The sequence below is a fragment of the Anomaloglossus baeobatrachus genome, chromosome 10, assembly GCF_048569485.1.
Source record: "Anomaloglossus baeobatrachus isolate aAnoBae1 chromosome 10, aAnoBae1.hap1, whole genome shotgun sequence".
Classification (NCBI taxonomy): Eukaryota; Metazoa; Chordata; class Amphibia; order Anura; family Aromobatidae; genus Anomaloglossus; species Anomaloglossus baeobatrachus.
The window spans coordinates 61065744-61126691 of NC_134362.1; the positions used below are offsets into that span (position 1 = coordinate 61065744).

At 49.3% G+C, this 60948-nt stretch overlaps 1 protein-coding gene across 1 annotated transcript; it reads left to right on the plus strand.

The window, feature by feature from the left end:
- The first annotated feature begins 32855 nt into the window (after window positions 1-32855).
- TALDO1 (transaldolase 1) lies at window positions 32856-59373 on the plus strand. The gene is made up of 8 exons (XM_075326366.1): window positions 32856-33081; window positions 41962-42085; window positions 46174-46281; window positions 47572-47703; window positions 47828-48003; window positions 50067-50264; window positions 58679-58824; window positions 59180-59373. Exons 1-8 carry the CDS (start codon window positions 32982-32984, stop codon window positions 59195-59197), a joined length of 1002 nt encoding a protein of 333 aa, XP_075182481.1. The 5' UTR covers window positions 32856-32981; the 3' UTR covers window positions 59198-59373.
- The last annotated feature ends 1575 nt before the right edge of the window (window positions 59374-60948 follow it).

The following is a 60948-nucleotide window of genomic DNA, read 5'->3' on the forward strand; positions in this document are numbered from 1 at the left end:
ATGCTGTATATAAGATCCTGGTGGTGGTGGCCGAAGCTTATACGCCAAAAAAGTGGTGACAGGTTCCCTTTTAGATGGAATCAGCCTATATCCTGCAGCTGGCTCCTCTTCTTTTGGATAACCCACAGAGATCAACTATTCTCTGCCTATTCTGATTACCAGGGAGCAGTACCGATACCGGCCGCTAAATGGCCACACTAAAAGGGGCTTTACACGCTACGATATCGTTAATGAATTATCGTCGGGGTCACGGTGTTTGTGACGCACATCCGGCATTATTAACGTTATCGCAGCGTGTAACAGTTATGTGCGACCTAAAGTGATCGCAAAAGCGGCCAAAACCGTTTGCCGCGGAGAGGTAGTTTTAAAGCAAAAAATCGTTGTCTTCTATTTAGCGATGTTGTTCCTCGTTCCTACGGCACCACACATCGCTGTGTGTGACACCCCGGGAACGACGAACATCTCCTTACCTGCCTCCACCGCCAATGCGGAAGGAAGGAGGTGGGCGGGATGTTTACGTCCCGCTCATCTCCGCCCCTCCGCTTCTATTGGACGGCTGCCGTGTGAGGTCGCTGTGACGTCGCACGACCCGCCCCCTTAGAAAGGAGGCGGATTGCCGGCCAGAGCGACGTCGCAGGGCAGGTAAGTATGTGTGACGGGGGTAAGTGAGGTTGTGCGCCACGGGCAGCGATTTGCCTGTGTCGCACAACCGATGGGAGGCGGGTACGATCGCTTGCGATTTCGCTAGCGAGATCGCAGCGTGTAAAGCCCGCTTTACACTTTATGCACAAATACATTGCATACACCACTCACATCACTACAATGTAACGGCGATCGGTGTCTTCAGGGCAGGGGCACACTGGCCTAGCACCTGCTTACATGCTGATATGGGGGCATTGCAGCTTGTAAACTTTGTTGAAGAGATGGATTTCCAGGCTGCATTTGAAGGTGAAGAAAAAACAAAAAGACAGGGCCTGATGACTGAATGTGGACAGTCACCAGCCGCCAAAATCTAGACAGGTGGAATACATCCCAAATTGGGGTGCATAGCAAGGTGGGGGTCAGCCACCGACCAATTCAATGAAGAAAAAACAAAAAGCCAGCATTAAATGTGCACTTCAGCACTAAAAATTCCAAACTGTACTTATTATAAAAATGTTGAGATTTTTGGCAAAAAATTGCAATTTCTTCTGCAGAAGACACCGCCACTCCTGTCAGCTCCACGCAACCAATGAGGTGAGTAGAGCGATCAGCTGCTGTCACTGAGGTTAATAGCGGCCACCGCAGGATCCAGCGGTGGCCGTGAGTTACCTGACTGACAGCAGCTGATCGCGCTACTCACCTCATTTGTTGCGTGGAGCTGACAGGAGCGGCGGTGTCTTTTGCTGCTCCTGTCACCTGCATGCAGCACAGCTGGATGCGACGCTGGAGGTCCGTGGATTACGCCGGACATGGAGGGCTTTGTCGGGGTTAATAAATTGGTGATGAGGGACTTTGTTAGTGTATTTTATTTCTAATAAAGGATTTTTCAGGTGTGTGTGTTTTTTAACTGTAATTTACAGATTAATGATGGAAGGTATCTCAGGGAGACGCCTGACATGATTAATCTAGGATTTAGTGGCAGCTATGGGCTGCCATTAACTCCTTATTACCCCGATTTGCCAACGCACCAGGGCAAATCGGGAAGAGCCGGGCACAGTCCCAGAACTGTTGCATCTAATGTATGCGGCAATTCTGGGCGGCTGCTGACTGATATTGTTAGGCTGGGGGGCTCCCCATAACGTAGGGCTCCCCATCCTGAGAATACCAGCCTTCAGCCGTATGGCTTTATCTGCTGGTATTAAAATGGGGGGGACCGCACGCCGTTTTTTTTAATTATTTATTTATTTATTTTACTGCACAGTATAGACACGCCCACCGGCTGCTGTGATTGGGTGCAGTGACATAGCTGTCACTCAGCGCGGTGGGCGTGTGTGACTGCAACCAATCACAGGCGCCGGTGGGCAGGTAAAGCAGGGAATACGAGATTGATTAATGAGAGGCCGGCTTTTTCAAAATAGTAAAAGCCGCCGGAGTTTTTATAACAGCCGTTCAGCGCCGCGCCGGAGATCGGGGAACGGTAAGTATAAGAGAGGGGGGGAACTGACCGACAGACAGCGAGAGGGACAGATAAGACAGAGAGACCGACAGACATAGAGAGAGGCCGACCGACCGACGGACTGAGGGAGAGAACGAAACAGAAAAAGAAAAAAGACCGACATCACATGAAAAAAGCACAAAACGTACAGGGAGCAAACAGAGATGCGTCCCTGTCACTCGGACGTGCGCACAGACCCATTGACTTTCATTGGGTCCGTGCTGCGTGTTGCGTGCTGAAAACGGACATGCTTCCGTGCAAAACGGAGACACAAACGTAGCACGCCCATGGACCCACGGACCTTAATGAAAAACGCACGTGTCCTCAAACATTGAAGAACATTGGTGCACGTTTGGCCGTGTCTCCAGTATATACGGAAACGGACCAAACACGCACGTTTTCTACGGATGTGTGTTGCAGGCCTTTAACCCACTGGAAACGGTAATTGCTTTTATTACTGATCTAGAAATGTTAACTCCATGATTTTTATATACAGTCATATGAAAAAGTTTGGGCACCCCTATTAATGTTAACCTTTTTTCTTTATAACAATTTGGGTTTTTGCAACAGCTATTTCAGTTTCATATATCTAATAACTGATGGACTGAGTAATATTTCTGGATTGAAATGAGGTTTATTGTACTAACAGAAAATGTGCAATCCGCATTTAAACAAAATTTGACCAGTGCAAAAGTATGGGCACCTCAACATAAAAGTGACATTAATATTTTGTAGATCCTCCTTTTGCAAAAATAACAGCCTCTAGTCGCTTCCTGTAGCTTTTAATGAGTTCCTGGATCCTGGATGAAGGTATGTTTGACCATTCCTGTTTACAAAACAATTCCAGTTCAGTTAAGTTTGATGGTCGCCGAGCATGAACAGCCGCTTCAAATCATCCCACAGATGTTCAATGATATTCAGGTCTGGGGACTGGGATGGCCATTCCAGAACATTGTAATTGTTCCTCTGCATGAATGCCTGAGTAGATTTGGAGCGGTGTTTTGGATCATTGTCTTGCTGAAATATCCATCCCCTGCGTAACTTCAACTTCGTCACTGATTCTTGCACATTATTGTCAAGAATCTGCTGATACTGAGTTGAATCCATGCGACCCTCAACTTTAACAAGATTCCCGGTGCTGGCATTGGCCACACAGCCCCAAAGCATGATGGAACCTCCACCAAATTTTATTGTGGGTAGCAAGTGCTTTTCTTGGAATGCCGTGTTTTTTTGCCTCCATGCATAACGCCTTTTTGGATGACCAAACAACTCAATCTTTGTTTCATCAGTCCACAGGACCTTCTTCCAAAATGTACAGTGCCTACAAGTAGTATTCAACCCCCTGCAGATTTAGCAGGTTTACACATTCGGAATTAACTTGGGATTGTGACATTTGGACTGTAGATCAGCCTAGAAGTGTGAAATGCACTGCAGCAAAAAAGAATGTTATTTCTTTTTTTATTTTTTTTTTAAATTGTGAAACGTTTATTCAGAGGGTCATTTATTATTCAACCCCTCAAACCACAAGAATTCTGTTTGGTTCCCCTAAAGTATTAAGTATTTCAGGCACAAAGAACAATGAGCTTCACATGTTTGGATTAATTATCTCTTTTTCCAGCCTTTTCTGACTAATTAAGACTTTCCCCAAACTTGTGAACAGCACTCATACTTGGTCAACATGGGAAAGACAAAGGAGCATTCCAAGGCCATCTGAGACAAGATCGTGGAGGGTCACAAGGCTGGCAAGGGGTACAAAACCCTTTTCAAGGAGTTGGGCCTACCTGTCTCCACTGTTGGGAGCATCATCCGGAAGTGGAAGGCTTATGGAACTACTGTTAGCCTTCCACGGCCTGGACAGCCTTTGAAAGTTTCCACCCGTGCCGAGGCCAGGCTTGTCCGAAGAGTCAAGGCTAACCCAAGGACAACAAGGAAGGAGCTCCGGGAAGATCTCATGGCAGTGGGGACATTGGTTTCAGTCAATACCATAAGTAACGTACTCCACCGCAATGGTCTCCGTTCCAGACGAGCCCGTAAGGTACCTTTTCTTTCAAAGCGTCATGTCAAGACTCGTCTACAGTTTGCTCATGATCACTTGGAGGACTCTGAGACAGACTGGTTCAAGGTTCTCTGGTCTGATGAGACCAAGATCGAGATCTTTGGTGCCAACCACACACGTGACGTTTGGAGACTGGATGGCACTGCATACGACCCCAAGAATACCATCCCTACAGTCAAGCATGGTGGTGGCAGCATCATGCTGTGGGGCTGTTTCTCAGCCAAGGGGCCTGGCCATCTGGTCCGCATCCATGGGAAGATGGATAGCACGGCCTACCTGGAGATTTTGGCCAAGAACCTCCGCTCCTCCATCAAGGATCTTAAGATGGGTCGTCATTCATCTTCCAACAAGACAACGACCCAAAGCACACAGCCAAGAAAACCAAGGCCTGGTTCAAGAGGGAAATAATCAAGGTGTTGCAGTGGCCTAGTCAGTCTCCTGACCTTAACCCAATTGAAAACTTGTGGAAGGAGCTCAAGATTAAAGTCCACATGAGACACCCAAAGAACCTAGATAACTTGGAGAAGATCTGCATGGAGGAGTGGACCAAGATAACTCCAGAGACCTGTGCCGGCCTGATCAGGTCTTATAAAAGACGATTATTAGCTGTAATTGCAAACAAGGGTTATTCCACAAAATATTAAACCTAGGGGTTGAATAATAATTGACCCACACTTTTATGTTGAAAATTTATTAAAATGTAACTGAGCAACATAACTTGTTGATTTGTAAGATTTATGCATCTGTTAATAAATCCTGCTCTTGTTTGAAGTTTGCAGGCTCTAACTAAAGGTCCAGTCACACTAAGCAACTTACCAGCGATCCCAACAACGATAGGGATCGCTGGTAAGTTGCTAGGAGGTTGCTGGTGAGATGTCACACTGCGACGCTCCAGCGATCTCATCAGCAACCTGACCTGGCAGGGATCGCTGGAGCGTCGCTACACAAGTTGCTGGTGAGCTCACCAGCAACCAGTGACAAGCCCCCAGCGCCGCGTGGAAGATGCTGCGCTTGGTAACTAAGGTAAATATCGGGTAACCAACCCGATATTTACCTTGGTTACCACCGCACGTGCAGAGAGCAGGGAGCAGCGCACACTGAGCGCTGGCTCCTTGCTCTCCTAGTTACAGCATATATCGGGTTAATTACCCGATGTGTGCTGCAGCTAAATGTGCACAGAGCAGGGAGCAGCGCACAATGCTTAGCGCTGGCTCCTTGCTCTCCTAGTTACAGCACACATCGGGTTAATTAACCCGATGTGTGCTGCAGCTAAATGTGCACAGAGCAGGAGCCGGCACTGACAGTGAGAGCGGCGGAGGCTGGTAACAAAGGTAAATATCGGGTAACCAAGGACAGGGCTTCTTGGTTACCCGATGTTTACATTGGTTACCAGCCTCCGCAGAAGCCGGCTCCTGCTGCCTGCACATTTAGTTGTTGCTGTCTCGCTGTCACACACAGCGATCTGTGCTTCACAGCGGGACAGCAACAACTAAAAAATGGCCCAGGACATTCAGCAACAACCAACGACCTCACAGCAGGGGCCAGGTTGTTGCTGGATGTCACACACAGCAACATCGCTAGCAACGTCACAAAAGTTGTTCGTTAGCAGCGATGTTGCTAGCGATGTTGCTTAGTGTGACGGGGCCTTTATTTGCATCTTATCAAACCTGCTAAATCTGCAGGGGGTTGAATACTACTTGTAGGCACTGTAACTGGCTTGTCCAAATGTGCTTTTGCATACCTCAGGCGACTCTGTTTGTGACGTGCTTGCAGAAACGGCTTCTTTTGCATCACTCTCCCATACAGCTTCTCCTTGTGCAACGTGCGCTGTATTGTTGACCGATGCACATTGACACCATCTGCGGCAAGATGAAGCTGCAGGTCTTTGGAGGTGGTCTGTGGATTGTCCTTGACTGTTCTCACCATTCTTCTTCTCTGCCTTTCTGATATTTTTCTTGGCCAGCCACTTCTGGGCTTAACAAGAACTGTACCTGTGTTCTTCCATTTCCTTACTATGTTCCTCACAGTGGAAACTGACAGTTTAAATCTCTGAGACAACTTTTTGTATCCTTCCCCTGAACAACTATGTTGAATAATCTTTGTTTTCAGATCATTTGAGAGTTGTTTTGAGGAGCCCATGATGCCACTCTTCATAGGAGATTCAAATAGGAGAACTACTTGCAAGTGGCCACCTTAAATACCTTTTCTCATGATTGGATACACCTGCCTATGAAGTTCAAAGCTCAATGAGGTTACAAAACCAATTTAGTGCTTTAGTAAGACAGTAAAAAGTAATTAGGAGTGTTCAAATCAAGAAATTGATAAGGGTGCCCATACTATTGCACTGGTCAAATTTTGTTTAAATGCGGATTGCACATTTTCTGTTAGTACAATAAACCTGATTTCAATCCAGAAATATTACTCAGTCCATCAGTTATTAGCTATATGAAACTGAAATAGCTGTTGCAAAAACCCAAATTGTTATAAAGAAAAAAGGTTAACATTAATAGGGGTGCCCAAACTTTTTCATATGACTGTATACGCCTTTAAATACTGTTCGTCTGTGGTTGTACATTTTCTTGGCACTTAAAGGGAATCTGTCAGAAGGTTTTTGATACCTCCTCTGAGAGCAGCAAAGAGATCCTGAATCCAATGATGTATCACATAGATTACTGGCTGCAGCCGATCTGACACAATCAGAGTTTTTAGATTTAGTATGTAGCAGAGCTGAGAGAGCTGCCCTCACCCACACCAGGCTCTCTATAGAGATTGCACATGTGAAGCCCCCTCGCCTGCAGGTCGCTTCAGGGTCTTCACGTGCTTGGAATCTTCCGGCAACAGGAACGTCAGGTTAACTTCAATAGGATTTGTGACGCCACTCTCGGTTTTGCGGTCAGGGGGTGACCGCCACTGCAGTTTAGAGAGCGTCTGGGGCTGATGGTAAATGCAGTCTGTTGTTATGGCCTCCCGAAAGTGAGGCTGGCCCCAGGGCCCAGTGTAAGTGTGTAGTACCATAGGTCGCAGAAGAACTCACACACAGGCAGCAATGTCTTTCAGGGTTTTTACTCACTTTCAGTTGGTAGTTGTGAGTCAACCCGGGCGATGCTATGATGAACTAGGTGGAACCAGGTATCCTTCAGGCTGATCCATGGGTGACTGTCAACTCGCCTTCCTAGCCCTTCTTGTTTGGAGTGACCCCTGACTTTTAGTACTGCGGGAATCACCTAGGGAAGTCGCAACTGCCTTTTCTCCCCTTTCTGGCCCGTTTGCTAGCAGCGTGGACCAAGTAAAGAACTGGCTTTTTGCCCTGTCTCACTTATGGGCCGCCTCGTTGCTGCTGATTCTACAGACACTGTGTATGTTGGTGAGGCACATCCAGCACCCTCACCAGCAGGTTTAGCAGACCGAATACTTGGTTTGTTGCTCTAGGGACCTGTTTCCCCGTGCGGGCCTGGTCTACCAGGAGTCCCCTTACTCAGTCACCTCACTCCTTCCTGAGGTGCCTTTCAGTCTGACTGTGTGGTAACCGATCTCCCCCGCCGACAGCCACCACACGTGCAGGGTCTGACTAGTGACCCCGCGCACGTCCTCCTTCTGCGACTGCACACTGCGCTTCCTCACTTCAGACTGGTTCACTACTGCCTCCCCACTGTGCCCGCCACTGCAACCTAGCAACCAGCTTCTCCACCCCACCACTAGCTGAGATATGGAGGTCACGCCCCCTCCTGGGTCTGCCCAGGGGTCCCTTCTATGGTGTGTGTAAGAAGTAGCCACTATGTGTCTGTGTGTCCACACCCTGGCCAGCCTTTGGGATTACCTGTTTGTACTGACCCAGCGTGAGTGCAGTACTCAGTGGTGCCTGACCAGGTCAGGGGCGCCACACACATTGACAGTGAGGAGTCAATCACAGGAGGGGGCATGCCGAACTGCCGTGCGGGTGACATTGTTGACCGAGCAATAATAAGTTCTGCTGCTTAAACAAAAATAACAAATAAACAACAGATTGGACCTTGACAAGACCGGTATCCCTGTATTCCCTGTGTTAGCCCTTGCAGCATGCTGTCTTCAGATTACATAGCAAAAACCTGCTGACAGATTCCCTTTTTTTTTTTTTTAAACATATTTTATTTGATGTCAGCAAGCACATATCATCAACAAGAGAACATGTTGTTACATTCCATAAAATTTCTCCGGATCGTAAAATGCTTCTTTTCTTTTTCTTTTCATCATTTTCTTTTTCATTGTCACAACAATTTCATCTCCATAGAATTATCTTAACAATAATTTACTCTAACTTAACAACCTAACCTATTTGTTCCCTTCAGTTGGTCCTTTGGATGCTCCCCATCTTCAGTGTCCCTAGTGTCCCTGCAGTGTCTTGCAAACAATACCAAGACGTGTATTTTTGTCGCCCGGGGACCAGGGGGTACTCAGATCCAGGCCACGGGGTCACTTCTGTGGGTATCACGGTGGCGTGACCCGGTCTGTGATCCCAGGCTCCACAGTAAAAGGGGATTTGGTAAGGGAGATTGTCCGTGACGCCACCCACGGTTGTGGTGAGATTGGAACACCACCGCTGCTCTGGACGGGGATCCCGGGAGTGATGGTATGGAGCAGCTAGATGTTAGTCCTCCCCTCCGTGGGTAGGGGGTTGGTTGTCCCGGGGCCCGGTGATGGGGTAGGTAGGGATGGATGGCAGGCGGGGTCTGGCGAGGTGCAGGGTCGCAGGGGCAGCGCTGTACCGCACGGCACGGGGTACTCACTCAGCCAGTAATCACGACACAGTCCTTGGTATAACACTCGGCTGGATGGACGGGTGCCCACAGACGGCTGCGGTTGTTGTTTCTCCCCTGACCCAGTTTGGTGGTGTAAGTCCTTTCTTCCACCTCCGTGCACGCTCCTCCTGCGCTCCGGCTTCCAGCTGGCTCCCCGGTTCGGTACCGGTGGGCCACCGCCCAGCCCCGGCTACCTACGGTTCCACCAACTGTCTCCCCGGCTCCCTGCAGACGGCCACTACCGTCTGCCTGACTCTCTGCTGCACGAGGGCCCTAGGCTCCAATCCTAGGCCCCAGTCTGCGTCTGCCTCTCTGCAGACCTCCTCTCTCTTCCTCTCCTAGACTTGACTCGGCTTGTTTCCTGCCTCAGGCCAGCTAACTCCTGGGTGGGCGTCTCCATCTCCTGACTCCGCCCACCTGGTGTGTCAGTCTGAGCCCGAGGAAAGGAATCAAGTTTCACTGGGGATGTCTGCTGTGAAACTGCTGGGGGTGGGGGGTGTGTGTGTTGTTACCTGTGGCCCCTGGCTTGTCCAGGGCGCCACATATTCAAATGCTTTAATTAACTGGGTGATTTCCGTTTGTGTGAAGCTTTGCTCAATAAATGTTCTCCACTTTTTGAAGAATCTTTTAGTGGACTTCTCCTTATGTTTCTCCGAATCCAGTTTGTCGTACATCATTATTGTTTTTAGGGTATCAACTATTTCTGTATTTCTCGGTGTCTGTCTTATCAGCCAATTCCTAAGTAGGCATTTCTTGACTACAAGCAATACTATGTGTATTACACCTGGAATGTGAGCACTTGCTCTGTCAGTTTCTGTAGGGGCTTCTATACAGTGAAACAAACAGGCCTGAGGGGTGACGGGTATATCTACTTTCCAAATCCTCAATATGTATGCCGCCGCTTCCAACCATACCCCCCTCACTCGTGGGCATTCCCATATGCAGTGAAGCAGTTTTGATTTATGGAGTCCACATTTAGGGCAATGGTCCAAGAAATGCACTGGTGAGCTGCTATGTGGTATATTAAAGGCGTATGTTGCGTTGTGTACTAGCTTAACCCCTTAACGACCGCGGGCCGTAAAATTACGTCCTAAATGACATAATCTTACTGCCCGCGGTCCTCCGGCGGCAGCATGCCGCGATCGGCACACATCTCAGCTGATTTTCACAGCTGAGATGTGTGCCTGCTAGGCACGAGCAGAATCGTTATCTGCTCGTGCCGATTAACCCCTTATATGGCGCTGTCAATACATGACAGCGCCATTATAAGCGCAATCGCGGTAAAGTTTTACTTACCGCCGAAACCGGAAGTCACGTGACGCGATCACGTGACTCCCGATAGTTGTCATGGTAGTACAGGGTCATGTGATGACTCCTGTACTACACATGAATTGGTTTCACTTTCGCTGTGCCCGGGGCACAGCAAAAGAGAAAGACAGCGTATCTGCTGTTTACAGCCTTCCAGCTGTGATCAGCAGATACTGCAGAGCGATCGGAATGCTGATCGCAATAGCCCCCTAGGGGGACTAGTAAAATAAAAAAAAAAAGTAAAAAAATAAGTTTTAAAAAATTAAAAAAAAACAAAAAAACCTAAAAGTTCAAATCACCCCCCATTCGCCCCATTGAAAATTAAAGGGTTAAAAAAATAAAAAATATACACACATTTGGTATCGCCGCGTTCAGAAATGCCCGATCTATCAAAATATAAAATCAATTAATCTGATCAGTAAACGGCGTAGCGGCAAAAAAATTCCAAACGCCAAAACGACGTTTTTTTGTCGCCACAACTTTTGCGCAAAATGCAATAAGAGGCGATCAAAACGTAGCATCTGCGCAAAAATTGTACCGTTAAAAACGTCAGCTTGAGACGCAAAAAATAAGCCGTCATTGAGCCTAAGATCCTGAAAAATGAGAACGCTACGGGTCACGGAATATGGCGTAAAACGTGCGCCACTTTTTTCGGACAAACTTCCGATTTTTTTTTAACCCCTTATATAAAAGTAAACCTATACATGTTTGGTGTCTACGAACTCGCACTGACCTGAGGCATCACACCCACACATCAGTTTTACCATATAGTGAACACAGTGAATAAATTATCTCAAAAACCATAGTGCTATCGCACTTTTTTTGCAATTTTTCAGCATTTGGAATTTTTTTGCCATTTTCTAGTACACAATATGGTAAAACTGATGGTTTCATTTAAAAGTACAGCTCGTTCCGCAAAAAATGAGCCCTCACATGACCATATTGACTGAAAAATAAAAAAGTTACGTCTCTCAGAAAAAGAATGGCGAAAAAAAAAAACGGAAAGCGAAAAATCGGCCAGTCGTGAAAGGGTTAAATTGCATCTCCCTCCATTGTTCATTTATCATTACTTTCTTAACAGATTCCAACCCCCTTAGAATTTTATCATAGATGTCCGGATCGCCTAGAGCAGTCTCCCAGGTTTTAAATATTTGCTCTTTCCAGGGGCCCTGTACTTGATCTCTCAATCGTTGGTATATGATCGAAAGGGATTCATGTCCCACTCCCTGACCAATCAATGCATCAAAACTCCCCTTCTTCTCAGCCTTCCCGACCTCTTTTACCACTGATGTGTAATGTGTTGTTATTTGTAAATATTGTAGGTAATGGTGATTTTCCATGTTAAATTTTTCCGATACCTCCGCCCAGCTCAGAACTCTCCCCTCCTCAGTTTTCAGTAAATCACCCAACCTCCGTATCCCCCTCTGCTTCCTTCCTTGAAATAATTTGTTTTGAGACCCTTGAATAAAATTTGGATCCTCCCACAGCGGGGTAAATTTTGAAAGACAATAAGGGAGTCTATACAGTTTTCTCAGTGCTCTCCAGGCCCCAACCGTGTCCTTTATTAAACAGCTCTGTTTCACGTATGTTGGTATTTTATCTAACTTCATATATAATACCGCTACCAAGTTAAAAGGGCTTGTTAGCTCCCTCTCCAGCTGAACGTTAGAAAAGAAGCTTGTCCCATTGTTCCAGTCTTTTATATGTCTGGCAAGTGCCGCTAAGTTGTACAATCTAATCATGGGCATTTGTACCCCTCCGTCTTTTTTCTGTAGACACAGCTTTGAGTAGGATACTCCCTGCCATAAAAATTTTACAAACGCTTTTTGCAACTTGTTGATATCGGCGTGTTTCAGCAGTAAGGGAATAGTTTGTAGAGGATAGAGCAAGCGGGAGAAGCTGATCATCTTTATCAGATGTGCTCTGCCAAACAGGGACAGGGAGAGATTTTTCCACCTGTCTAGCTCTTTAGTTATTTTTTCAATTAGGTGTGGATAGTTAAGTCTATATAATGACATTGAGTCTCTGCCTATTTTAATTCCTAAATAAGTGATGTAGTGTGGGGCTATGGCTACTTCTATTCCCTCACCTTGCCTATTTCCCACTGGTGTCAAATATAGAATCTGACTTTTACTGATATTTATCCTGTAGCCTGAAAAGGAGCCAAAGTACATCAGTTGGTCTATTACGTTCTTCAGATGGTTGTCTGGGTCTGACATAAATAAAAGCATATCGTCTGCAAAGCAGGTTAGTTTTATCTCACTATTCCCCACCTTGATTCCTGAGAAATCTTCTGATTTTATTAAGTATTGGGCTAGTGGTTCAAGGGCCAAGTCAAACAGAAGAGGGGACAGGGGGCACCCCTGCCTAGTCCCCTTCTGTAGCTGAAAAGATTTTGACAGAAAGCCCATTGTGGAAATTCTAGCTTCAGGCGTAGCGTAAAGTGCCTCCATATAGTTCCGAAAAGTACCCATTATGCCAAATGTATCTAATACTAGCCCTAACCAATGCCAATTTACATTGTCAAAGGCCTTTTCCGCGTCTAAGGTCAATAACGCAGGGTTCCCCTTTATCAGGCCCGGTCTTTTTGTTCCATCTAGTACTGCCAACACTGTGCGAATGTTGACTACTGCTGACCTATTTCTAACGAACCCCACTTGATGTGGTCCTACTATCGATGGGAGGATCAATGCTAGCCAGTCTGCCAGGATTTTAGAGATTATTTTAATGTCTTGATTTATCAGCGATATGGGCCTGTATGATGAAGGGTCCGAGGGGTCTTTTCCTTGTTTGTGTATTACCTTTATATACGCCATATGGCCAGACTGTAGCATACCTCCCAACTTTTAAAGAAGGAAAAGAGGGATAAAGTTTGCGGCGCGCGTAGCGCGGCGCGGCAAATTTTTAGGCCACGCCCCCTAACCACACCCATTTCACAGTCACGCCCATATCCACTCCCCATCCACACCCATTCAGCATGGACACGCAGGCAGCCGGCGGGCCTCCAGCACGGACACGCAGGCAGCCGGCGGGCCTCCAGCACGGACACGCAGGCAGCCACAGTGAGGCGGCCAGTCGCCCGCACAGTGAGGCGGCCGGTCGCCTTCACAGACAGGCGGCCGGCCGCCCGCCTTCACAGACAGGCGGCGGGCCGCCCGCACAGAGAGGCGGCCGGCCGCCCGCACAGAGAGGCGGCCGGCCGCCCGCACAAAGAGGCAGGGGGGCGCCCGCACAATGAGGCAGGGGGGCGCCCGCACAGACAGGCGGCAGGGGGGCGCCCGCACAGACAGGCGGCAGGGGGGCGCCCGCACAGACAGGCGGCAGGGGGGCGCCCGCACAGACAGGCGGCAGGGGGGCGCCCGCACAGACAGGCGGCGGGGGGCGCCCGCACAGACAGGCGGCGGGGGGCGCCCGCACAGACAGGCGGCAGGGGGGCGCCCGCACAGACAGGCGGCGGCCGGGGGTGAGGGGGGAGGGAGGGAAATCAGCGCTGGGGAGATTAGTTTACTGTACCAGCAGCAGCACAGGCAGCGCTCCTCTCTATGCCACGTCTACTAGGATGGTAGGAGGGAAAAGCAGGGAGGCGGAGAGAGAGTGGGTGGGCGGAGCCCGGGAGCCGGCCGTCCCGCCCGTGGCAACGGGACAAACAACGTAAAGCGTGAAAGTCCCGCTGTATCCGGGACGGTTGGGAGGTATGCAGCATGTTAGAATGTGTATATAAGATCCCACTGGTGGTGGCCGCAGCTTATAGGCCCCAAATCTGGTGACAGGTTCCCTTTAAAGTGAACCTGTCAGGTGCAATATGCACTCAGAGCCAGGAGCAGTTCTGGGCACATATTGCTAATCCCTGCCTAACCATCCCTGTATACACTAGCATAGATAAAGAGATCAAGAACAAATATTTTTAAAGATCTTATATCTTATGCTAATGAGCGCGGGGACTAGTCCCAAGGGCGTTACTTCACTTGGCTAGTCGGCTCGCATAGCATGTTAGCATGTTATTACGCCCCTGTGTGAGTACTAACGCGCTATGTGAGCCGACTAGCCAAGTGAAGTAACACCCTTGGGACTAGTCCCCGCGCTAATTAGCATAAGATATAAGCTCTTTAAAAATACTTTTTCTATAGATGCCTTTATCTATGCTAGTGTATACAGGGACAGTTAGGGAGGGATTAGCAATATAGACCCAGAACTGCTCCTGGCTCTGAGTGCAGATTGCACCTGATAGGTTCCCTTTAAAGGGAACCTGTCACCAGAAATTTAGCAAAAAAAATAAAAGATTCCCCTCTGCAGCTCTTGGGCTGCATTCTGGAAAGGTTCCTGTTGCTATTGTGCCCCCTTTGAGACCTAAAAAAATACTTTATGAAGTCTTACCTTTTTGTATGCAAATCTGTTTTTATGGTCACGGGGGCGGGCTGCCTGGCGTCCGTTATTCCCCCTCCTGCCGCTGTACGCCGTCCCCCATTGCTCATTTCCATACATGAGGACGCCTTCCTCATGTAACTGTCCTCCTGAAGTTTTGTGCATGCCCAGTGCCACTCTCGCGGGAGTGAGCACTGTGCAAAGTGTGAACGCTTTTGAGGTGATTGCGCAGGCGCGAGATTATGGGCGACGCTGTGATTGTCATCAGCAGCGTCATCCAAGTACCCACCCATAATCTCGTGCCCGCGCTTCTCACTCTGCCTCCACCGTTATGCGCAAGCACTGTCCATATGAACCATGTTACCTATTACCGTGGGCGCGAGATTATGGGCGGCGCTGTGATTGTCATCAGCAAAGTCATCCAAGTACCCGCCCATAATCTCGTGCAAGCAGTAATAGGTAACATGGTTCATATGGCCAGCACTTGCGCTTAACGGTGGAGTCAGAGGGAAAAGTGCGGGCACGAGATTATGGGCGGGTACTTGGATGACTTTGCTGATGACAATCACAGCGCCGCCCATAATCTCGCCCGCCTGCGCAATCACCTGAAAAAGCGTTCACATGCGCAAAACTTCGGGAGGACAGTTACATGAGGAAGGCGTCCTTGTGTATGTAAATGAGCAATGGGGGACTGCGTAAAGCGGCAGGAGGGGGAATAACGGACGCCAGACAGCCCGCCCCCGTGACCATAAAAACACATTTGCATACAAAAAGGTAAGACTTCATAAAGTATTTTTGTAGGTCTCAAAGGGGGCACAATAACAACAGGAACCTTTCTAGAAGCAGCCCAGGAGCTGCAGAGGGGAATCTTTTATTTTTATTGTGAAATTTCTGCTGACAGGTTCCCTTTAACTGGTAGGGGAGCCAGGATAAAGCAGAGCTGAACCTGTTGGGAAGCTAGGACCCAGCAGCTCCACAGGCAGGAGACCACTGATCGGTAAGCTAATAGAAGTCTGCAGATGTAACTCTGCATAGGTTATTACTGGCCAGTGCTATCTGCAGGAGAGATAAGTGCTGATTGCACGGTCTTCTCCTCAGCTTCCTGATTCCCCGTGTGTCTGCAGCAGTGAGAAGCCGCACACGGGGAGTCAGAGAACAGCTGCAGAGAAACGCAGGCTTCGGGACTGGGGATGTCCGCTCTGGGGGAGGGGGGGGTCGGCTCTGGTGCAGGGGGGGGTCGGCTCTGGTGCAGGGGGGGGGGCGGCTCTGCTGCAGGGGGGGGTCGGCTCTGCTGCAGGGGGTGATTCATACCTCAGCAGCAGTCACAGGAGTTTCAAGGTGCGCGCTCGACTCTGTAAATGAATAGAAGGGAGAAACAGCGAGGCGGGGCTACAGTGGGTGGGCGGAGCCACGGGACAAACAGCCTCACGGGCGGGACTCGGGATCAAAGGCTCAAAAGAGGGACTGTCCCGCTGTATCCGGGACGGTTGGGAGGTATGGGTGTGTTTGCACTTGTGTGCTGGGCTGGGGGTCCCACTCTGTGTGCCCTTTCAGCCTTGAGTGTATCAGCAATCCCCAGAGCGAGGTATGTCCTCCATGCATATCCCCATTAGCTGGTGAGGGGTGATAGTTTCTGGGAGCCCAATGATTCTTAAGTTGTTTCGTCTGGAGCGATTCTCGAGATCATCAATTTTATCTGCAAGTTGCTGGTTCAGCCTGGTGACTTTTTGCAGCTCGGCCTGCACCTCGCCCAACTCATCCTCTGCAGTGCTGAGTCTATTCTCCACTGTAGCCAGTCGTTCTGATTGCTGTGAGATGGCTTCCTGCATTTGCTTCAGGGCATCAGACACTGTCTGCTCCAGCATTTCCTGAAGCTTGGGGGTTAACATCTTTACCACCTCATCTGCTAGGGACTTGTAAGAAATGCTGAGACCTGCAGTGCTTATCTCCTGCTCACCCCCTCCCTCCTGCTGGGTAAGCTGATTACCAGGTTTATTGCTTTTCCTGGGCTTGGTCACCTCCGGAGCCATAGCCATTTTAGCATGGCTATTCATCTGGGTTAGGGGGCTCTGTCCTGCAGTCCTGTTCTTGTGTACATACCTCTCCATTAAGGGTACCTTCACACTTTAGCGATGCAGCAGCGATCCGACCAGCAATCTGACCTGGTCAGGATCGCTGCTGCATCGCTACATGGTCGCTGGTGAGCTGTCAAACAGGCAGATCTCACCAGCGACCAGTGACCAGCCCCCAGCCAGCAGCGACATGCAAGCGACGCTGCGCTTGCACGGAGCCGGCGTCTGGAAGCTGCGGACACTGGTAACTAAGGTAAACATCGGGTATGGTTACCCAATGTTTATGACTCGCCCACCTCAGGGCTATGGGACACCCGGTGCCGGGCCGGACTAGTCCGGGGGTCGTCAGTGGTGGCGGGGCCCGGCTCCGTGGCCCTGGTGGGTGTCAGTTAAATATGGCTGATAACTTGGGGGTGATTAAAGTTTGTGTTCGTGACGCCACCTGTGGTTTGCGGCTATTAAGCCGCCGCTGCTGTGTAAGGCCTCTGGGGTGATGAAGTGGCAGCAATGATGGTACTGCTCCCCACAGGTGGAGCGGTGCCCCGGGGCACAGTTGGTGCTCGTGAGAGTCTATGGTGTAGTGGAAGTCTAAGCAGACGGAATAACAGAGGCAACACCAAGGGTGCAGTTTCAAGTTGTTTACTCACACATCCTGGTATGCGCACACTGGTGCCCTCAGACGACTGGAACCCACTGTCAGGGACCTCCGCCGTTTCTGGGTAATTTCTGGAATGAAAACCGGTACCCTTCTCTCTAAGGTGTCTCTGTCTTCAGCTGTCTTCCTAAGCCTAGCTCTTTTAGGATGAACCCGCTCGGCCTCCACTACAGCCTCCAGGCTGGGGGGTCACCTGTCGGATGATTATCCCCTTTCTAGAGGTTCTGCTGTGGGCTGTGGCCCGGGGAGTTTACAACTTTCCCTGGGCCTCGGTTTTTACTGTTTGGAGATGATTTTGCACTCCTCCGGTTTCTAGGGACCGTCCCCTGTTGCAGCTTGATCCCTCCACCGATGTTCCTGTGGAACAGGCCACCACAGCTCTACAGCTATCCGTGGCCCTGGAATCCCTTCTTCTCTCTGCTTGGTGTCACCTGGACCCTCTGAGTCCCAGGATCTTCACCAGGAAGCGTCTCTTTCTTCTTCTCAGCTCCTGACTGACTAGAGCCTTCTACTTCTCCTCCTTGTCTGCCTCCTGCAGACCTCCTCCTCCTTCCCCACTCTCTCTGACTTCTGTTGCTTTCTCTGTGCGGACACTCTGAGCTCACAGAGCTCCTTTCTCTTTCACAGCTACATGCTGGCTCCTCACTCTCTCACTCTCTGAGGTAAACTGAATCTAACTTGACCTTCCTTTCTCTGACTGCTCTCTGGTGGCTCCTCCCACCTCCCCAGTTGCTAAGCTGTACCCTATAGGAGCAGGGATGGGTCTTACGGCCCCTCCCAGCATGCAGCATGGGAGGGTAACTGCCACTGTCCCTGGTCCCAGTATGTACCTAACAATGGGTGTTGTGTAGATTTACCAGGGGACCGGCGTTCACTCCTTTCCTCACCCAGAATGGGGCATCACACCTCTGGATGGGGTGCAATGTCCTGTGGCGACGGAAGCCTCAAGGGCGCCACACTCCCCCACAGCGAATCCCAGCACGTCCTCGGGCTGAAAAACAACAGAAAATGTGGAAAGAAACTGCAAAAACATTTTTACATGCATGTAACAAAAACAATAAAACTTTTCTTCCCTTTATGGGAGGCACAGATACTTGAACGTTGCAAAACTTTCTTACAAAGAAACTCTATATGTGCACTTCCAGTCCATTGCACGGTTTGGGCACTTCCCCCATAATTCTGGTAGGGGGCACAACAGGTGCAACTATATACATCTTGGCTACAACAAGTCCAGTAGCCTGGCAGTTCGTTCAGCTTTCTCAAGCTACAAAGGAAAAAACAAAACCAGCCACTAAGTCCAGTGGCCTGGTTACACAGGACACATTACACATTCACATTCACCGGGGACCACATTCCAGTTCCGTGGCCCGGTACACATAATCAAGGGGGGTTTCATCTTCGAAAAGCACAAGGGGCAGTAAGGCAGGAAAGGTGTCATCTTCAAAAAGCACATTAGGGCAGCACAAAAGGGACGTCTTCACAAAGGATGAGGGGCAGACAGGGGCTATTTACAGTTCAGCTGCTTCATCTTCATCTCTTCACTTAATTGCAGAGGTCATGCTGCGGCAGGGCCCTGGACAGCATGCAGGCCGTGCTCAGACTGGTCTGAGTCCCTTGGCCCTGTACTGCAGCCATTGCGGGGCTGCTGCGGGGTTATGGTATCAGAGCTGCGTCCCTGTCTTGGCGGGCCGCGCCTGGCATGGCGGCGGCCTGGATTGGAGTCGCTGCTGGGGCCTGAGCTGGACGGGCCGGGCTTGGCGTCTCTGCTGCGGTGTGGATGGGCGTCGCTCCGGCGGCGAAATCTTGGCGGGCCGCACCTGGCGTGGCTGCGGCCTGGATCGGCGTCGCCGTGCCGGGCGTCTCTCCAGGGACCGCGGGCATGGCAGCGGGGGTTGGGGCACTTGCGCCAGCAGGGGCAGCATGGGACTCACCCAGATCTAGGCCGGAGATGCTCTGCAGCAGGATCGGCATCGCTGGTGTGGACTCTGGATGGACGTGGGCATCACTCCCACGCAGGCCTCGCTGCACAGCCTTCTGCAGACTCCTCATGGCCAGCACCATCTCCTTCCCCCACACGGCTGTCTCCCGTCCGCTCTGCTCCTTCATCCTGTCAGCCATCCTCCCGACCTCAGCCTCCAGCTCAGCGGCGGTCACAGGCCTGATCCAGGTGAGCTCCTCCTGGCCTCCGCTTACAGGAGCCATTTTCTCTCTCCTCCGCTCTGCATAGCGGGCGCTGCTTCGCGCTCTTTCTGGGCAAGGCCAAGGGGGCGGGGCTTCTCTTCGCGCCCTTTCTTCTGGCACGCCCCCCTTCTTCCCGCTCTCTGTAGCGCTAATGGCGGCAGTTTTTCACTATAACACAGTCTTTTAAACACAGTTTCTGCAGGCGCACAGTACCCGGTGGGACCGGGCACGAAATCCTGTTCGTGACGCCAAAATTGACTCGCCCACCTCAGGGCTATGGGACACCCGGTGCCGGGCCGGACTAGTCCGGGGGTCGTCAGTGGTGGCGGGGCCCGGCTCCGTGGCCCTGGTGGGTGTCAGTTAAATATGGCTGATAACTTGGGGGTGATTAAAGTTTGTGTTCGTGACGCCACCTGTGGTTTGCGGCTATTAAGCCGCCGCTGCTGTGTAAGGCCTCCGGGGTGATGAAGTGGCAGCAATGATGGTACTGCTCCCCACAGGTGGAGCGGTGCCCCGGGGCACAGTTGGTGCTCGTGAGAGTCTATGGTGTAGTGGAAGTCTAAGCAGACGGAATAACAGAGGCAACACCAATTTCACCAGTTTCGTAAACCATTTGGCACTCTGCACTCTAGAGAACAGATCAGACATCAGAGGCAAAGGGTTCTGATATTTGACCGTAATTTTATTAAGAAGACGATAATCAATACAAGGCCTCAACGAACCATCTTTCTTAGCAACAAAGTTAAACTTAAATAGGCAGAGAGTTAGGAAAGGAAACACCCACTGCACAACACACCTGGTCTCTATCCAAACCCTTCCTGGCCACCAGAGAGAGCCTCCCAGCAGCCAAGACATAACTAACATTCACAACAGCCATGGGTCCCCTAGCGTGAGGGACAATATAGGAGCCCCCTGTTCCTTGCTATCCTACAGTCACATTATGACAATCTCCAAGCAAATGCTGAAGTCTTTCCAAAACCTCCTAAAAAACAGCACTTCTAGAAGGCTTTTTGTGTATACTGCCAGGATGCTTTGTCTTCAAAAGGAGGCACTGCCTCCAAACACCAATTAAGAGGCGTGGCAAGAAAGAGCATAAAAAGTCTATTGAGTGGGCATGACCTGTACATGGAGAAAGAAAGAAAAAATGGAACAGCTCAAAAAAAAATTGAAAATTGGGTGCAAAGCCCAATGTCTAATGGAAAATTAACTAAAACAAAAATAGAAAGCAGCACTCCAATACTTGCAGAAGAAGTGGACTTTATTAGCCCATATGGCGTGGCGACAATTCGGTTGAAAACAACATTGGGGATGTCTAGGTAAAAAATATTTGAGACCTTAAAGCTAAAAAGCTGCATAAAACAGGTCATCAGTCAATACAGCTGCAATTTAAGGGGTACTTTGCACGTCAGGGTGAAATCGAAAGTGACGCACATCCGGCGCCAGTAACAACGTCGCAACGTGTAAAGCCTAGAAGCACCGATAAACGATCGCAAAAGCGTCGTAAATTGGTGATCTGTGTAGTGTCGGTCATTTCCATAATGTCGCACCAATAGGAGATACAATGTTGTTCCTCGTTCCTGCGGCAGCACACATCGCTGTGTATGAAGCCGCAGGAGCGAGGAACATCTCCTACCTGCGTCCTGCCTGCAATGAGGAAGGACGGAGGTGGGCGGGATGTTTACGTCCCGCTCATCTCCACCCCTCCGCTTCTATTGGCCGCCTGCCGTGTGACGTCGCTGTGACGCCACACGACCCGCCCCCTTAGGAAGGAGGCGGGTCACCGGCCAGAGCGACGTCGCAGGGCAGGTAAGTGTGTGTGAAGCTGCTGTAGCGATAATGTTCGCTACGGCAGCTATCACAAGAGATTGCATGTGCGACGAGGGCGGGGACTATCGCGCTCGGCATCGCTACAATCGGCTAGCAATGTCGCAGCGATCAAAGTACCCCTTAGTCTTTGAAGAGTAGGAGAAACCATTAGCTATGACGGCAGTGGCGTACCACTAATAGTGGCAGACCACACAGCGGCTATAAGGCCCATGAAGCAGGAAGGCCCATTACTGAATGCCATTGTTCATTCACCCTTGCCTAGCATCTCAATTTCTACAGTATCTGCATCCATATGACACAGATACAGTTGAACAGAATGGTGGAGCAGGGAGCCACCATCGCACTGCTCCACCATTCAGCCTGTGCGTCTGAGTCTTTGTGCAATAGGCGCAATGACATCAATGGAGCATAAGAGCCCAACACAGAACAGAGCAGCTCATCAGAATAAAGGGAGTTAGGTGAGGGTTTTTTTATTAATTTGTCAGTCAGCACTGTATTGGGAGTGCAGTATCATAGTATGTGGGAACACCAACGGGCTACAGTAGGGGCACTATTTCTGTGTGTGTGCATTAATATCCCCCTCACTGTCTTTAAAAGTTGGAAGGTATGCCCTTCTGCGACTACACCTATGCACCATATCTCTGACTGACTCCTCGGATATATTTTTTTTTGAGGGGGAGAGGAAATATTGTAGACTTTTGCAGTGGATCCCCAAGATTTTTATGTACAGTGGGCACGGAAAGTATTCAGACCCCTTTAATTTTTTCACTGCAGCCATTTGGTAAATTCAAAAAAGTTCTTATTTTTCTCATTAATGTTCACTCTGCACCCCATCCCCCATCTTGATAGAAAAAAAGAACAGAAAATTAGAAATTTTTGCTAATTTATTAAACAAGAAAAACTGAAATATCACATGGTCATAAGTATTCAGACCCTTTGCTCAGTATTGAGTAGAAGCATTCTTTTGAGCAGGTACAGCCATGAGTCTAATTGGGAATGATATAACAAGTTTTTCACACCTGGATTTGGGGATCCTCGGCCATTCTTCCTTGCAGATCCTCTCCGGTTCCATCAGGTTGGATGGTGAACGTTGGTGGACGCCATTTTCAGGTCGCTCTAGAGATGTTCTATTGGGTTTAGGTCAGGGCTCTGGCTGGTCCAGTCAAGAATGGTCACAGAGTTGTTCTGAAGCCACTCCTTTGTTATTTTAGCTGTGTTCTTATGGTCATTGTCTTGTTGGAAGGGGAACCTTCGGCCAAGTCTGAGGTCCAGACCACTCTGGAAAAGGTTTTCTTCCAGTATATCTCTGTACTTCGCCACATTCATCTTTCCTTCAATTTCAACCAGTCGTCCTGTCCCTGCAGCTGAAAAACAACCCCATAGCATGATCCTACCACCACCATGTCTCACTGTTGGGATTGTATTGGGCAGGTGGTGAGCAGTGCCTGGTTTTCTCCACACATACCGCTTAGAATTATCACCAAAAAAGTTCTATCTTCATTTCATCAGCCCAGAGAATCTTATTTCTCATAGTCTAGGAGTCCTTCATGTGCTTCTTTGCAAACTCTATGCGGGCTTTCATATGTCTTGCACTGAGGAGAGGCTTCTGTTAGGTCACTCTGCCATAAAGGCCTTCCTGGTGGAGGGCTGGAGTGATAGTTGACTTTGTGGAGCTTTCTCCCATCTCCCTACTGCATCTCTGGAGCTCAGCCTCAGTGATATTGGGGTTCTTCTTTACCTCTCTCACCAAGGCTCTTCTTCCACGATTGCTCAGTTTGGCTGGATGGCCAGGTCTAGGAAGAGTTCTGGTGGTCCCAAACTTTTTCCATTTAAGGATTATGGAGGCCACTGTGCTCTTAGGAACCTTGAGTACTGCAGAAATTCTTTTGTAACCTTGGCCAGATCTATGCCTTGCCACAATTCTTTCTCTGAGCTCCTTGGGCATTTCCTTTGACCTCATGATTCTCATTTGGTCTGACATGCACTGTGAGCTGTGAGGTCTTCTACAGTGTGGCTACCCATATACTGTCTACCGCCATTAACTTGAGAACGGCGGTAGCTATAGGCATAGAAGTGGTGTCTAGGTATAGTAAAGTAGCCATGCGCTACGCAATGAAACCACCTATAGCGCCACCTGGTGGAACACAACGGAGTTAGCATTTTTATCTCGAAAACGGAACGAGATACAGAAAAAAGTAAATTACAAAGTTGTAGTGCATCATCAATTCAATACGAATCTTCACCTTGCATACAGAAATGCTATGATTAGAATGTGTAAAACGAGCATACGTATGGTCACAATCTCGAAAGTAGAGACGTTGCGAGACGTGGACTAATGGAGCACTTAACCGTCACTAAGCTCACTAATGCGAATCGTGACCAAGAGGGGGGGGAGGAAAGACATGTCCCCCCAATGATTACAATGGATGGGAAATTAAAACAGTCAGCAGCTTAAACACGGATGAGTCGTGCTGGAGAAAACAGCGTAACAGAGGTCTGTTGGGCAACCCTTTGAACAGTCCCATTTACTGTACAGTATGTACTATTAGCAGTCTACAGTATTTCATCAGGTATGATGTTGCACACTTATTTGCATAATAGGGTAATTCCCCGTTTTACACGTTCTAATCATAGCATTTCTGAATGCAAAGTGTCAATTCGTATTGAATTGATGATGCCCTGCAACTTTGTAATTCACTTTTTTCTATATCTCGTTCCGTTTTCGAGATAAAAATGCTAACTCTGTTGTTTTCCACCAGGTGGCGCTACAGGTGGTTTCATTGCGTAGCGCATGGCTACTTTACTATACCTAGACACCACTTCTATTCCTATAGCTGCCGCCGTTCTCAAGTTAATGGTGGTGGACAGGATATGGGTGGACACACTGTATAGACAGGTGTGTGCCTCTCCAAATCAAGTCCTATCAGTTTAATTAAACACAACTGGACTCCAATCAAGGAGTAGAACCATCTTAAGGAGGATCACAAGGAAATGGACAGCATGGGACTTAAATATGAGTGTCTGAGCAAAGGGTCTGAATACTTATGACCATGTGATATTTCAGATTTTCTTGTTTAATAAATTTACAAAAACTTCTACATTTCTGTTTTTTTCTATCAAGATGATGTGTAGCGTGTACATTAATGAGAAAAAAATGAACTTTTTTGAATTTACCAAACGGCTGCAATGAAACAAAGAATGAAAAATTTAAAGGGGTCTGAATACTTTCCATACCCACTGTATGTGTGTATGTCGCGGGCGGCGGGGCGCTGCGCTCGCTAACGCTCGGGTCCGGCGCTGCTGCTGCCGCTGCTCGGTGGCTCGAGCGGTGGGCCCGGATCCGGGGACTCGAGCGGCACTCCTCGCCCATGAGTGAAAGGGGGTAGTTTGGTTTGGGGATTTGGTCCGTGACACCACCCACGGGTTGTGGTGAGGTTGGGCACCACCGCTGCAGGTGACGGGGATCCCGGGAGCGATGGTAGGGAGCAGCTGGGATGTGGTTTTCCCCCTCCGTGGGTAGGGGTCGGTGGTCCCGGGGCCCGGTGAGGTGACGGGGAGGCAGGGTTGACAAGGTGCAGGGTCGCCTGGAATGCGCAGTGCGGTGCCGGATGGCACGGTTGTACTCACTCAGCAACAAATGTAATGTACGCAAAGTCTCTGGTAAACCAAACGGCTGGATGGACGGGTCCCGCAGCCGGCTGCTGTGGCTTCTCCCGGACGGTTGATGGTGACTGCCTTTCCCTGCACCTTTGTGGATGTTCGGTCCCGATGGCTTCAAACCGGTAACCCGCTCCCCAGCGTATATATGTGCCGGAGGAGCCCTTTTGCCCGCAGGCTCTAGCCCTTGGAACTCTAGCTGTGGCGGTAGCTGTATTTCCTTCTACTGGTCGGACGGTTGCCTTCTATCGGGTCTTGGCTGTTAGGAAACCCCTGGGGTTCCGGTCACTGACGGATTTGACCTCTTAACGGCGACTCCAAGCCTGGTCGGGGTCCGCAGGCCCTGCCTGTGTGTGCTGGCTTCACTTCGCTCCCCGGTTCGGTACCGGCGGGCCACCGCCCGACCCCGGTCCTACGGTTCCGCGTTGATTCGCCTCTCCTGCAGACGGCCACCACCGTCTGCCAACCTTGCTCTTAGTGTCCGGGCCACACACCCGGACACGGTCAGTTTACTCCTTCCCTACTACTTCACTCCTCACTCTTACACTTCTCTAACTGATCTGACTTCCTTCTCCCGCCTCCAGGACTGTGAACTCCTCAGTGGGTGGGGCCAATCGCCTGGCTCCACCCCACCTGGCGTGGACATCAGCCCCTGGAGGGAGGCAACAAGGATTTTGTGTCTGGCTGATGTGCCTGTCTCGGGGTAGGGGTGTGTGTTGCAGTACCTGTGACGACCTGGCTAGTCCAGGGCGCCACATGTATATTTATACTTTTGTGAAAGGTACATAAATATAGTGTTTACAGGAATTCTACATACAGTATTTCATGGGAAAACCACCAACAAACCATCTGCCATTGGCATTTTTAATAGGAAAAGCATATTGCTGTTCATATACTGTCAGATCTAATTCATGTCCGAGCTGCAAATCTGTGCAGAGATCCAATGGTTGGACTCAGATTTCTACCACAGATTCTAGTGCAAATACATGTCCTTTGTTTCCACATACTAAATCCCTAGTGTAACTGTACCCTTTTTCCTTGCAAAATGTATTCCCTATACTTTAAATACTTATGCAAAAACTGTATAAAAAATATAGGGGTGGCTTTACATGCTGCGATATCCGGCCCGATATCGCTAGCATGCGACCCACCCCCATCGTTTGTGCGAAACGGGCATATCGCTGCCCGTCGCGCACAAAGTCTGGCACCCCCGTCACACATACTTACCTGCATAGCGACGTTGCTGTGACCGGCGTACCGCCTCCTTTCTAAGGGGGCGGTCCGTTCGGCGTCACAGCGACGTCACTAAGCGGCTGCCCAATGAAAGCAGAGGGGCATAGATGAGCGGGACGTAACATCCCGCCCATCTCCTTCCTTCCGCATTGTGGCCAGAGGCAGGTAAGGAGATGTTCCTCGTTCCTGCGGCGTCACATGTAGCGATGTGCACTGCCGCAGGAACTAGGAACAACTTCGCCCCTGCGACAGCAGCGATAACTGGCAGCGGACCCCCATGTCAACGAGGAGCGATCTTGGACGTTTTTGCAACGATCCAAAATCGCTCCTAGGAGTCACACGCTACAACATTGCTACAGCAGCCGGATGTGCGTCACAAAATCCGTGACCCCAACGAGATCGCAGTAGCGAAATCGTAGCGTGTAAAGCCCGCTTAAGTGTGTAACAAAGTCTGTCAGTAGATGGACACAGTTTACTCAGACACTGAAGTGTTCCTCGCCAAATTCCCCCAACCATATCTCTATGAACCTTGCTTTGTGCACTGGGACAAAGTCACGGGCAACAGAAAATGTCCTTTCCCAAACTATTTACACAAAGGTGGAAGCTACACTGCTCCAAATGTTTTGGGATGCTTTGATCACTTTTCTCGGCTGGGCTTTGCTCCCTTCCCCTATGGCCGCTGCCCTTTGCTGTGCTCCACATCAGGTTTTACAAGTTGATTGCCATATTTCAGTGACATCATCTCCTTAGTTCTTGTTGGACAAACTCCTGTGCCTTAAGGGTGCTTTACAAGCTGCGACATAGCTAGCGATTGCTAGCGATGTCAAGCGCGATAGCACCCTCCCCCGTCGTACATGCGACATTTGGTGATCGCTGCCGTAGCGAACATTATCGCTACGGCAGCGTCACACGCACTTACCTTGTCAGCGACGTCGCTGTGACCGCCAAGCAATCCCTCCTTCAAGGGGGAGGTGCGTCACAGCGACGTCACTAAGCGGCCATCCAATAGAAGCGGAGGGTCAGAGATGAGCAGAACGTAACATCCCGCCCACCTCCTTCCTTCCTCATTACCGGTGGACGCAGGTAAGGAGATGTTCCTCGCTCCTGCGGTGTCACACATAGCGATGTGTGCTGCCGCAGGAACGACAAACAACATCGTACCTTTGGCAGCAGCGATATTAAGGAAAGGAGCGACGTGTCAACGATCAACGTTTTTGGACGATTTTGCAATTGCTGATCGTCGCTCCTAGCTGTCACACGCTGCGATGTCGCTACCGGCGCCGGATGTGTGTCATTAACGACGTGACCCCGACGATATATCGGTAGCGATGTCGCAGCGTGTAAAGCACCCTTTAGTGTTAAGATACTACTATGCTCAGCTGCTGTTTGGACTCTGGCAGCTCCACAAGACCAGCTGGTTAGTCCATCGATTGTAGTAAGCACTAGATACATTTGGACATTTAGAGACTAATCACTATGCTGCATTAGTCCTTTGAAATTCCTGTGATTTCTACGAACTCTCAAATAGGCAGGTTAATCCACTGCTAGCTTTCTGCAAGTTATACCATTGTTTGCTGTTAGCATCACAAACTGCCATAAGAGATTGCTCACATTGTTTCCAAAAGTTGCTGGAGCTGGGCGAGGTAGGGATATAACATAAAGTCAGACTGGATTTTATACACATAATACAATGGGAATGATTAACACTAGAAGTCCCAGAAATTTCGAGCTCCCCCTGAAGTCTCAAAAGAGGGTCAAATGACCCTTATGCGGGCGTCACACGGGATGATAAATCGTGTGATCACATGATCGATCGCACCCGCCCCCGTTGTTTGTGCGTCACGGGCAATTAGTTGCCCATGGCGCACAAAGTCGTTTACCCCTGTCACACCTACTTACCTGCCGGACGATGTCGCTGTGGGCAGCAAACATCCACTTCCTGAAGGGGGATGGACATTCGGCGTCACAGCAACATCACACAGCGGCCGGCCAATAGAAGCGGAGGGGCAGAGATGAGTGGGACGTAACATCCCGCCAACCTCCTTCCTTTCTCATTGCCGGCGGGAGCCGCGGGACGCAGGTAAGCGGTGTTCGTCGTTCCCGAGGTGTCCCACGTAGCGATGTGTGCTGCCTCGGGAACAATGAACCACCAGAGCACAGAAGGAGGAACGACTTTTTGAAAATGAACGACGTGTCAATGAGCACCGATAAGGTATTTTTGCTCATTCACAGTCGTTCGGCGGTGTCACACGGTATGATATATCTAACGATGCCAGATGTGAGTCACTAACGACGTGACCCCTACAACATCTCACCCGATAAATCGTACCGTGTGACGCCCGCATTAGTCCAAACTGACAACTGACAACTCTGATGGCTCCAATTAGCATCCTTTCATTTGTAAATGTGGCCATTGCCTGAGGAATCTGCAGGGGCCAATTGTGTTGATCCACCTCAACAAAGGATGTTAGCTAAAATCCTTCAGGTCATTCAACCCGTCTCTGGGTTTCAAAAGGTGGAAATGTTAAATGACCCCTCTCTGGAACTTCTAGTGTTAAGGCTCATGTCCCGATGCTTCCATATAATGCAAATGGGTTGAATTTCCGTTCCTTACAGCTCAGTGAGATCAGAACATGAGAGTAAAAATACAAAAGTCTTGTAATATATATGTCGCGGGCGGCGGGGCACAGCACTCACTAACGCTCGGGTCCGGCGCTGCTGCGGCTGCTCGATGGCTCGAGCAGTGGGCCGGATCCGGGGACCCGAGCGGCGCTCCTCGCCCGTGAGTGAAAAGGGGGGTGGTTTGTTTGGGGATTTAGTCCGTGACACCACCCACGGGTTGTGGTGAAGAAGGGCTCCTCCGCTGCTGGTGACGGGGATCCCGGGAGCGATGGCAGGGAGCAGCTGGGATGTTGTTTCCCCCCTCCGTGGGTAGGGGTTGGTGGTCCCGGGGCCCGATGGTGAGACGGGGAGGCAGGGTAGGTGAGGTGCAGGGTTGCAGGGACAGCGCGGCATGGTGCCGGATGGCACGGGTGTACTCACTCAGCAAGAGATGCACAAAGTCTCTGGTAAACCAAACGGCTGGATGGACGGGTCCCGCAGCCGGCTGCAGCATCTCTCCCCGGACAGGTGATGGCGGCTGTCTCCCCCTGCACCTTTGTGTACTGTCTTGACTACAACGGGTCCCCAACAGTAGTCCGCTCCCCGGTGTATGGATGCCGGAGGAGCCCGTTTGCCCGCAGGCGCTGGCCCCTGGGTCTCCAGCCTTAGGCGGTAGCTGTATACACGGTGCGGACGGTTGCCTTCTAACGGGTCTTTGGTTGTTAGGAAACCCCTGTGGTTCCTGTCACACTCGGATTTGACTGTTGACGGCGACTCCAAGCCTAGTCGGGGTCCGATGGCCCTGCCTGTGTGTGCTGGCTTCACTTCGCTCCCCGGTCGGTACCGGCGGGCCACCGCCCGACCCCGGTCCTACGGTTCCGCGTTGATCCACCACTCCTGCAGACGGCCACCACCGTCTGCCAACCTTGTTGTCAGTGCCTGGGCCAGAAACCCAGACACTCTCCACTTTACTCCTCTCACTTCAACCTCCTAGATAAATCTGTCTCTTTTCCCGCCTTCAGGCCTGTGAACTCCTCGGTGGGCGGGGCCAACCGCTTGGCTCCGTCCCACCTGGTGTGGACATCAGACCCTGGAGGGAGGCAACAAGGGTTTTGTGTTTAGCTAATGTAACTGTCTAGTGGGGGTGGGGGTGTGTTACCTGTGACGACCTGGCTGGTCCAGGGCGCCACATATATATATAGTCACCTTTTGTGTATGACATATTGGAATTTCCACCATCTTGTAATGTTGCTCTTCCTTCACCTAAATAAAACCTCCACCCAAAACTTAACATTCCTCTTGTTCATTTCCCTGGTACCAGCACTATATTTATACAGGGAAGAAGCTCATTACACGCCTGTATTACCACACAGGTCTTACAGACATTTCCTGAGTGTCTTTACAAATCCTCATTTCAGCTTAACAACAGACTAAAGCTCAAATTCCCCAACATACTGTATAGCGGTGGTATTTTATGCTCCATGTTGCATCTCCTGACCCATTAAGAGGGGCTGCTGATAAGTCTTTGGCTTTACCCAGAAAGAAATGAGAGAAGATGATAAAACTTTACAGTTAGTCCACATACTCTCCACTGGAGTCAACACACTTCTTACATCGGTATTCCAAGTTCTGTAAGCCAATCAAAAAGAAGGATTACAGGTGTGCGCCAATCCAGCCATCCGTAGCAGCCATGGCATCAGAAATGCTGTGCGATTTGGTACCCTTGAGATGTTTCTTCAGGTTTGGAAACAGATGATAGTCGTAGGGAGCTAGATCTTGTGAATAAGGTGGGTGGTCATGTCTGAACCGCCGCTGTGGCGGTGGCCCCAGGGACACCACTCCACCTCCAGGGACGCCGCATGGACTGCTCTTGGGGATCTTCTTTAGCGACAGGTAAGTCAGATTCACTTGCATAGGAGTCGAGACGCCACTCTCGGTTTGCGGTCAGGGTAGTGACCGCCACTGCAGTTTAACAAGCGTCTGGGGCTGATGGAATCTGCAGTTGGATGGTGTGGCCTCCCGAGAGTGAGGCTGGCTCCAGGGGCTCAGGTGTATATGCGTAGAACTACAGGTCGCAGAATAACTCAGTCTCAGTCCAGAGTATCTTTCAACTTGTTTACTTACGTGCAGCTGGTTTTGTGAGGTAACCCGGGCGATACTGATACTGAGACAGACCAGGTGAAACCAGGTATCCTTTAGGCCGGTCTAAGGGTAACCGTTAACTCGCCTTCCTAGCACTTCTTGTTTCGGAAAACCCCTGATATGGAATATGAAGGGCAGTGATCCCCCAATGTCTGCGATATATCACCATAAATATACTTCACCGACTTTCCTTGCAGAAACAAGAATTTTATCACTCCTCTGCTCTCAGTTGCTGTGAATATCGTATTAGACTCCGCCATGTTGTTTTCCCGCGTGCATAGAACACTATAAACACCAAGGAAGAAAAAGCAGGCCATATTATATATAACACTTCATCTTTATTAACAACAATAGTTAAAAACACGTAACAATAATGGATCAGCCCAAGAGGGACGGATGGAATAATGGGGACAACCGGGCACTTATTATACTATCATTAATGGAAACCATATGTGGATGGTATGAAATGTTATTCTATTCCAAAGATCTTTGATACCTGCAAACCTTTCCTAATAAAAAACATTAAGTAATGTATGAGTAGTAGCAAAGGTGTAGTTTGCAGTAACAATATATTACTCAATGCAACATAACATTACCAAAAGTCCAAAGCGTAAGACTGCCACGGCCTCCCACAGACACACTGACGCGCGTTTCGCACCTAAACGTGCTTCGTCCAGGACACCACTTAGCTACTTCCGCCTTGTGACTTGGTGCTCCATCATGCTGCAAATAACATTGCCTGTGGGTCACAATACCGTGTGTATACTGACTGTGGGGGAATCATACGGAGGAGCTGTAGGGCAACTATACTATGTGTGGTGGCTGTGGGGGCCATCATACTGTTTGGGGGTGCATGTGGGGGCATCATGCTTTTTGTGGAGGACTGTGGGGCAGTGAAAGCGATATACTGTTTGTGGGCTACAGCGGGGGTATCATACTGTGTGTGGAGAGCTGTTGGGGCATCATACTGTGTGTGGGGGACTGTGGGGCAGTGAAAGTGCCATTATACTGTGTGTGTGGAACTAAGGGGGCATCATACTGTGGGTGGAGAGCTGCTGCAGCATCATACTGTGTGTGGGGGACTGTGGAGCAGTGAAAGCGCCATTAAACTGTGTGTGGGGAACTGTGGAGGCATCATACTGTATGGAGAGCTGTGGGGCCATCATACTGTGTGTGGACGGCTGTGGGGACCATAAATACTGTGGGTGGAGAGCCATGGGGGCCATCATACTGTGTGTGGGGGACTGTGGGGGTCATCATACTGTGTGTGGGGGACTGTGGGGGTCATCATTCTGTGTGTGGGGGACTGTGGGGGGTCATCATACTGTGTGTGGGGGACTGTGGGGGGTCATCATACTGTGTGTGGGGGACTGTGGGGGGTCATCATACTGTGTGTGGACGGCTGTGGGGGTCATCATACTGTGTGTGGAGAGCTGCGGGGGTCATCATACTGTGTGTGGGGGACTGTGGGGCAGTGAAAGGGGTGTCATACAGAGTGGGGACACTAGTAGGCTTCAGGTTGTGCCCCTTGCCAGACTTTCAAAGTTGCTGAATTGAATCAAAGTCACAGGCTCAGCTTTAGTGACACACTTTTGCACATGGTCCATCTTGCAACTTAGAAACGTCCCTTTAAATATTTGCGTCTTTAATATTTGATGTAATGACGCTCCGGCTGTGACTGCTCCGTATTGTACCGGTCATGCGGGCACCAGCAGGCGATGTCCTGTCAGACGCCTCCTCTCATTGGTCCATGGACCTGTCATTCTTGCTGTCATGTCTGGGCAGGTGAGGAGGCTGGCTCAGAGCACGTGTTCCTCGCAGCCTCTGATGATTGGTGGAGCCTGTCCCTGTCGCTCGCTCCCGCGGTGTGGTGTGTCCGAGCGCACATCTCTCCGCTCCCATTGGCTGAGCTCCTCGCGCCCCTCTGCCGGCTGCAGCTCTATATAAACCCCACCGACCCATTCAAGCCCCTGTGATGTCCAACAGTGTAGTGAAGAAGCAGAGGATGGAGGAGTCCGCGCTGGAGCAGCTCAAGAGCCACACGGTGGTCGTGGCCGACACTGGGGACTTCAATGGTGAGCGCTGCTGATAGAGAAGTGACGGGGAGGCGGGTACAGAGGGGCTACAAGTGTCCGCGACAGCCACAGCCCGGCGGCCACACGTGCGGCGGCTCAGCTCTCCACAGCGGGGTCTGCCCCAGCGCACGTGCGCCGGGTACAGTGCCGGCCTCTAACCACAGGGTCTGGTGCTGCCCCTCAGTGCTGGGTACAGTGCCGGCCTCTAACCACAGGGTCTGGTGCTGCCCCTCAGTGCTGGGTACAGTGCCGGCCTCTAACCACAGGGTCTGGTGCTGCCACTCAGTGCTGGGTACAGTGCTGGCCTCTGCATCCACAGGGTCTGGTGCTGCCCCTCAGTGCTGGGTACAGTGCCGGCCTCTGCATCCACAGGGTCTGGTGCTGCCCCTCAGTGCTGGGTACAGTGCCGGCCTCTAACCACAGGGTCTGGTGCTGCCCCTCAGTGCTGGGTACAGTGCCGGCCTCTGCATCCACAGGGTCTGGTGCTGCCCCTCAGTGCTGGGTACAGTGCCGGCCTCTGCATCCACAGGGTCTGGTGCTGCCCCTCAGTGCTGGGTACAGTGCCGGCCTCTGCATCCACAGGGTCTGGTGCTGCCCCTCAGTGCTGGGTACAGTGCCGGCCTCTGCATCCACAGGGTCTGGTGCTGCCCCTCAGTGCTGGGTACAGTGCCGGCCTCTGCATCCACAGGGTCTGGTGCTGCCCCTCAGTGCTGGGTACAGTGCCGGCCTCTGCATCCACAGGGTCTGGTGCTGCCCCTCAGTGCTGGGTACAGTGCCGGCCTCTGCATCCACAGGGTCTGGTGCTGCCCCTCAGTGCTGGGTACAGTGCCGGCCTCTGCATCCACAGGGTCTGGTGCTGCCCCTCAGTGCTGGGTACAGTGCCGGCCTCTGCATCCACAGGGTCTGGTGCTGCCCCTCAGTGCTGGGTACAGTGCCGGCCTCTGCATCCACAGGGTCTGGTGCTGCCCCTCAGTGCTGGGTACAGTGCCGGCCTCTGCATCCACAGGGTCTGGTGCTGCCCCTCAGTGCTGGGTACAGTGCCGGCCTCTGCATCCACAGGGTCTGGTGCTGCCCCTCAGTGCTGGGTACAGTGCCGGCCTCTGCATCCACAGGGTCTGGTGCTGCCCCTCAGTGCTGGGTACAGTGCCGGCCTCTGCATCCACAGGGTCTGGTGCTGCCCCTCAGTGCTGGGTACAGTGCCGGCCTCTGCATCCACAGGGTCTGGTGCTGCCCCTCAGTGCTGGGTACAGTGCTGGCCTCTGCATCCACAGGGTCTGGTGCTGCCCCTCAGTGCTGGGTACAGTGCCGCCCCCTGTACCCACGGGGGTCTTCCAATATAAAATGTGGAGCTCTCATGTTGAGGAGGGTAGGCTGCTTTCACACATCCGTTTTTCGCCGTGTGGGACAATCCGGTAAAAACCAGAGAGAATGGATCCGGAGTTTATTGCCGCCACATCCGTTCTTTCCCCCATAGACTTGTATTAGCGCCGATAGTGCCACATGGCCTTGTGTTGCATCCGGCTTTTGCCGAATCCGGCGTAAATGGCTGATTTGGCAGTTGGATGGAATGCTGCTTGCAGTGTTTGTCTCCGACAAAAAAGTGTGGCGCAGGTTCCGGCGATGAGTTTCAATGAGAGCCTATGGGGGCCGGATCCGTCATCTGGCATGACAATCCAACAACTGATCCGTTTTTTTTAATTGCGCATGCTCAGCACAACGGATCCATAAAAAAAACAGAAGGCACACATGGAAAAACTGATCCAATGGATCAGTTTTTACACCGGATCCATTGCATCATTTTTTTACAAGATTGTGCTGCACGGCAAAAACCGGATGTGAGAAAGCAGCCTTATCTGGTCCTTTTTGGCTGTGCATGTGATGCCATTCTCTTGTGTTTACAGACTTTTCAGAAATGGGTAGACATGTTTCAAGCATCCTGTCATATGCCACCATGAATACCCCTTCAAAGGGAACCTATCACCAATTTTTTGGCCTATAAGCTGCGGCCACCACCACTGGGCTCTTATATACAGCATTCTAACATACTGTATATAAGAGCCCAGGCCGCTGTGTAGAACGTAAAAATCACTTTATTATACTTGCCTAATGGTCGCTGAGGTGGAGTCATATGGGTGTCTTCGTTCTCCGGTGTTGGCACCTCCTTTCAGCCATCTTCATCCTCCTTATGAAGCCTGTGCGCCTGCTCAGGACCTCAGTGCTGGCGCACGTGCATGATGTAGGATGCGTCATGCACCCTGGCTTCAAAAGGACAAAGATGGCCTAAAGAGTAGACATCGGAGAACGATGACTCCCATATAACCCAAATCCACTGCAGCAACCATTTAGGTAAGTATTATAAAATGATTCTTTTTTTTTTTTTTTTTTTTTTTTTTTTACCTTCTACAGTGGCCTGAGATGTTTAGCAGCAATTCTTGGCTCACACCCCCATACAAGTCTATGGGAGTGTGAGAAACATTGCATTGTGGTCGCATGTCTGACAGCAGTGCGATATACGGTGATACAGGCAATGGAGGAGAGGGAGAAAGTGTTACCTCCCTGCTCCTCTGCAGCTGTGATCCGATCGAAAGATTCTTGGCTGATGCTTGCTCGTAGCAGAGGGGCATTAGCATATCACTTTGTTGCTCACATCAGAACCCAACTGGAACTGTACCCTTGCTGTGAGTCTCTACTCCTTTTTTTTTTTCTTTTTTTCTTTTTGTCCATAGGACTAAAATTAATGGTGGTCATGCCCAGAATTAAAAAAAAAAATGGGACCCAACTGGCATTTCTGAGTGGTCACAATAAATGCTGTGGGCACAGTTGCAGTGGTTGCAAGGCTTATTGTCTAGTTACCGTACCACAAAGTAAAAAAAGTTCCCATAGGTGCAGTAGTCCTGTGGAGGATGAGAATCACTGTCCCTGGTTCACCTGAAGTGGCCTGTAAGAAAGGAGTGGTAACACAAATGCTAGTAAAGGAGCAGCCTGTGCCCTGGCGGAGTATTTCATGTACTTGTATAGGTAAGCTGTGCTGGCACCATGTCAGCAGAACATATGCCCCGCGTGTAGTGCCATGTACCCATGCATGGAGAGAACAGGCATACCCTTGTATATACTGACATTGCAGGGCTCTCCCCAATATTTGTGACCCACAGGAAGACACTTGTGATTTGCAGCTATACCCCACATAAGGCTGAGATTAGGGGAAAAAAAAAAATCACCAATCAGTTAAGGTTAAGTGATGAATTGAATCTACAAAAAAGCATTGACACTTTTATTCTTCTCATATAAATTAGGCATTTATGTACCATACACCAGCCCCAAACTGACCTGACCCGAATGAGGCCTGCAGGGGACAAGCTAGGAATATTTATACTGTGCTATTGAATGGGGGAAACACTACAAAAAAGTTCGGTGTCATGGCCGCCCACCCTTGTCTATAGAAGTTGGGGCTTCTTGCTATTTATCTGGATTATAATCCATTTCCCATTTTTTTCACTGCAATGTAATTTTTCATCACAATTGCCAAAGTTCCTCAATTATATGGAAAGTATAATATGTAATTACCAAACTGGTTTTCTGCACCGCATCATGGGGCAACGTCTTGCAAGAACCATTTGGAAACAGTTATTCGTAAGATGTATTTCCTGCAGGTCTCTTCCTGGCCAGGACTGGAGGAAAGCAAAACGCAGCTGCCAGAAACATTGGCCCGGGTCGGTCATTACACACAGCCTACAATGGACCGGGCTGAATGGGCGAGAGCCGGCTCGGGGGACATCACCGGCTGCCCACAACTAAGGGGTACTTCTCACATAGTGAGATCGCTGCTGAGTCACGGTTTTTGTGACGTAGCAGTGACCTCATTAGCGATCTCGCTGTGTGTGACACTGAGCAGCGATCTGGCCCCTGCTGTGAAATCGCTGCTCGTTACACACAGTGCTGGTTCATTTTTTGGACGTTGCTCTCCCGCTGTAACAGCGAGAGAGCAACGATCTGAATGTGCAGGGAGCTGGCAGCCTGCGGTAAGCTGTAACCAAGGTAAATATCGGGTAACCAAGCGAAGCCCTTTGCTTGGTTACCCGATATTTACCTTGGTTACTAGCGTCCGCCGCTCTCAGGCTGCCAGCTACCTGCACATGTACCTGGAGTACACATCTGGTAAATCAGCAAAGCGGTTTTCTTAACCCGATGTGTACTGTCTAGGAGTGCAGGGAGCCAGCGCTAAGCAATGTGTGCTGGTAACCAAGGTAAATATCGGGTAACCAAGCACTTGGTTACCTGATATTTACCTTAGTTACCAAGCGCAGCATCGCTTCCACGTGTTGCTGGGGGCTGGTCACTGGTGATATCTGCCTAATTGACAGCTCACCAGCGACCATGTAATGACGCACCAGTGATCCTGACCAGGTCAGCTTGCTGGTGGGATCGCTGGAGCATCGCTAAAGTGTGACGGTACCCTAAGGCTATGTTCACACAGTGCATCTTTTGTAACTGGCCCCAAACACACCCACGGCAAAAAATTCATCAAAACACATGCATTTTTTTACATGTTTTTACTGCATTTTGCCTGATGCATTTTCTTAAAGTCAAATCTTTTGACTGGAAAGGCTCAAACACTGGAAAAACACAAAAAAATTGACATGCTGCATCTTCAAAGATTCAGCCAGCAAAAGATGCCCAGTGTGGACAGCAAAATAGAAATCTCAGACTTTCCTGGGGGACTTTGCATTTTGGGGCATCTTTGTGACTCCAAACGCACCAAAAGATGCACTATGTGAACATGGCCTAAAGCTGCTCCACATTCTCTGCTGACAGGTGTGCACCCAAAAGGGTTTCCCATGAGCATTGGGTTCCCTGGTGTCATGATGGAGGGTCACTGCTATCAGTTGGAAGGTGAGCCACTGAATATGGGCACTATTGAGGCAGTTTGCACCCATACAATGTCGTAAGATTGGCGACATTCACAACTGGACAGATTACTTGTATATGAATGATTTACTAGGTTAGCTCCTTAATGGGGATGTCCCCTCCTGTAGGGGTGTAAATAGAGCGTGGTGTACACATGGTGTGTGCGCTTCAGTGTGACGACTTGTCTTTAGTGCAGTAACACTGGGCCTTTGTCAGTCACAAGATGGATATTCATGGCATCCACTGCACTGACTAAGCCAAATCAAAGCCTCACTAAATTGTCCCTCTTATCTGATTGCAGGGGTTTTGGGGTTTGTTTTTGTGTTTTTTTTTTTTTTTTTTTTTTTTTTTTTTTTTTTTTTTACTCTAGAAATGTGTATATAGCTCTCCCAAATTTTGTAAGTTCTTCATGGAGCCGGTTCAGGACAGGACATGATTCTAGTCGATCAAAGTATATCAAGTCTGTGTATTCCACAGCTAGTACCTGGGGAGGGGGGGTTGGATCCAATTTCTCCACCACTACTGGTCTCTAATCAGCTGCCCCCCCCCCCCCACCCCTATAGTCTCGAGCAGTGTTCCCCCAACTCCAGTCCTCATGGCCCCAAACAAGTCATGTTTTCAGGATTTCCTTAGCATTGCACAGGTGATAAAAGCATTATCAAAGCATCACCTGTGCAAAGCTAAGGAAATCCTGAAACCATGACCTGGGGGGCCGTGGGGACTGGAGTTTGGGGATCACTGGTCTAGAGGAATATGTAGTCCTTACTAGTGTCTTGGTGCATTAGTGGAGCAGAGAACTGTTTACAAGACATACAGGAAAACAGTATATTTATGTTGACTTGATGTGAAGGATGGCATTGGCCCAAAAAGAACGAGTGGAGTACATCCTTGTTTGTAGTAATGGAATCAAAGACTTCAACAAATCTCCCAAACTGGCCTCAATATAGTGTACCCCCTCCTGTGATCTCCTGGCCAAAATGAAAGTATGCAATAATAATGCTGTCCTATTATTGTGGCTCCAATGTATAAGTATTGCTCCTATGATAAAATAGTCTTCCATTTGGCAAAGTGGAGTATTGATGCTATCTGACTCCTGTTGTAGTGGTGGGGCTGGGGCAGTGGGGGGGCGTCCTCTGGGGGCGTCCTCTGGGGGCTGGGGCAGTGGGGGGTGGGGGCGTCCTCTGGGGGCTGGGGCAGTGGGGGGTGGGGGCGTCCTCTGGGGGCTGGGGCAGTGGGGGGTGGGGGCCGTCGTGGGGGGGCTGATTTTCAGTCTGGATGCTTCTAGGGGAGAAGTCTTTACAGACTAGGCATTATCATGAGTTTTGTTTTTGGACTGCTCAGAAATGTGAATTTGCTGTAGACACTATGGGCTCCATCAGATCTATACAAAGTTGCACTGATCGCATAGCTAACCTCTGCATATTGCAGGATTATGCCTTCATAACGTAGCATCACAAATGAGAATCTGCAGTCCTGGTTTCCTAATCTCTTAAATGAGCTTTTCTTCCTGATTGGACGCCACTGTTGCCAAATCTGCCGAGTCACTGTGAGCAAGACGTTATATTGGATCATATCACTTATTGTCTTGGCTCTTGTATATTCTGGACACACCTATTCTGCCTCCAGCTGGCTGTATAAATATCAGGAAGCTTAATGGTTCAGGATCAAATCCCAGCCATTAAATCGATGAATGTTACCCTATGTAATGGATTATAACCTTAGGCTGGGGCCACACGGGCACTACTGCGATCCACTTGCATGAGACTCGGCTCGTGCTGGCAGTACAGCAGAGCCGAGTGTCATGCCTGTGTCTTTGCAACTGAGGTCCGTTCGTGCGAGCAGACCTCAGCTGCGGGGGGCGGGCCGGCTCTCAGGAGGGGTGGGAGGGATTTCTCTCCCTCTCTCCTGCATAGTCGGCTATAGCCATTCTCGCACTGCACTAGCAGTACACCGATGTACCGCGAGTGCAGTGCGATTTTTCTCTCGCCCCATTCACTTGAATGGCTGCGAGAGAAAGAGTCTCGGATTACAATCGCAGCATGCTGCGATTGTTTTCTCAGTCCGATTAGGGCTGAGAAAATAATCGCTCGTGTGCTCACACACAGGCTAGAATTGGTCCGAGGGGAATGCGATGTTTTATCGCACTCCACTCGCACCGATTTTCTCGCCGTGTGGCTTAGCCCTTAGTGTAAGGGTACGCTCACACGAGCGTGAAAATCGGATGAGTGCAATGCGAGAAATTCTCGCATTGCACTTTGACCAATGTTAGGCATCGGATGCCATACGCTCGTGAGTCCAGCCTTAAGGTCAAACTTTCCAAGACTTTTCGTATGTACTGACAAGTGGACATCCTTCTTCCTTGAGCAGTGTGCCATCTTATATGGTCTCCATGTTGGGGAAATGGAGCTCTGTTAATGGCATTTGTTGACAACACTGGAATCTCTATGTTCCCAGTTGGGGCATTCTGTGAGAAGCTGGACATGAAACATACTGTTCCCATTAGGTTACCTGGTTTTTAATGGCATGTGCGCCTTGGCAATCTACGTTCCAGCTTTCTTAAAATTTTGGTATGATCGTCGTCTAACTATATTAAAAGGATTGGAGCAATGTTTTGCCTATCCAGAGGATGTGACTTAGATCGGTGGGAGTGCAACCATTGGGTACTCTTTATCCCCAATCATGGTGAATCAGGTCATCTGCTCTTTGTTGCTCAGCTTATGCTATGGGGCTTTGGGCAAAAGCCAAATACAATTCTCCCATAGTGAATGAAATGAACCGCACTGCCTCTCCTTTCTAACAGGGGTAATGGTGTCCCGTTTTGGGTATTGTTGGGCGTCAACAGAGCCACAGCTTCTGATCTGTTCTGTAGGCAGGATGGCACAGCTGACGTTGTGCTGATTGACAGCTGGCTCCTTGCTGCCTAACTGGGGGAGCCAGCTGTCAATCAGCATGTCGGCTGTCCCACCCAGTCTGCAGAGCGAAGCCTCCACTCTGACAAAAGACCCTATCGCCGGCAGGAGTGGTCTGTTAGTGGAGAAAGGTGCTGGACACAACCAGCAGATGGAAAGTCCATTAAGTGCATTTTAGAGAAGTTGGTCTCAACATATCCCTTTTTAAACGGTAGAATTCTAGCCTTGGCAAGTTAGTGCCTATCTATAAGATAACTGATGGAGAAGTGTCTGTCTCTGCTGGGACCCTCGCTAATCATGATAAAAAACAGAAGACCCTTGGGCTGCAAGTCTGCGGCCGAGAGGAGTTTAAGGGTACAGCTGGACAGCATACAACTTCTGCTGCACTGAAGTTGCCCGTTCTGGCCCTCTGTGGGTCTGTTTGGACCTGCACTGATCTAGTGGATAGGTGACAACTTGCATTACATGGCAAAAAGTTCTGAAGTGTTTCAATACCTTTCAAAGTATATGAAAGGTGTCAAAATTAAGTATCTTTTGCCAAAGTATGGATGCTTAAAGGAGTTGCCTAGCCTAAGAAACTGCTGCAGTCACTTGAGTAGCCAGCCACATGACTACCTGTTGCATCTTTGTGGCCAGACTATATGCCTCCCCTTTTCAGTCTAGCCACCATGAGAACAAGTATGGGTTGCGTACATGCAGACCACCCACTCTCAGAGTACAGAGGAATTGAGGGTGCTTCAGTCATAACATAGCAGTCTCCAGTGCTGTCTTGTTGTCGTAGACTGGACAACCCCTTTAAACTTAACCCCCAAAACCTGAGGCTGCATTACAACTTTATATTTCGGTTCAGTCATTAGTCAGTAGGATTGTTTAACATGCTAAAGTTGGTAAAAAATAAAGCTGATTCTGTGGTTTCTGATGAGGTGGTGCTGTAAATACAGATTGTAGTTGCCCTTGGTACTTTTGGGATAAAGGATGATCATGCTGATTTCATGGATTCCTGAACCTTTTATATTCGGGGATGAGTTTAGATTGTGCTGATTCTCACTTATCTTAATCTCTACAGCTATTGAGGAATACAAGCCGCAGGATGCCACCACCAACCCATCGCTGATACTGGCAGCGGCACAAATGCCAGAATACCAGCAGCTCGTAACTGATTCTATACAGTATGGCAAAAAGCTCGGCGGGTAAGTAACTATGCGATGTATATATGTGTCTGTGCCTCTAGGGGCTTCAGTAACATTTAACCTAGTCTTTTGCAAAATGACAATTCCTTGCATAGCTTGTCGCCTGTAAAGAGAAAGGGGCAAGTATTTTGTTTACTTGGCAGCTATTTCTGTATGTAGCTGACATGTGTAAGTAAAACCTGTGCTGGGGGCAGATTCCACATTTTTTAGAATGATTTAAAAGTAAATGTGCTGAAGTGTATTCTGCAGGTTCTCCTGCCTAATGAGCGTCCTCAAATTTCTACTTCCCCAGTAAATTTTATTACACAAAGTTAGTCCTTTGGGCACACGGGGGAAAAAAAGACCTTTTTACTTAAGGCCCAGTCACACTAAACAACTTACCAGCGATCCCAACAACGATACAACCTGATAGGGATCGCTGGTAAGTTGCTAGGAGGTCGCTGGTGAGATGTCACACTAAGCGACGCTCCAGCGATCCCACCAGCAACCTGACCTGGCAGGGATCGCTGGAGCGTCGCTACACAGGTTGCTGGTGAGCTGTCACACAGGCAGATCTCACCAGTGAGCAGCCCCCAGCGCCGCGTGGAAGCTATGCTGCGCTTGGTAACTACGGTAAATATCGGGTAACCAACCCAATATTTACCTTGGTTACCAGCGCACACCGCTTAGCGCTGGCTCCCTGCACACCTAGCCACAGTACACATCAGGTTAATTACCCGATGTGTACTGCTACGTGAGCAGGGAGCCGGCTTCTGCGGACGCTGGTAACCACGGTAAACATCGGGTAACCAAGAAGCACTTACCTTGGTTACCCGATATTTACCTTCGTTACCAGCGTCCGCCGCTCTCACACTGCCAGTGCCGGCTCCCTGTTCCCTGCACTCCTAGCCACCGTACACATTGGGTTAATTACCCGATGTGTACTGTGGCTACGTGTGCAGAGAGCAGGGAGCCGGCACTGACAGCTGAGAGCGGCGGACGCTGGTAACGAAGGTAAATATCGGGTAACCAAGGAAAGGGCTTCTTGGTTACCCGATATTTACCTTGGTTACTAGTGTCCGCAGAAGCCGGCTCCTGCTGCCTGCACATTTAGTTGTAGCGATGTGCGCTTCACAGCAGGAGAACTAAAAAATGGCCCAGGACATTCAGAAACAACAAGCGACCTCACAGCAGGGGCCAGGTTGTTGCTGGATGTCACACACAGCAACATCGCTAGCAACATCACTGCTACCGTGTTTCCCCGAAAGTAAGACAGTCTTACTTTCTTTTTACCCCCAAAACTGCCACTGTCTTACTTTCGGGGTATGTCTTATAGTGGAAAAAATCCCACACCAATCGCAGCAAGTCTCCATGCAATGTACCGTAGGGGGACTTGCAGCGATTGCGCCCTAAGTGTACCGCAAGTTAACGAAACTTAACCACCAGCGGCTGCACATGAGGGCACTGAGGCTGTGTGATTTTGTATGTTGTCCATGGTCCTGATGGACCACGGACAACATTACTGCAACATTTCAACATTTCTCGGTAGCCAAGCGTTCAGCTGAGCGCCAGACCGCTGGCATGTGTCAGCTCTCAGCTGAACGCTAAGCCGCTGGCATGTCAGGGCGCTCAGCTGAGCGCCAGACCGCCGGCATGTGTCACCTCTCAGCTGAGCGCTTTGCCGGCAGCATGTCAGGGCTCTCAGCTGAGAGCTGTCGCATGTCGGGGCGCTCGGCTGGGCGCTCGGCCGACGGCATGTCGGGGCGCTCGGCTGGGCGCTCGGCCGACGGCATGTCGGGGCGCTCGGCTGGGCGCTCGGCCGACGGCATGTCGGGGCGCTCGGCTGGGCGCTCGGCCGACGGCATGTCGGGGCGCTCGGCTGGGCGCTCGCCGACGGCATGTCGGGGCGCTCGGCTGGGTGCTCGGCCGCCGGCATGTCGGGGTGCTCGGCCGCCGGCATGTCGGGGCGCTCGGCTGGGCGCTCGGCCGCCGGCATGTCGGGGCGCTTGGCTGGGCGCTCGGCCGCTGTAACTGTACTGTAAAGAGGAAAATAAATAATTTTTTTACTACGTCTTACTTTCGGGGTATGTCTTACATTAGCCAACCCCCACTACGTCTTACTATCGGGGGTGTCTTACTATCGGGGAAACACTGTATGTCACAAGTTGTGCCTCAGCAGCGATGTTGCTAGCAATGTTGTAGTGTGACGTGGACTTTAGGCTATATGCGCACGCTGCGTTTTTTGATGCTGCGTTTGTGCGTTTTTGCCGCAAAAGCGAATCTGTAAAAATGCATGCGTTTTGCTGCATTTTTATCTGTTTTTTTCCAATGCATTGCATAGTTGGAAAACGCAGAAAATAATTGACATGACAAATTTTTTTTTTTTTTTTTCAGCTCAAAAACGCAGCTAAAGTTTTGCGGACAGCAAAAATGAGAACTCATAGGCTTTGCTGGGGAAGCAAAGTCATGCAGTTTTGAGGCCAAAAACACACCCAAAAAAACGCACTGTGCGCACTGCCTAACATACTGTGCATACAGCATGCTGTGTGAAGCTCTCTGTAGCTCAGTAACTCGGGGTCATCATGGTGGTGACCTAGGGTTACCATGCCAGTAATCTGGTCCTGGTCCCTGTGATCACATTCACAAGAGCCTGGTGGTGGTAGTGGCCGCAGCTTATAGGCTGAAAAAGTGGTGACAGGTTCCCTTTAAATGAGATGGACATTTTAGGAATATAATTCACTGGGATTACTGTGCCCCATTCTGCCAGTTGTCACTGGTCCGGTCAGGTTGACTTAGAAGTCATCACCTATTCTTTGGATTGGTAGTAACTTCCAACTGGATTACCAGCTTAAAACTAAGACCTTGACTCTAGTGGTGCCAGCAGGTACAATTATACGGTTTGATTATTTGGGGCAGTTTTAGGTTCTGAATCAGGAAAGTCTCCAACAAAGTTTTGTCCCTAGAATACTTTGCATTCCTGTATCTGAATGTGAATGTATCAGATGAGTCGGCTGCGGAATGTTCTGCATCAATCTGCAGCAAGTGCTAACTGAGCGTAGTCTTAAGACAACTGTATGGACCACTGAATACGGAGTCCAATAGATTGTCATTCCCCTGCAGAGAGCTGGGTAATGGCCCCTGACGTGTATGCTAATGAGGCATATAGGAGTCCGGCTCTGAGCCATGGAGTCCAGGGATACAGGGCTGTACGGAGAGTTTACAGAACGTTCCTCGAGGGAGCGAGTAAATTCAGACATAGTAATCTCTCCAGCTCTCCACATTACACCAGCTCAGAGGGGTTTTTTAAGATTTCCTTTATATATTAAATCTGCATAATGTTTTCCATATAAATGCCAATCCTCACTGCAGCACGTCATAGAGAATGTGGGCAACTTCTAAAAATTCCCCGCCAGCTAAATCTGTAATGTGCGGCTTTGTTTGGTGAAGCTGCTGATTGTCTCCATTGTTAAATTCCTGCAGTAACGAGACTGTTCTGCTGTAAAAGGACAGCCTTATTTTGGAAATCTTATTGAGCTGAATTTAAACATACTGAAAATAAAAGTTTAAGCTTAACCTTCAGTTTTTGGTTTATTTTCATAAATCCGTTGTAGACATGAAAATAAGTCTTGTAATATTTTTATCAGACAAATCTGCTTTTTTTTCTCTGCCAGGATTGATCAGTCATTATCAAAATTGTCAATTCTGAGGTAAAAATCTGTAGTCAGTGATGACAGTTGGTGCTACTGAGATTCTATGATGGGCAGAGCTAGATGCAGACCTCTGCCCCTCCTGCTTCTATCTACATGGCAGTTGGTGCTGATGAGATTCTATGTAGATAAGGGTGAGTGGAGCTCTGCATCTAGCTCCACCCATCATAGAATCTTATCACCAACTGCCATCCCCAACTGCCTTCACTGAATACAGACTTTACTGAAGAATTTGGATCGTGACTGATCAATTCTTGCAAAGAGAATTTATGTAAGATATATTCCATGTTTAGTTTATTTTATTTGTACTATTGATTTACAAAATAACAATTAGAACAGTTGCGCTTTAACTTTCTGATATCATCTTTGTGTTTCTGGACCTTTTTTTTTATTTTTTTTTAGGACTGAAGAGGAACAAATCAATAATACCATGGACAAACTGTTTGTTTTGTTTGGAGTTGAAATCTTGAAGAAAATCCCTGGTCGTGTCTCCACAGAAGTAGATGCCAGGTAAATCTCGATCTTGCGTTCCCCCTCCCCCACCCCCCCTTTTTTTTTTTTTTTCTCTCTTCCCCAAGCATAGTATTGAATATCCACCCCCTAAAGTAGAAGTGTTAATGCAGCAGAAAAAACAAAACCTTCACATGCAGTTTGCTGTAAATCCATGGTATGGGAATTTCATTATAGATTTTGCAGCCCCCTTCCCCCGCAGATCGGCATGGGTACCCTGGTGTGGACACCCCCCCCCCCCCCCCCTGCGGATCGGCGGGAGTCCCCATATAGGGGGTGTAACATAAAAAGGGTTTTATTGGAAATTGATATATTCATGTAAATATTGCTCTTTACTGACAGTTGTACTGGGAAATTATTGAGCACTCAGCTTCCCTAAAGATTGATGGATTACTGGGGGTCCTAGCGGCAAAGTCACCTAGAGAACAGCTAATTTTCAGGGGATCCTTGTAGCATAATGGCATAGGAGCATTATAGAAAATGTACAGCCCCTCTAGAGAACGTGTCAGCAGAATTTTGGATTCTTAACAAGAAATGGCTATAAAGGGAATGTCAGCAGGTTTTTGCTGTGTAATTTAACAAAATGATGTAGGGACAAAGCCTGATTCCAGTGATGTATCACTTGGCTTACTGGATGCAGCAGTTGTGATAGAATCAGTTTTATCTGCTGCAGAGCTCAGAATGCTGAGCTGTGTAGAACATCGCCCACACCACTGATTGGATAATTTGTGTACCCTGTATTTTGACAAAAAGCTGCTAATCGGTGGTGGAGTGTGGTTGGACCGGGAGACACAAGACACTTTAGTACTGTGATCATGATCTTCTGATAATTCTGATATTATTGTAACTGCAGGACACAGCCTAGTAAGTGACACATCACTGCTCCTACATCAGGTTGCTTTTGGATTACAGAACAAAAAGCTGTCAGATTCCCTTTTAAAGCTTATTAAAATACCTGTTTTGAAGAATTTGGTTGTGTTGCTGTAATCGTCTGTAGCACATGGGGGTGTGGATAATGGTCAGAATGGAGAAATGGCAAAGTGCAACATCAGCCTTGCTGCATCATGAAATACCCAAGGTAGATTACAAAAAAATGAATTTCTTAAATATAATTTTAATCTGCTTAAAAGTGCCATTACACATGTCTTTAGTTGAGTGAAATCCTGCTGCCAGGTCCGGAGTCCTGTCTCCTCTACAGGCGGACCCTGGTTTCAGGTTTGCAGTGTTTATATTTTGGTGCATTTCTCATCTTGTAGAATATTTTTTTATTTTTTATACTTTTCCCTCTAGACTATCTTATGATAAGGATGGGATGGTGGAACGTGCCAAGCGTATTATCGCTCTGTACAAGGAGGCCGGTATTGCCAAGGAGAGAATCCTGATCAAGCTGTCATCCACTTGGGAGGGAATCCAAGCAGGAAAGTAAGTATTGTTATTTCTATTGTAAGGTCAGGAACTGCATACAGAAAGGGTTGCTGATGTATATAAAGCACTGTGACATTAATAGTGCCATATAAAAATAAATATTTATTTCTGCTTTGTACAGGGTCCTGGAGGAGCAATATGGCATACACTGCAATATGACCCTGCTGTTCTCCTTCGCCCAAGCTGTAGCCTGTGCCGAGGCTGGCGTCACCCTTATATCTCCATTTGTTGGGAGGATATTGGACTGGCATGTGGCAAACTCTGACAAGAAGAGTTATGAGCCATCAGAGGACCCAGGTATGAGCTAAAGATGAATACTAGGGAGGAAAGTGCAGTCCCCTCCTTGATACCCCCAGTTCCTGAATACTCAGCTGTTAGGTCATTGTACCTGCTGCACTGTAGGACAGTGACTTGTGTCACCAGTCCCTACCTAAGATAATTAAAGGGAACCTGTCAGGTCCAATATGTACCCAGAGCCACGAGCAGTTCTGGGTACATATTGCTAATCCCTGCCTAACAATCACTATATCTAGTTGCATTGATATACTTTTTCTAAAGCTCTGTTATCATATGCTAATGAGGCCAGGGACTAGTCCACAGGGCATTAGTTCCCTCAACTAGTCCGCCCTCTTAACATGTTAGCTCGCCCACATGGGGCATGCCATCATGCTATTCAATGCCCAGCTGCATCGGCAGTGATGTGCATACTTGTGGTCATTGTCACTGCCTCAGATGCCGGCCTTGGGGGTCAGTGCACATTATCAGAAGTCCCCGGCATTTCCAATCATGCGCACTATGAAGCCGGGTGTATGTGTCTCAGATTCAGAGGTCTAGTGCTCATGACTGGAAGTGCCGGGGACATCTGATCATGCGCAGTAAGACTAAAGGGTGCTTTACACATCGCTACATTGCTAGTGATCTCTTTAGCGATTGAACACACCAGATTGCACCTACAATTTGCCGAAATCCCACATGTGACCGGCGCTAAAAAAATGACCTATGTGCGATCTTGGCAAATCTTACCTGCAATCTGGCGTGTCACATCGCTAACAAGATCGGCTAGCAATGAATGTCGCAGTGTGTAAAGCACCCTTAAGGCTGTGGTCTGATATGGTGACAACACAGGTATGCGCATCGGTGCTGATGACGTGGAGTAGTGGGCATTGAACAGCATGTTACGCCCCTGTGGGTGTGCTAATGTCAAGGTTAGAATGACGATGATGATGAGACTCAAAGGATCTCTCGAGATCCGGCTGCTGTTTCTAATTAAAATGTCATGAGTGCACTTAGAGATTAAATAACTAGACAGCAAGTCAGTTACATCTATCTCCATGACTGGCTCTTGACCAAGTGTGTTTTTTTTTATTGTTTGAAAGAAACTCTAGACCGAGCAGTAAGGGGGTGTAAACAAAAGTTTTAGTCCAATCAAGTATCGCAGGGCAGGGCTTCATGACGTAGAGAGATCTACACATCCTCCTTGGATTGGTCAGTCCAGACTCCAGGAATTTCCTTTGTCCATCTGTCTTGGGTGTAGAACAGGAAATAGCAGCCATCTTTACAATTACATGTGCTGGTATATACTGTGTCTAAGGAAAATACACTGAATATGCAATATACATATATACATGTTAGTAAGAAACAAAAGCATTCACAAATGTTAGTTCACATCTACTGAACTATATAACTGAGTCTGAAATGGCTGAATTAAGTATTTTTGGATACTCAATTCTTTATCCTCAACACTAACATAAGAGGTCAGACTAGCCAGGGGAACTCATGCCCTTGTGACTAGTCCCTGCACATTAGCATATAAAGGATCTTTTTCTAAAGATCCCTTTATCTATGCTACTAGATAAAGGGACAGACAAGGATTAGCAATATGCACCCAGAACTGCTTGTGATTCTGGGTGCATAATGGACCTGACGGGTTCCCTTTAAGAGGATACTAATGAAACACTGCAAAAATACGTGTAAGAGGTCAGACTGCTGTGATCAGGTTTAAAAATATTGCAGTGTATAAAGTACAAACAAGTGTAAAGCAAGTTTTAAAAAATAATTAAAATCAGCCTTTTTAATAAAATCGGCTTTTATCAGTGTCTAAAGGCCCTGTCACTCTGTGGTAGGTCTGTGGTAGGTCCAATATGTACGTGATTTCACTGCAACCACAGATCTGCCAAAGATTTATCTGTGTGATGGGGCCTTAATGTATCAAAATGTAGTTTTCTGTAACCCCCTAAGAATGATTTATTCTGTATAATTACAAAGTTCAGTTTAAGAAAAATTATCTTTTGTAGTTGGTCCCCTTGTGCATATAAGTTAAGAAACTGTAGTACTGACATGAATGCAAATTTTATTCGTAGGTGTGAAGAGTGTGACCAAGATCTACAACTACTACAAGAAGTTTGGCTACAAGACCATAGTCATGGGTGCGTCTTTCAGGAACACGGGGGAGATCAAGGCGCTGACCGGCTGCGATTATCTCACCATTGCTCCCAAGCTGCTCGGAGAGCTCAGCAAAGACCGCACTAAGCTTTGCCCCACGCTGACTGCAAAAGAAGGTAAAGCTGCCTCATCTCTGCTCCTGAATGTTCAGTAATTGTAGTGTTGTACAAGGAATCCATGTAATGATGCCAAGATATCTTCTGATCATGTAGCCACAACATCCTGGAAGGGCCTGTGATATACTGGCTTTCCCATGGGAACGTCTGTTATCCTACTAGGAGGCGGAATAATGCATCCAGTAATGGAGGAAGGAGCAAAGTAAACCTGCTTAGGCATTAGGCACATACTGCATTTTTACCCACTTTTTTTTTTTTTTTTTTGCAGAACTTTCTTGAGAAATGTTTGTAACCTTTCTGCAGACATTCCCCAGCAAAACCTATGGGAAAAAAATAGCTGTGCGCACACTGCGTTTTATTTCTCAAGAACATTTTTTTTCTGCAGAATTTCTTGAGAAAAAATGTGCATGTCGTTACACTTCTGCATTTTTTTTGCCATAAATGATGGTAAAACATGGGGACCAACCTGCGGAAAAACGCAGCAAAATGCGATAAAAACGCACACTGTTTTTGGTGTGTTTTTTTTTGACCGCGTGCACTAATCGTTCAGGCTTTCGAAATTGATAAAAATCCTTTTTCTAGTGTGAACAGTCTAAGAAGGGAAATTACTCCTGTCGCTTCAATTTCGGATCTTGAAGCTGTTCTGAAACGCCTACCCTGGCTGTGTATATAGAAAAAAATCAGTCTCCTATAAACACCGGCCATGGTCTAGTTTTCACAAGATTACGGAGATGACACGGGGATAATCATCAGAAGACCCCTGGCGGTTATAACTAATCAGTGCCCCACCACATGAACGCCAATGAGTTGACAGCCAGGGGTCTGCTGATAACCACTCTCTGTACTCATGTGAAAAGCCGCCCACGGCCGACATTGATAAACTCATTACTTCTACATACAGCAATGGTGCGCCATTGATGTATATACTTTAGAACAAGTGATCAGAGTATTGCAGGTTTAAGTTCCCTAAGGTGATTATTAAATACAGTAGAAGTAGAAAATGTTTTAAAATTTATTAAAACATTCAATTCACCCCTCTTTTAACACACTAAAAATTAAATATTTATCGGTGTTCATAAGTCCAATCTATCAAAAGAGAATGAAAACAATAAACAGCGTAACTAAAAAAAAAACCACCAGAACTAAATTTTTATGGGCCACTGCAACAGGAAAAAATAACAGGTGATCAAAACATTGTGTATATACCCCAAAATGATATCAAACATCTCGGTGCACAAGAGAACCCTCAGTGTCAAGTCCCAAAAAATTAAAAACCTTACGGCTCTTGGAAAGTCACGACACAAGATCTTATTTTTTTTTTTTAAATTTATTTGTATTTTTTTTTTTTCTCACCACTTAAATAAAACAAACTATACACGTTTGGAATCTACATTATTGTACTAACATAATAAAAAAAATCATACTGCCATGTCAGTTGTGACATGAAAAATTGCAGAATTTCACGGTTTTGCCCTTTCACCACACTTTTTAATAGAATTTTCCTGCTTACTATCATATGATAAAATTAAGTTATTAAAAAGTACAACTCCATCCTGCAAACAAGCCCTCGTATGGCTAGATTGAGAAAAATAAGATATGGATCTTGGTATAAGGGGAGGAGAAAAGGAGCGCAAAAAGGAAAAATCGTCCAATCCTTAAAGGGTTAATAAAAAAGTTAATGTTTTTGTTTTTTTTTATTATATTAGAGAGGTGGGTTGTTTTCACAATTGTCAGAGCAGTCCTTGTGTTGTACAGGACTTGTAAGCAAACATTGCACATTCTAGACCACCACTGTTGGACTGCAGCAGCGGCAGGTAACGTAGGCGATAAAGCATTAAAAAAAACTCAATTAACAAAGGATTATTTAATGAGTAAATTGTGAAGTTGCTTGCTTAGGGAAGCACTTTGCTCCTGCACCATACCAAAACCATTACAGGGTTATTCCATATTTCTTTATCGTTCCTATGGGAGACCCAGACATTGGGTGTTTAGCTTCTGCCTCCGGAGGACACACAAAGTACTACACTTAAAAGTGTAGCTCCTCCCTCTGAGCTTATACACCCCCTGGTAGCCAGTCCTAGCCAGTTTATTGCTTGGTGTTCAGAAGGCATACATCCACACATGCATTCTCATGATTTTTTCCTTTTGGAATGAGATTGAAGTGCGGGTCCACATCTGGATCCCCGGCATGTCCCTTCTCACCCCACTGTGTCGGTGGTGTTTTAAGGTTGATTTTAAAGGCTGGAGCCTTACATGCTGTGCTCCTTCACCATCCCTCCTGGGCTCTGGCTTGAAGTGGGAGCCAGCACGGTTTCCCTGCCTGGCAGGAGACCGGTCTCCGCAGCCCTTCAGGACCCTGCTGGACTGGAGCACTCATCCCCAGTGACCTGGCCCTGCGTCTCAGCAGCTAAGTAACTGACGTTTATATTTTGGGGGTTCCTGTACTTTATTGTTGGAGAGTGTGCTTACTGTATTTATAGGAATTTCCAGCGGGTTCTCTAGCTGTCGCCCGAGAACCGCGCCGATGGTGCCTGCGCGTCTGCCTCGCCGCTCAAATTTAGGCCCCGGCTTTGCCGGAGGCCTAGTTTCTGTTCTCTGCCCTCGCATGTCATTCATGCAGAGGGACAGGCTCGGCTCCTCCCGGCGGCCGTTCTGCACAGGGGAGGGACACTCCCCACTGCTGTGCGTGTCTCCTCCCCTGTAGGTCTCTATGGCCCTCCAGTTCCCGCTCTCAAGCAAAGTCCCGCCCCCTCTCTTCACTCCGGTGGCCATCTTCTCAGACAGTTTACTCGGCGCTGGTCTGCACTCTGCATCCCTGCTGAAGTGCTGTGCTTGGGGCTCTGGGCTTCGGGATCTGGAGGGCACACAACACCGCTCCAGCGGTCTGGTAAGCCACAACCGGCTCTGGTTGTGGACCTCTGTATATATTCTCTGGGGTGCATTCTCTTGCAGAGCCACCACTCCAGCAGCATGTCTCACACGAGGAGCAAGGCTCCAAAGCTTTATTCTGTATGCGCTGCATGTAAGCTCCAGCTGCCTGAACAGAGCACCTATCCTCATTGTGATCTCTGCTCTAACTTGGCAGGGCCACAGCCTGGAGTCTCACCCCCAGTGGTCTCAGGCTGCTCCTGCTCATGTGGCTGAACCCCCGGCCTGGGTAGAGTCCTTTTCTAGGTCTATCTCCCAGTCTTTTGCTGAGTCCATGGGACTTCTGTCCAGGACTTTGTTAAATATGCATCAGCCCCCTTTGCAGGGTGCCCCTACTGCTATGGGTCCCTTAGGTTCGGAGCTCACAGAGGATTCATCATCAGGGCCCAGACCCCGTCCTGAGAAGAGACGCAGGGCTCCCTCTCCCTCCTCCTCCCGTGGCTCTGATTCAAGAGCTGACTCGCAGGATGAGGAGGATGCCTTTACAGGGGGCTCGGAGGCTACCTCCATGTGCCCCATTGATCTGTCCGAGGGTGACTCAGATCTTAGTGACTTGATTGCTTCCATTAATTCTGTACTGGATCTCAATCCGCCAGTATCAGAGGAGCAACCTTCTCTGGCAGAAAAGCACCAGTTTACCTCGCCAAAGAGTGTTCTTTAACCACTCCAGTTTTCAGGCCGCTGTGACCAAACCCAGGGCCTGTCCTGACAAACTCTTCCCAAAGCGTCGTTCTGATGACAGTTTTCCCTTCCCACCTGAGGTGGTCAAGGAGTGGGCTCAGTCCCCAAAGGTAGACCCTCCCGTGTCTAGGCTCTCAGCCCGGACCGTTGTGTCGGTGGCTGATGGCACCTCCCTTAAGGATTCCACTGACCGTCAGATTGACCTTCTGGCCAAATCTGTGTATGAAGCGGCGGGGGCCGCGTTTTCCCCGGCTTTTGCAGCAGTGTGGGCTCTCAAGGCCATCTCTGCTTCTCTAGAGGAGATGCATTCCCTCACCAGGGACTCTATGCCCGGAATGGTTGCCTTAACTTCCCAAGCTTCAGCTTTTTCATCTTATGCAATGTCTGCCATGCTGGAGGCTTCTCACTGCACTGCGGTGGCTTCGGCTAATTCCCTCGTTATCCGCAGGATCTTGTGGCTTCGAGAGTGGAAGGCAGATGCTTCTTCTAAGTACCTTGCTGGGCTCCCTTTTGCTGGGTCCCGGCTGTTCGGTGAACAGCTGGATGAAATTAAGGAAGCTACTTGCGGGAAGAGTACTTCCATGCCACAAACCAAAACCAGGAAACCTGCCCAGGGTAGGAATCAGTCGAGGTTTCGTTCCTTTCGTTCCTCCAACTGGTCGTCCTCTAAGCCCTCGGCCTCGTCCGCTAACTCAGCCAAGGACCAGAAATCCAACTGGCGCCCAAAAGCGCGTCCACAGAAGACCGCAGGAGGTGCTGCCACGAAGGCAGCCTCCTCATGACTCTCTGCCCGCTCCAGCGACATCCTTAGTCGGTGGCAGGCTCTCCCACTTTGGCGACGCTTGGTTTCAACACGTCTCCGATCAGTGAGTGAGATATCATCTCCCACGGCTACAGGATAGAATTCTCTTCCAGCCCGCCAAACAGATTTTTTTTTTTTCTCTCAACTCCCCCTTGCTCCAAGGCCGCCGCCTTCTCACAGGCCGTGGCAGCCTTGCAGGCCAACGGAGTAATTGTACCAGTTCCCGCCCGGGAACGTTTCAGAGGTTTTTACTCAAATCTCTTCCTAGTCCCCAAAAAGGACGGTTCCTTCCGGCCCATCCTGGATCTCAAGCTTCTCAACAAGCATGTTCAGGTGCGGCACTTTCGCATGGAGTCCCTGCGATCAGTCATTGTTTCAATGACCCAAGGACCCAAGGGTTTCCTGGCATCCATCGACATCAGAGATGCTTATCTGCATGTGCCAATTGCAGTTTCCCACCAGCGTTGGCTACGTTTTGCAATCGGAGAGGAACATTTCCAATTCACGGCTCTCCCCTTCGGGTTAGCCATGGCCCCTCGGGTATTCACCAAGGTCATGGCAGCAATGATTGCGGTTCTGCACCTCCAGGGGGTGGCAGTGATTTCTTACCTGGACGACCTTCTAGTCAAGGCTCCATCCAGCGCAGACTGTCAGCGGAGTGTCTCGCTCACTCTCGCCACTCTAGCCCAATTCGGGTGGCTTGTCAATCTGTCCAAATCCACTCTAACTCCCACCCAGAGCCTCACGTACCTAGGGATGCAGTTCGAGGCTTTGTTGGCACTTGTGAAGTTGGCCTTAGTCAAACAGCTGTCCCTCCAGCTAGCGGTGCGCTCTCTGCTGAGGCCCCGCCGTTATACCCTCAGGCGTCTGATGCAGGTGCTGGGTCAAATGGTGGCGTCCATGGAGGCTGTTCCCTTTGCCCAGGTCCATCTGCGCCCCCTGCAGCTGGACATTCTCCGCTGTTGGGACAAGCGGCCTTCCTCCTTACACAGGTTAGTGGCTCTGTCGCCACGGACCAGGAGCTCTCTTCAGTGGTGGCTTCGGCCCCTCTCCCTGTCCCAAGGGCGCTCCTTCCTGGCCCCGTCCTGGGTGATTCTCACCACGGATACCAGTCTATCCGGCTGGGGAGCAGTATGTCTCCACCACAGAGCTCAGGGCACTTGGGCTCCGTCCGAGTCAGCCCTTTCAATCAATGTGCTGGAAACCAGAGCCGTGTTTTTAGCTCTCCTAGCTTTTCACCACCTGTTGGCGGGCAGGCACATTCGAGTCCAGTCAGACAACGCGACAGCGGTTGCCTACATCAATCACCAAGGCGGGACGTGCAGCCGCCAGGCAATGTTGGAGGTACAACGCATCCTTCAATGGGCGGAGGACTCCAAGAACACCATATCCGCAGTCCACATCCCAGGCGTGGAAAACTGGGAGGCAGATTATCTCAGACGTCAAACCGTGGACAGTGGCGAGTGGTCCCTGCATCCGGCAGTGTTTGTCAATCTGCCGCAAATGGGGCACTCCGGACGTGGACCTAATGGCATCCCGTCACAACAAGGTTCCTGTTTACGTGGCTCGCTCCCGCGATCCCCAGGCATTCGCCGCGGACGCTCTGGTTCAAGACTGGTCCCAGTTTCGTCTGTCCTACGTGTTTCCCCCCCCCCCCCCCCCCTCTAGCTCTTGCCCAGAGTCCTGCGCAAGATCAGAATGGAGGGCTGTCGAGTCATCCTCATTGCGCCGGACTGGCCCAGGCGAGCTTGGTATCCGGACCTGCTCCATCCATCTATCCGTAGAGATGCCATGGCATCTCCCGGACCGTCCAGACCTGCTCTCGCAAGGTCAGTTTTTCCGCCTGAATTCTGCGGCTCTCAAATTGACGGCGTGGCTCTTGAGTCCTGGATTTTGACGGCTTCTGGTATTCCTCCTGAAGTCATCTCCACTATGACTCGGGCCCGTAAGTCTTCTTCCGCTAAGATCTATCACAGGACTTGGAAGATTTTCCTGTCCTGGTGTCGCTCTACCAACCATCTCCCTTGGCCATTCTCCTTGCCAACCCTTCTGTCTTTTCTTCAGTCCGGTCTGCAGCTAGGACTGTCCCTCAACTCTCTCAAGGGACAAGTCTCAGCTCTGTCAGTTCTGTTCCAGCAGCGTCTCGCTCGGCTGGCTCAGGTCCGCACCTTCATGCAAGGCGCGTCTCACATCATTCCGCCTTACCAACGGCCCTTGGATCCCTGGGACCTTAACTTGGTCCTCACGGTATTGCAGAAACCCCCTTTTGAGCCTCTTAGGGAGGTTTCTTTGTATCGTCTTTCTCAGAAAGTGGCCTTTCTGGTTGCCATAACTTCTCTCAGGAGAGTCTGATTTGGCTGCACTCTCTTCGGAGTCACCTTTTTTTAGTTTTTCATCAAGACAAGATGGTTCTCCGTCCGACTCCGGACTTTCTTCCTAAGGTGGTCTCTCCCTTCCACCTTAACCAGGATATTTCCTTGCCGTCCTTCTGTCCGGCTCCTGTTCATCGCTTTGAAAAAGCGCTGCATACTCTAGATCTGGTGCGTGCTCTCCGCATCTGTGTCTCGCACCGCTGCGCTTAGGCGGTGCACCTCTTTTTGTGCTAACCACAGGTCGGCGCAAGGGCCTCCCTGCTTCTAAGCCGACCTTAGCCCGTTGGATTAGGTCGACCATTTCGGACGCCTACCAGAGTACTCAGGTGCCTCCCCCGCCGGGGATCAAGGCACATTCGACCAGAGCTGTCGGTGCCTCTTGGGCTTTCTGGCACCAGGCTACGGCTCAACAAGTCTGTCAGGCTGCCACTTGGTCTAGCCTGCACACCTTTTCGAAGCACTACAAAGTGCATGCCCATGCTTCGGCAGATGCGAGCTTGGGCAGATTCATCCTTCAGGCGGCTGTCGCCCATTTGTGAAGTTAGGTTCTGCCTACTTAGTTTTTCTGTTTATTTCCCACCCATGGACTGCTTTGGAACGTCCCATGGTCTGGGTCTCCCAAAGGAACGATAAAGAGAATTTTGTTTACTTACCGTAAATTCTTTTTCTTATAGTTCCGTATTGGGAGACCCAGCTCCCTCCCTGTTGCCTGTTGGCAAGTTCTTGTTCCGCGTGTTATCACCGGCTGTTGTCGTGGACAGTCTCCGGTTGTTTCGGTTCTTACTCGGTTCTACTTGTGGGTGGCTATTCTCCTTCAGCTTTTGCACTAAACTGGCTAGGACTGGCTACCAGGGGGTGTATAAGCTCAGAGGGAGGAGCTACACTTTTAAGTGTAGTACTTTAGCTTCTGCCTCCGGAGGACACACAACACCCATGGTCTGGGTCTCCCAATACGGAACTATAAGAGAGAATTTACGGTAAGTAACAAAATTCTCTTTTCTAAAATTAGAATGCTGCCTATAGATCAGCACTAGAGTTGAGTGAGTACCTAACTATTCGTACTCTCTATACTCATAACGAGTATTGCATAATACTTGCGTATTCATTCCGAATAGCGTGTGCAATGCAAGTCAATGGGGGAAAACTCGCAGAGTAACTGGAATGCCATACTACTTGTGCAAGTAGTAAATAGTGTAGAATTCGGGTTACTCGTTCAATTGAGTTTTCCCCGTTGACTTGCATTGCACGCGCTATTCAGAATGAATACGCAAGTATTAGACAGTTCTCGTAAGGAGGATAACTAGTACGAATAGTTAGGTACTCACTCAACTCTAATCAGCACCACGCATTGTTGTTCCTTTTTAATTACTTGTATTGCTGCAGCGCCATCTTGTGGCCACTTACTGAAAGTTGAGTATATAAGCATTGCATTTGTCTACTTAGATTTCTTATGCTACAGAGCAGTGTTAACTCATAATGTGCAAATGGATCAATATGTAAAATCCATGGCAATGTGACCCATTATATAACTCATACTGTAAAAAAATAAGGACTATGTAGAAATTGCACAATTCCTTTCAGGGAATTTCTTAAACTGCAGAATTTTAAGCAAATTCCTTTTCTTCATTCAGCCCAGGCCAGCAATCTAGAAAAGATCCACTTGGATGAAAAATCTTTCCGTTGGGAACACAATGAAGACCAAATGGCAGTGGAGAAACTTTCTGATGGGATAAGGAAGTTTGCTGCGGACGCCATGAAGTTAGAGAAAATGTTAAAGGTACATGGCACTTGCCGGTTAACTTTCATTTCTCCAAAATGTAAAAAAAATCAAGGCTTTGGCTTTCATAGGATGCTCCTTATCTGTCATCCTTAATGGATGAAAAGTGGGTAATGTCCTGTTGGGCTACAGGTAATCATGGGAGCACTGGTACTGACGGAGGTTGTGGGACCAGTGCTGAATGTTATCCTGTCACTCAGTACTGTCTGTATGCCTGGTCCTGTGTATTTTAGTGGATGTGTGCTGCACTTCTGACTTTTAACCAGAAAAAAATTCTGAATTTTAGATCTTGTAAAGCATTTTATGAATGCGGTTTAATGTGTTTTTTTTTTGTTTTTTTTTTTTTCCTCCACAGGATCGCCTCAAGAAATAACACTCCTAGTTGGTTTTTCTAATCCAAGCCGTGATGTCAAGATCATTCCTCACCTACAATCAGCCGGCAGTCCCTCATCCTCCAGCTCCTGTTTTTTATCAACATTGTAACATTTCCATTTTCTGTTTTGTACAAGATTCTTATATTGCACTGATTAAACCAGTACTTATCCCAAAGTCTTCTGAGCAGTGTATTAAATGTTAAGGGAATCTGTCAGCAGGTTTTTGCTATGTAATCTGTGAGCAGCAGCATGATGTAAAAGCAGAGTCCTGGACTCAAAGATGTCACTTGGCTGGGCTGCTTGCTGCCGTTCTGCTAAGGTCATGGTTTTATCTGCTGCAGATCCACCAGTTCTCTAAATGCTGAGCTCTGTATAACTCCACCCACTCCACTTGGACTCTGTATGCACTGTGCATAGGCAGAAAGCTGTGAATCAGTGATGGGGCTGAGCTAAACAAAGCTCATGAATATAAAACTACATGGCAGGTTTACTAGTCCTCAAATCTAATTTTTCTTCGGCGCTCCATTGGGAGACCCAGACGATTGGGTGTATAGCTACTGCCTCCGGAGGCCACACAAAGCATTACACTAAAAAGTGTAAGGCCCCTCCCCTTCTGGCTATACACCCCCCGTGGGATCACGGGCTGCTCAGTTTTCAAGCTTTGTGCGAAGGAGGTCAGACATCCACGCATAGCTCCACTGTTTAGTCAGCAGTAGCTGCTGACTATATCGGATGGAAGAAAAGAGGGCCCATGCAAAGGGCCCCCAGCATGCTCCCTTCTCACCCCACTCTTGTTGGCGGTGTTTGTTAAGGTTGAGGTACCCATTGCGGGTACGGAGGCTGGAGCCCACATGCTGTTTTTCCTTCCCCATCCCCCTGAGGGCTCTGAAGTGGGATCTTACCGGCCTCCAGACTCTGAGGCCGGGCTCCATCCACAGACCCGGAGATCCTGCTGGATACGGAGCTGGGTACCGTCAGGGACAAGGCCCTGCAACATTCAGGTACTGTGTCCCCGTACAGACAGGCACAGACACACTCCAGCGTTGCTGGGTGTTCTAGTGCGCCGGGGACAGTAGCGCTGCGCGCTTGGGTTATACTCACTGCAGCTTAGCTGAGTGAGTTTGTGTGGGGAACTACCGCGCCGGCCGCCACGGAGACTGCGGCGCGGCTGCGACTTGTGGTGCGCCGGGGACTTCGCGCCGACCGTGCTTTTACGACGGCAGCGCTTATAAATCTAGTCCCCGGCTTCTGCGGCCTAGTTACGTTTCGTTCCCGCCCCCAGCCCTGTCAGTCAGGGAAGGGGAGAGACGCTGTACAATAGTCAGCGCCGAGGGCTGGAGTCTTATTTACATACTCCAGCCCTCTCACTGGGCACAGTGGGACGCCAGTTTCCCGCTCTTTGTCTGCAGCACGCCCACGGCCCGCCCCTCTTCACAGGACGCCGGCAGCCATTCCTGCACGCAGTCTGAGCTGGAGAACGGACATAGCCCTGGGAGACCCAGACAGGGGATTCTGGCGACCACACACCCGCTGTTAAGCGGGCGGTAAGCAGCACCTAGGTGCTGACCCCACTAGTGCCACAGTGTTTGTTTTGTGTACTTTTGTCTGTACCTATATATTGCACTGTACGGTCGCTTCTTGGCTTATACCCCTATATTGCTCTGAGGAGACAACAGCATGTCATCCGCAAAAAGCAAGGGTGCCAAGGCACAGGCTTTCTATGCTGCTTGTACCGCATGTGAGGCTACTC

Bases quoted from the DNA above. Each gene is read 5' to 3' on its own strand.
- TALDO1 (XM_075326366.1), top strand. From the start codon at position 32,982: ATGTCCAACAGTGTAGTGAAGAAGCAGAGGATGGAGGAGTCCGCGCTG. The intron at 33,082-41,961 runs GTGAGCGCTGCT...TAATCTCTACAG, and splicing joins CGACACTGGGGACTTCAATG to CTATTGAGGAATACAAGCCG. The intron at 48,004-50,066 runs GTATGAGCTAAA...TTTTATTCGTAG, and splicing joins TGAGCCATCAGAGGACCCAG to GTGTGAAGAGTGTGACCAAG.